The sequence below is a fragment of the Hydractinia symbiolongicarpus genome, chromosome 1, assembly GCF_029227915.1.
Source record: "Hydractinia symbiolongicarpus strain clone_291-10 chromosome 1, HSymV2.1, whole genome shotgun sequence".
Taxonomy (NCBI): Eukaryota; Metazoa; Cnidaria; class Hydrozoa; order Anthoathecata; family Hydractiniidae; genus Hydractinia; species Hydractinia symbiolongicarpus.
Window position 1 is genome coordinate 17,206,118 of NC_079875.1, and position 60,948 is coordinate 17,267,065.

Genomic DNA, 60,948 nt, shown 5'->3' on the forward strand with positions numbered 1-60,948 from the left:
TTTTCGGTGATTGTATTTCAACGGCTGGCTCTTTCTTCCCTGCCACTGCAACTACACATTATGATTCTCAAAAACCTCAAAATCTTAAAAAATTATAAGAAAATCCAGCGTGTTAAGATACAATTTTTGGAGACCTTGATATTTACATCTAGAGCAAATAAATCACCATAATGTCGAAACACAACACAATCAAGTTTCTTTATTCCCAGTCAAAAATACATCCAAACAAAATTTTATCCTAAAAATAACAAAAAAAAGTCTTCTGTCTTCAATAAAAATAAAAGATGTCGCGAATAAAATGCACAACTATAACTTCAAAGAAAAAAAAATGCTATATACAGCTGCCAATAAAATAACGTAGTTAATTATAAAGACAACAGAGAAAACAGAGGAATAAAAATTTCATTCTTTATTGAGACATTCTGCTAAGAAAATTGAGGCTTGAGTCAAAAAGCAGTTTTTTTTTTTATAACGATACGATTAGCATTGCTTTGAGTTGTTCGCTTGCCAGAAAGTTGCTTCGTAGTGCGTATGGGCCAAAATAGACTGACTACACTTCCTTTAAAGTGCATCAGAGTTTTGATTCGAACCTGCCACATTATGAGTACAAGCTGAATGCTGAAAAATGTATCAGAAAAAGTTATGCACTAAACATTTAAAACATTAGTTCTTGAATAGCATTTGGAAGGTTAGATTTTTACATTTTTTAAACTGACTTGAACAATAAATGTATAAGTTTGTTTTTTCAGTTTAGATTTAATGTGCCAAAAAGAACGGAACCGAAGACAAAGTCGATTATTATTATGTCCTTTGTCCTAAAGTGACTATTCAAATCGATGCTTATTAAAATCTACGCGACATTAACGCTCTGAAAACATTTACCTGTTTTTTTATAGAGACATCCTTTTTTTTCTTTTTCGAGATGACGTGTACTTGAGAAACAATGCGACATTGATGTCGATGGTGAGGATGTTTTGTGTTCCACACAGGCAATTATCGCAATTAAAAAGATAATAGCTTGTCACAAACATAATTAACTTTTGTGAAAGTAGTGTTTTGAAATTTAGATGTGAATTTCTTTGTTTACAATTTCTCTTGTGCTGATCCTTCTTGGACACAAGATCTTCCGCGGGATATCTTTCTATGCTTGCTTAGAGAATTCAATAGATTAGTTCATAATCGAAATTGTAGGGAAATCTAGGAAGTCTGGTAAAGTTTGGAGTGATACTTTGATGCCAAAATTTATGAAATTTTTGGTCAATAACAATGCCGAACGAGAAGGTTTTTATTTCTATTTTTCTAGGTGTCCTAGCAAAAGTAGTTTTGTCACAATGTAAAAACGCATCTAATTAATGCTAGCAACATGGTGGATTTTTTCCCACACTTTCGCATAGAAAAAACACAGGATTCTTATAGTACACATCATAAATATGCTTAGGTGATTTTGAGAAGGACCTTTGATTGTAGGCATTTTTTTACAAGAAACCTAAAGGATCCGACCAGATGACGAGTTGGATGTTGAATAAAATACAACTCGCTGATACTCTCCACCTTCAAAGATGCTGCCAATGGTCTTTTTGGCTACATAATCCAAAATAAGAAATGTTATTTTCCGTCAGGAGGAGTGCTTTCTCAATTTTTTCTGTCACCCTAGGAAATATATTCTACACGTCGTTACTTGTTGCTCCTACTCTACTGAAATGACAGTCCGAATATTTCGGACATATTTTAATTCCGGACGATATTTAAATGCGATGCATTTCTCATCAGAAAGTTTTTAATAGCCGGTTTTTCTATTTTTTTAAAAAACCGGCGTTCTCAACAGGGATGTTATGAAAACATGAAGCTGACGTCACTTGGATAAGAAACATGTTATTCAGTTGCTGGATAAAACAAAACAATAAAAGAGTTAGAGACATAAAAATTAAAAAAAAAATAAAAATAAAAACTTGGTCCAAAATTCTAACGGGATATTTATTGATTTCTTTTACTCGTCACACTTTATAACTAGTCTCGAGTTCTTATAATCTTCGCGCGACAACTTTAAAAGACTCCAGGTATTCTGTTTATTTTTAGAATAAGTACTTCTGTTGTTGGGAACAAGCTATTTAAGACAATGAATGACAGACAAACCTTCATGTCACGTGCATTATAAGATGAAATATTTTCTAGTTTACTTTCAAATTTAATAAGCTAGAAAGGAGAGTGAAAAAACACAGTTTGCACATGGATAACAATACTGGTAGTGTTCAACTCACCATTATAGTTACTAAAGAAACTAATTCATAGTCAATGATGGCTCAGGAATGACAAAGCACCATTGGAACTGTGTGTAGAACAAGTATTTTTGTCAATCGTGTTTTCCCCATCAAAGAAATGAGGAACAAACAACTCGTTTTCACACCGGAATATCAGGACAACTACGTATACTGATATCTAGTTGTACTTCTGCATCAAATGGTTTATAGTAATCGAATTCCAACAAGATTAGTAACATTGAACTACGGAGAAGGAAAAGTTCTAAGATGGCTGGAAGTTCTGCGTCTGATAAAAGAGATGCTACCTTTTCGTTGATGTACTTTAATGGGATAAATTTTCGCGGGGATTTAATTTCGCAGTTGAGCTCATCTGCGAAGTTGTACAATTTCGCGGACACTTATTTTCGCGGATGAGGGTTATTTTAATTATTCGCGGGGACTTAATTTTGTGGACGAGGTCTTAATAGCAATTTATGAAAAAGGGTTTGTCAAAAGAGTTCGGGGCCGAATGGCTCTGTCTCATCGACCCTCGTTACACCGGTCATTTCTACACCGACCAAGACAAAGTGTAATTTTGCATTTTAGTTCAAAGCTCTTTCAATACAACTATAACGTCCAATAAAATAAAAACATCATTTTCATCTCCAGAGATTGGTTCATATTCTACTTCTTCATTTATCCACTACTATCTCACTTCGTGGGGTGTAAGCAACTTTTAATTGTTCATCCGTAAGGCTGGGAAGAGAACTTAAATGCGGTTGATCATCTGCATTAGAACCTGGGAGCAGAGGATCGATATCCTGGAAATGTAAAGTGATTGGAGACCTTTTATACCAGATTCAGGCGCTTCAGTATTACCTGCTAATTTCCAGGCGTTTTTCCACCTTCTTTCTTCATAAATCCACCATCCAATGAGCTTCAGGCGGATAAGTTGCAATGGGACGGTGATGTCTTGCAACGATTTAACTTCATCTGGTTGCAGACCAATCTGAGCAGTATATCAATTCGTAAACTTTCTATGCGCGTGCATCTTTGTTTAACCGTTTACGGTCAAATCCGGAGGTTGGAATAAGTGTGTCATATTAGCAGGAACGCAGACGAATTCAATATTTTCTTTCACATACAGATCCAAGACTTCTTTCGTCACTTGTCCAGTAAAGACATCCATATTGATTAAGGCTTTTTTTAAGAAAAATACAAAAACAAAATTATTAACGACAGAACTGATAGACATTTATAAATATCTTTAGATACACACTCGTATATAGACTTTTGTATAGTTAACATACTTCTTTACTATATTTGATATCTACTTTAATATTATTTCTGTCTTTCTTGTTGCTTAAAAACGGGACTTGGTGATAAGGCAACTCATGCCTTCTTTTTGCTCCAGCCATTTTTGTAAATATTAAAAGAAATTAAAACCTGTAACATTTATATAACGGCGAAGGGGTGCTGCATACAATAGATTGAATAATCGATTTTGGTATGCTGTGTTGTTAACTGTCTTGAGTTTGCAAGCGGGCAATACGGGTTTTCAGGCATTTAGCTTAGCGCTCTTAACGAAGGACCGATATGGAGCGGTATTGCCCGTCGTCAAGAAAAATGGTAGCTTAAAATGTAAACAGGCGCGAAAAACAAGTCTTAAGAAGTATTGCAAATGATTATATATCTAACTCCCACAATATATTTATCGATAAAAACATTTTCATAGGATAGAAACAATAAATGTCAAATGGTTTAAGAGATAAAATAACCAGATTTAGCCACATTCTGTCTGGATGCTTTTTCAGTATGTCTAGTTAACTAACAAGCTACATAGTCCATAAAGAACGATGATCTGACATTCAGTTTTATCCAAAATATTAAATACAGGACCACGAAATTATAACATATACGTCTTCCCTCAATCTCAGACTCGTTCTTTAGCTTTTTGGTTACTCAATCAATATAAAACTTGTATAAATCCATGTTATTCTTGGCCAGTAATACCTAGTTAAAAAATTTACTTCAATATTCGCTGTAGTGGCACATTTAACTTTACACATTATTCTGTTTCGAACATCGTAATGTTTTGTTTACATGGATTCATTCTATAGGGACTTTCACATTCTGCATAGAGTGTTTGTATTTAAACAGGACTATTTCAAATTTTGACCTTGAGTGTGAACGAAAGTAGTACTAGTGAATTATATTATTATAAGAACACTAAACTGAAATTCTTATTTCTCTTTTTTTGTAACTTTGACGGTTAACAAATACAATAATAACCTATTACCCCGGACTGTACCGAAAATATCGTCCTCAGTCATTGTACCGACCTCGCAAGCTCGGTCTGCACTTAGACCTCGGGCGATATTTTGTGGTACAGTCCGGGGTAATCGGTTATTATTGTATTATTACAAACTGTACAGTGTGGAAATTTTATAATAACCTGTTTTATAACTTAGTAAAATATGTTGGATTTTTGTTAATGTTTAATACATTTTTTCCATGGTTTAATTCTGGCATGTGAAAGTAAGTATATAGTTTTACAAGATTTCGCTTTTTTACGTAACGGTATATAGAAGACTTCGATTTTGTTAGAAATTTTTTATTTTTTTTTATTTTTTATTTATTATTATTATTATATTTTGCACATGCTCATAATCTTAGACGTTCTGTTTCAGTGGATATAAATATAGAAGAATGCAGATTGTGAGTTTTAAAACTTCAAATTACTCTGTTGATGTTTTCGTTTGGTGTCCCGTACACGAATTCAACGAAACATTCAGTGGATTCTCCCACGGGTAAAATAAGTAATATTATTAATTTACTACATATATTTTCATAATGTGAAGCAAGTATCAGTGAAACTAAAGGAACTTCGAGATTTGGATGATTTACTAGCTATATTTGCTATAAGATTTGCATGATTTACTATATCAAAACAAACGAAGCAACGAAATATTTAAAACTAGTCGTTACCCGTGGAAAAATCCACGGGTTCGCCCGTCCTTGTTATACTGCATTGCGCGCGTCTCGCTACTAGCGCAGATAAGCTACCATTTTGCGTGACGGACAGACGTATACGGATATTTTAATATAGATATTAGCTCGAGGTTTCGTTATCATATTCTTATTGATTTTTTTAAGCATTGGTTACCATTGATTAGTTTTGGTGAGTTCTTCCGTGTTTTCGTTACGGGATACATTAATTAGGCTATATTTTCTTTTTTTGCACTATTATGTATGAAATCGGGTTCCTGTGATTCTGTAGACGTGCATCCTTACTGAAGAAATAGTTTCGATTTCTTTTATTTTAGCCCTTGTAAGTTAAGAACGCTTTCCTAGAATGGAAGTATAGAAAATGAAACTTCAATTTTTTCAAGCTTCTCGCTTTCAGATTCTTCTTATCTTTCCTGACTGCTACCGGCCATTTCAAAATAAATGTGCATTCTTCTTTTACAAAACAAATGTTTATAACTACAAGAGATGCAGTTCCAAGAGAACCTCCAATTCTTTGGAAAAACAATAAGATCTCCATCTTTTTATTTTATGTTTTTGACTACTTTTTGTAATGCATCTAAACTGAATAAGTAGACATTTCTTTCTTCTTTGATTTAATAAAAGCAAACATAAAGTCAAATTAGTTCCTGGTTTAAACATTTTGTAAACACATTGATTAAAACAATAGGTGCTAATTTTGATAGACAAAAAAAACCCAGTTGGATATCAAAATTTTCCTGGTAATGCATGTGAAGTTAAATTAGTTAAGTTTCACTAGTCATTTTTGCTCTGAAATATCATTGGTGAATTATAAATTGCTAAAACATAACTGTTTTAAGTCTTCAAGTCCATAACAATCGCTTTTGTGGAGTTTAAAAACACACGAAGAAAAATTGGCCAACTTCAAGAATACTTGCTTTCCATCGCCAGTTAAAAGGTACAAAGAAGACACCACGTAAATATCACAATATGGTCCACGAGTTAAACTCATTAAATACTTTACTGTTAAAACACTTTACTGTTAAAATTTTTGCGGCACCTGGAGTGGAATAGAACAAATATGTTGTTTGTTGATCTGAGTATTTCTGATCTTTTTGTTAAGCTGGTTTCTGTTGCATTATATGCTTTTATTGTGATAGTAAATTCTGACAGTACATATTTAGCTACAGTTGCCGCTGGTTTTTCATCATTTCTCTTCAGTTATCATGGTTAATGACAATAGTGATATCAATTGAAAGATGTTTGGTTGTTACAAACCCAAACGCACGTTATAAAGGAGGAAGAATGCTTTTAACATTTTTAGTTTCCTTGGTTTTTTTGTGCTCGTTATAATTGCATTCTGAAATGGCACAAACTCTTACTTAACTCAGCCAGAAGAATTTTCCACTGAAATAAAAGGAAGAGCTTTTCGAGAAAATCTTAAGGTATCCTGGAAGATACATGAATTCACGGGAGTTGCTGGGAAGCTGTTATTTTTCATAGCTGCTGCCATTTTGCAATTATATTGTATTTCATTCGAAAAAAGTATAATTCAATACGAGGTAGTCGACAGTCTAGCTTAAACTACAGCGATCATTTGTCAAAAACAATTGCAATTAATTTCTTATGTTTACTTATCTGTTATCTTCCTACATTGATATTGTAAAGCCTGTGCTTAACTGGAATTGGCAAGGTCGACAGTCAGAGTGTATACCAAATACAAATCTGCTCTCTTTTGATGTACTCAAATAGATTTTTAAACGCGATTATTTTACTGCGTAGAAGTACAAAGATCAGACAAGTTCGTAGATAAGGTCAAACAGATTGTAATAAATATTAGTTTGAAGTATCAATACTAAACAATGGATGATTTAATTTGTACTAACTTCATCGCAACAAACTATGTTAAAAGATATTGCATTTATTAACTAATTTTACACTAGCACCAGTTTCTGTTTGGCTCGCATACAGAAACTGGTGAAATAAACTGTGTTTGTTAATATAAGACATATAACTGAAATATGCATCAAAATAACTTTTCTTTTATCACTCTAATAATTTTTGCATTATATTTATACCAACTTGACGTCTAGAGCTGTAATCTTCTTAATCTCTGTGTTAAACGAAACACGATGTCTTGTAAATCCTATCGTGTTTGCATATTTATGTTAAAACGCGTTTTTTTGCTTTCTGACCATTTTATTCTATCTTTTGTTATACATTAAGGACATCTTACTATAAAATAAACCGTTGCAACACATTCTCTGGCATAAGGAGGCTTTAGAATGGATTACACAATTCTAGTTATTCTCAATTACTTTTAATTAGGGCAAGACCATTTTTGTCGAATCCTTGTAACATTTCAGCAAGATGTTGGTAAACTTAAAAATGTTATTAGAACTTTTGACAGTATAAAACATATTGACACAAATTTACTTGCCATAAGTACATATATAATTATTTTAATAAACACACAACAAGTTGTGAGAATTTTTCATATTCCCTACTCCAATTTCACGGGGTGGGAAGCAATGGGGGAGGGTGGTATTTGGGGTGGATTCCACCACTAACTTAATTCTTTATTACGACTCCTAAACACACTGCCCACAATAGGGCTGAAAATGGGTTTCTTTTATTATTTTTCAATTTGGTAACTTTTATAAATTTTTAAAACCCAATCATGTCAATTGCAATGGCAACCGTGTTCCTAAATGTTAACTAATCCCATATTTTAATTAATCCAATCGAGTTGTAAATAGTCAGCGACAAAACATGTGCTGCTTGAAAATTGATGAAGTCATAGCAAAATTAATTCAATCCACAATTTAGTCAAAAAAGATAAATAGAGTAAATGTTGAGAAACATAAATTTAGTGCCTAACTTACGTCATGAAAAACACTCTCCAATTGTATGGAAATGTTGTTAAATGTGAATCAATTATCTTTGTAGGATATTGAAATATGTATTGAATTGAAATCAGTTTTACTTACAGAATAGTTGTTTCACGCAAAAAGTTAAGCAAAAAAGTTTGCAAATAATCCTAAAGCTGAAATTCTAAGCTTTTTTTTACAAGTTAGAGCATACGTGACTGATCATATGAAGAAGCACAGGTGCAAAAAGGTCGGCCAACGGCAAAAATAATGTGTGGATATAAATGATTATTTCAAAATAACAAGTTCCCCTTCCAGAAAGTAATTTGTAAACGAGAAATAAACTTGTGTGTGCTTTCGTTGTAATGTATCCAATTATGATAACATATATGTTATCATAACTGGATACATTGTAACGAAAGAACATGCTCTACACTTTTGTAAACAAAAAAAAGGAAGGTATATAATTATAATCATATTCCAACATATTGGAAATTCGGTATATTTACATTTACAACTGAGCACTTTTAAAATTTGAAAAGTAATTGCTTTAACAACAAACTTTTCATTCGGAAATTAACCAACCAAAGAATAAATGCAATTGTTTATCAAAACCAATCATAATCGCAGATTTCAATTTACGAATAATTTATTCGCTGTCAAAGATTAAAACTAACTTTCTATACAGACACCTGCCAGAACCACGCTGTTTGTTTCAATAGAATCTCAAAGAGTTGCTTCTCCTTACAGAATGTATTTAAAATATTAATAATCAGAATAAGTAACTGTTAATTTTCAAAATAACAATTACATAATAACTAATAATTAATTTAGATGAAAAAGTAAATATCTGAAAAAAATACCTGAAAAATATCTGAAAATTATTTTGAATTTTTGTAAGGTAAAATTATTGCTATCAATCGTCGTTTAAGGCATGAATTGTAATTGTCATGTGACCGACTTTATTCGTACTAAGTGTTTTTAACTACTCAACTAAGGGAGGTTATCCAAACTCTTAAAATGTACTAATTGCAGTCACAAAAACATGACCATTTCCCCTATATTTCGGGGCCTTTGTGGACCCTGATGTGGATTCTTCAGTAAACCAGCGCTATTTGAAACAACAACTAGCGCACAGTACCTAACGTACTCATTTGAAAAGGTAGCAGTGCATCAGTTGAATCTTTTTTACCACAAAAATAACCAGAAGAGTGTAATTGTTTCAATAAATTTTTAGTGAGAGGTTATAATTACAGAGTTTTGTTATGTTTTTTGCTATAAATGCAGTATAATCAAGCCAAATCTACGCTTTTCTGTGTTATCTTCATCTACTAGCTAAAAGTAGTATACACAAGCAAGTGTTTGTAAATGGGACAACCTTCCAAAAGATTTTCTGACTTTTTTTGTTTCTATTTTTAATGTAGCAGGATTAGCTCTACCTTCGAGTGTCAATGTTACAGCAGTCTCGACAGAATTTTTAATGTTTAGGTGTGGTTAGATTACACTCGCAGCTATTTTTGATCACGATTAGTTTTAGAACTTCCAGTAAAAGCTTTTCTTTAAAGGCATTACGCCCCTAAGAACGTAACACATCTTACTGTAATAAGCGTTCACCCTGTTTTCGCTCTTTGTTAATTATTTTACTTTTAATAAAAATTGTGGTATACAAATTAATGAATGCTGGTTGACTATTTTTTTATTCATTTAAACCGATAAACTGCAAAATAAAAAATTGGTGGTGGCGTGTTAGCTAGCTGCATGAAGGTGACGTCAGGCAGGACCGGACATATTCTGTAATTTTCATAAGATTAAATTTTGATTTATTTTTTGTTGATATCGTCATTGAAAATTCAAAATATCTCTTAGCAGATTATTAATGCTTATACATGACTGCGGTGGCAACAAGTATAGTGGACTTTGCGAGATATATATTTACTAACGAAAAACGTCCGAGCAACGTATACAAGCATTAAATCCTGAATTGAATTGTAACTAAATATTAAAAGGCTAAATTCATTATTTTCAATATACATTTATCAATACGTTTTTTTTTTCACTCTCATTTCATTGGAACCTTTGAAAATGAAAACATGATGTTGCCTAAAAATATTTTGATCGTTTTAATGGTAAGACATTTTTTTTCTTTTTGTTTCTTTCTAGTTTTTGTTCTTCTTTGTCAAAAATGAAATCACTTTAGACATTGGGAACTCGCCATTAAAAAGTTACACATGTTGTGATAATTAAGAAGACAGATTTATATCGTGAAGTTGTATTTTACTTTAAAAATTTTATTTTAACTTTGTACTGTTAAAAAGGGAAATTTTATTGCAAGTTATTTCACCTTTATAATACTTTATTAATCCTATCTGTATGCTGCTCATTAAAACACTTGTCGACGTTCCAAACGTTTGTTTTTGTCCCTTCATTGTGCAGAATACAATGTAGAAGTAACAAAACAACATGCAGTCTATTAAGTTATCCAGAAAATCTTATTTTACAACTAGCGCCTGACAGGTGTTAACTGACGCGTAGTAAACGTAAGTAATAAGAAAGGTCGTTATAAGTACGGTCTGAAAAAATCATAATAAGCCTGATTCACTTTTTTTTAACAGGTAGAGGTGATCAAGAAAGTTGATGCATATCGTAAGTATATCTTATTTATGATCAAACTAACATTGGGGTGGCAAGGGAGATTACACCCTTTTATAACATCGTACTGTTAAAACCCATATTTAATATGTGTATTTTGTTTTAAAAGGATCGATATCTTTTAGAGGAAAAAAATGTTGCATCGACATCAATCACGTTCAGTAATGAATTAACTAGTCAAAAGCCCGTTGATAATCCACGGGAGTTTACCCGTCGCTATTCGCAGCTACCATTTTTGGCTCACGGACAGAAAGTTATAATATAGACTAGTCGTTAACCCGTAGAAAAATCCACGGGGTCGCCCGTCTGTAATTTACACGCTACTTTGAAACTAAAATGCACTAACGTACTTGGCGTAATATGAAACCCAACAATGTCTCACATTTTTTTTAACACAGAAAGTCACATTTCAAACGGTACAATGTTCGCTGTCTGTGAGCGGCAGTTTGTAGCAGCGAATTGGGACAGGTGAATCTATAGTATAATACCCGTATACGTCTGCCTGTCATGCAAAATGGTAACCACAGTTGCAAGACACACGAAATGCGCTAAGTAAAGGACGGACGAATCGGTGGATCTATTCATGGGCCACTGACTAGTCCCTGTGATTTTTACCAGCGGCTCAAGGCTAGGCACTACAAATAAGATAGAAAAAAATATTTATTTAATCCACTGTCGCGTCGAAATACGTTGACCAACACAGTTCTACATAAATTGTTTATGAACTGAAAACGCTACTCAGGCTACTGTCATGGATGAAATATTCGTGGGATGTTAGGTGGCTTAAACATTAAAATAGGTTTATAGAATTTCTATATTGCTACACAAAGAATTTAACTTCAGGAGGGGTGGCTGTCACCTCTCCTTCCCCTCCTATCTCCATACTTTGTTATATTCTGTTCTGAAGACATTGCTGACTTTAAATTGAAAAATAAAAATGAAAATAATGTCAAAGAAAAAGGAAAAGGCACATCTAAGCACCAGTGCCGTGAAACTTTTAAAAGGAATATAACTTGACGCAGCTGCAGTGTTGCAATAGAGGAAAAAAATGGTGGCTATCAATATCTGCTTATGTCAGCACTGTTTCTGTAAAGTCATCTAAAGACTGAAATTTTTCGAAAATACCAGTGTTTAAATCCCAAAAATAAAAAACCCATTTGTTCCCGAACAAACCTTTAACAGTCTGTTTAAAGATTCTGAAAGACAAATAAAGGTTATTTAACATATTTTCCCGCTTCTACTTATCTTACATGACAAAATTCGAAAAGTCGTCAAAAATTTTTCGGCTTTTTAAGTATAATCCCGAAAAATTTGAAATTGGGCTTTTTACTTCTGAAAACGTTATAAAATGATTCCTCTTGATCAAGTTATGTTATGGTGAAAGTTTGAAGTTCTAATCACAATTCTAACGCGGATTACATTTTCGAGTGACAGCTAAATCTAGCTCTGGCAAGCGTGGGAACTAAAAACTTGTCAGACAGGTTTTTAACAGAATATTATGAAAACTCAGTAACTATTATAGTTAAAAGCCACATAGCAAAAAAGCGTTTATTGAAAATAAAGTGCAAGGGAAGAGACGTATGCGGCAGAATGTCGGCTGAAGATTAATATGCATTATTTCACAGTTATAATGGAGCTTTTGTATCTCGAGTACCAACAGAGTATTTCTATTATTAAAATGCACCAAAGAGTTACCTTAACACAATGTTTGTAAAATATTTTGGTTGGTAATTTACCTTAAGCTTTTTTGGAATTTTAGCACAATGCGTCAAAGAGGATGGAATTCCAGTTGCTGCAAGAATTTATAGCAGAGCTGCTAGTACTATGAATAACTGTTTAAATGATTGCTATAGATACCAAATGGAACATAATAATAACTTTTACAATGGGATATCTTATCAGCCAAACGTGTGCAGATGCTTGGCTAACATGACGGATATCATACCCATAAGTCCAAATGGAACAAAAACATGCTTTTTCGGACCTCGTGTTGAAGGTAAGAGAATGTTGCTAGAAGGCACAAAATAATTAGGAGAAAAAAACGAAAAGCAGGTAAAAAAATTAAAGTTGGAAAAACTTTAAAACTTTAAATTTTGTGTCTTTTAAAAAATAGTGGTAACAAACATTTAGTTCCTTTTCTCCAGTTTTCATATGAAAATAAAACGAGAACACCATTGTAGTCAACGCGGTGAGAGGAGTCGTAAATTTACGACTACAATCTTTGTGATATAAGAGGCTTCTTAAACAACACAATAGAGCTCTTTAATATTACCACAATGATCCCCGACCTTTTATATTGCTTTTAAATTCTATTCCGTTTAGTGCTATTTTATGCATCGCTAGCATGTCTTGTAATGAACAGCATTTGATATACAGTTGCCAAAACTGCGGGCCGCAAACGAACATTTTACACAACACGCCGCTAGGCGTTGTAAAGTTAGACTAATAACATGCTTCCATTCTTTAGAGTTATCACTGACTTTACTGGAATTGCCGAAACAATATGAGATTGAAGCGGGAACAACGTTTGAGCACGTCTTTAGCATGTCATACACTAATATGTTTAATCCTTCGTTTCAAACACTCAATATAGCATCCATGCCTAACAAAAAGAGGCGGCGTAAGTATGTTAGAAAATATGTTAGAAATGAATCTAAAGTAACAACATTTTTTAAATCGATTATGTTGATATTAAAGTCAATGTTTAAATTAGTCTGGCAAAGAGTAAGCCCATATAAAACCAATTAGTAAATGTTCCATATCGCTGCTTGGTGCTTGTACTGCGCAAAGTTATAATTCCATTTGTGTAAAAAACTTGTTTTTACTCTCATCCGTTTACTTTATTGGTTTAGTGTTTTTTCTGTGTTGTTTTTTTTCTGTAGAATAAGAAAAATAACTCCTCGTCTTTTCCTGGCGTATTTAAGAATCCAAAATGGCGATTTCAAAGCGATACGTAATTTTTGAAACATATGAAGGATTTTTTTTTTGTAAGAAAGTTTCCTGTGAGTATATTCTAAGTTGCTTATTTCTTTCTGTATAAAAAGATTTATATTTTTAACATCCTTTTAAAAAAGATAAAAATAAAAAACAATAAATTAATATTAGGCCGTGGGCTATGTTCAATAAAAAGCTGTCTAGAATAATTTTCGTTGCCCATATTTGGTGACCAATATTTTTTTGGTTAAATCAGCGTTTTGGGTTGTACTGATTTATACTATCGATGTTACCAATTTCGATACCCCGCAGTTTTCGTGTAATTAAGGGTTTCAAAATGTGCTTTCGTGTGATATAGTGCATTATCGATTTTACGCGTTTCTAACTAATAATAACATTACAACAAAGCCAAAACTTTTCTTTTTAAAAAGTACGTACAACTAACTTACTTAATGCAAAAATATTTAAAAAAAATGCATTTAACAAGCGATTATTCCTTTATCGTGTGATATCGTTATGTATCGATACTCGATAACATGAAAAAGCAACATTTTGGCTGTAAATGGACAAAATTTTGTCGCCATTAGTTATTATATTCTTGCCTAAGCCTTTTATGATTGTTAGAAAGTATAATATTAAGAATGTTAAGTCTCAGAAGATCATAGCGAAGATCTTAATGCTACCCGATAAAATAAAATGAAATTAAAACGCTGCTTTCATATATTAAAAAACGTTAAAATCTATGTCCTCATCGCTCTCTGAGTTGTTATCAGATGATTCGGTGCTAGTACCATCAGCTTCAAGAGGGTTTGCGTTTTCACAGTTTTCACATAAACATAAACTGGAGCACTCAAGACCGTTTTTTCTGCAACCACAAGCATTGTTGGTGCATGATTTTTTGCATTGGCACGTTGTTGTTTGAAGTAATGCTTGTGTTGCAGGTTTTTGATCGAGCCATTTGATTACAAGCGAGCTGTTATTCAACGTCCAGCCATGTTCGGTTATGCTAATATCTGGAATGAACTGAACAGTGCGTTGTTTCCAGATAAAAGCTTGGTATATAGCTCTTAAAAGATGGTAGCGCAAGGCATCGTCTGTTGGTGGCAAAAGATCTTCGCTGTATTTTCCATGAGTGAAAAGGTACAATCTTGTACTATTGATTGTTGAAGATACTGTCTGAGAACCGTATAAACTGCAAACAAAGACAGCAGCTTTATTATAGCTCTCTTCCGTAGCATCTGCTACATCTCCGAGGGTTGAAAAAAATCTATGTAAAGTGGCTTGGTTTTCATTACGTCAAAGCATTTCTTTTTTCCTTTTCCATGAAAGGAGCTAACTGAATCGCAACCTGTGAAGGCGTGATGTTCATATGCTATTTTCGTTAGATTTACATTAGAAAAAAAGTAGAAGTTTCTTTTTTACCCAATTTAAAAGACATCAAATCATTTAAAGGAACATTAAGACTTTTTCTTTGTGATCTTTTTATCGATAACACACAAGTTTGATTGTCTGTGACATTATTTTGAATCATGATCATGTTGGTGATGTGTGTTTGCTTCCTAGTTTTCTCAGAAAAGTCAGCATTGTCTACAACAACGGTGGGAAATTTCTTGCGATCGACGTTTTCTGGTAAATCAGACGAACGCAAGCTTGCTTTTTCCGCCAATGCAGTATCATGACGTAGCAAAGAGGAGTAGGAAGTGCAATGGTCAAAACCATTTAAAATATTAATCAACTTGGAGCTACCAGTTAGTTGTATTACAGCCATCGACAAGGCCATTGATTTAGGTGTAACTGTTCTCCCATTTGTCGCGTTAGAAATCAGATCTTGTGCTAGCGACAAAATGATTCGATCGTCTTTCACGTCCTTGATGTTAATGCGTGTCTCAAAATTAGGTTCGTCACTCATATTCAGTAGCCAGGCCATGAAATTGTACAGTAATGGAGGAACAAATTCTCGAACATCTCTTTTTACGATGAACGATTCTGACGCCTTGATGATATTGCGCAAGTAAAATGCTGCATGGTAGAGATAGTTGCTCGGAATCCCTCGCGTCGCGTTATCACCCCACTCACTTTCGTCGCTGGAAGAACTCTCTGATGTTGTACCTTCACTTACTGTTAGATCTGCAGATTCTAACATGTCCCCCGCCTCATATTCTTTTAGATAGACAATGTAGCTCTTTCTGCGAAATTTTGGGCGATAGAAGACGAGTTCAGGGAAGTCTTTTTGTAACTTTAACCGCAGTCTAGAAGCTTTATAATTGAAAGTATTGCTACCCTGTCTAGCAGCAATATATCTAAATTTTCTAACCAGAGTTGTCATATTGACAATTTTTTTTTCTTCTATTAATTTCATTTTGACATAAGTTTCACAAAACATCTCATAGCAAGACTCGCACTGCGTCAAATTCTTTTGTTGATTTTTAACATAAAGCTTATAGCAGGGTTTATGATATTGTACTTCGAGCGCAACACAATCTTTTTCTCTCAGCACTGTCAAAATTCGCTCGTCTTTATTAAATTCAGCCGCAGCCTTCAACTGATTGCATGTCAGTGTCTCAGCTCGTGAATAGTTATACGAGTTCGCTTGCACTAATTTAAAAATAAATTGTTTCGAATATTATTCGATCATTCGATCGTTCGAATAATGTGCTATAAATAAATATTCTTACTTTTTCAGTTTTATAAATGATATTCTTATCACAAATAATACACTCCGAGGCTAGAACATGCTTCGATCTTTCAGAAATTTTCGTAGGCTGAGAAATTCTGCAACTTTTTCTTGCAGGAGGTACAATATCATCTTTTGTTTTTTTGAATGCATAATTCTATGGAGAAATCGAATTACAGAAAGAATACATATAAAATATAGCTATACACAATTAAAATAACTCTGCAGCTGAAATCTTTAACATCACATACCTTAGAAATTTCAAGTTTTTTGTTTTTATCTTTCGTTCGTTTTAATTTATCTATGTTGGTAAACAACTGATAACATTTTCTGTGATAAAACAGATGCGGAAATTCCTTGTTTTCTAGTTTCTTTTCTTCACTCTTAGGAAATACATCGTAAGAAGTTTGGGCAATTGCACACTCTACGCTATTTAATTTAATCCACTCTTTCCTAAATTCTATAATTCTACGCAATCCTACACTACTACAACGTACGAGGGTTTCGTTTACTACACAATCCGAATGAATAAAACAAAAGCTTTCGTTTTCCATTTCTCTTTTGCGCTCATTCAAGTTTGTTTACTTTGTAAATCGCGTAGTCACCTTTTTTTTTCAAAATTATATTTTACCAACTGAAAATAGCAGTGGGCGTAATAGATTTTCGGTCTTTCCGTATTGTAGCAGGTGGTTCTTAGATCAAAACAAACTGCTAAATAGGGCAGAGAAAGACGTGTCATTATAATTGTATTTTTTGAAAAAACTGCGGGTTTACAGAGTTGGTAACATCATTTTTTCTCGTATAGAACATTGTCTCTATGAACTTTTAGAAGAAATTATCGGTCACCAAATTTGGACAACGAAACTGAACGATATTGTTGCATAGCCCACGGCTTATATCCCATGAAAAAGTTTTATTTTTTTATGTTTGAGTTTTAACGATGTGATATTTTTAACACATTTTTGAATGCACTGTTCTAACTACAAATTTATGTAATTCATTCTTCGTGAGTCAAAGATGGTAGCTGCCAGTAGTTACCATCTTCGGTTGAACTTTTCCTTCAGCGTGGTTCACACGAGTCCTAAAGTTATTCTAATCGTATTGCGTATGATGAATTTTCATAAATTTGTTCCCGTGTGAACTTTAGTAGGTATCGGATAAACTTATGAAAAGCCGTCTTAGAATAGTGCTTGATTATTTTTTAGAAACAAAAACTTTTGAATTTAAATTTTATCTATATTATAATGCCCGTATACGTCTGTCCGTCCGTCCGTCCGTCTGTCTGTCACGCAAAATGGTAGCTTAGCTGCGCAATAGCGAGAAGCACGCAATGCGGTATAAAAAGGACGGGCAAACCCGTGGATTTTCCACGGGCTGACGACTAGTTTTAGAATAATGTGCGGATTTGTAAATTTTATAAAGGATTTTTAAAAAGATGAGTGAGTTGATTTTTAAAATTGCAAACGAAAATAAAGTGAACTTCAGCAGGTATCGGATAAACTTATGAAAAGCCGTCTTAGAATAGTGCTAGATTATTTTTTAGAAACAAAAACTTTTGATTTTAGATTTTATTTTAGAATAATGTGCGGATTTGTAAATTTTATAAGGGTTTTTTAAAAGATGAGTGAGTTGATTTTTAAAATTGCAAACGAAAATAAAGAGAAAAGATCTACAAGTAAAAATATTTTCCCAATACAAGAGAAAATGTTAGCCGAGCAAGTAAGATTTTACCCGGCAATGCACGACAAATATGACCATGGCAGTAGTTTACGACTTTTGGGCCAAGGGGCGAGAGAGAGTTTCCAAAGCAAATTTAACGAATTTTACCAAACGTTTTTCAAAAAAAAAGCAATGGTTAAGGTGAAGAGAGATAAGCAAACAAAAAACAAGCAAAGGAGTTCTACACATAATGCAACAGAACACTCGTGTAGACACCATCTTTAAAAGCGAGATAAACAAACCAACAAGGTGGGAAATTACCAAACAAGACTTCTGGGAATTTTGTAGCGCGTCCGCGAATTTCGAAATTGAATGTCTAGGAATAAAAAATTGAATTTCGAATTTTGAATCTCGGAATAAAAACATTTGTAATTTAATTATTTTTTTTAAATTATAAAATAATAAAATAAATAGAATCGCATCTGAAAAGCAAATTCCAGGATTGGCTGCATTAGCCCTGGCATTCCGATCCAAGTCACAAGGAACGAGATGTTATACAAAACGCTTGGAAAAACGTAGCTGAGAACTTAGAATTCGCTGAAAATGGTAATTTGTATACTGTATCTGTATCTGAAGGGGAAACCTTTCCAAATATAAACTCTCTTATTTATATCTCTTTTAGGCTAAGCAATTTTTTGAAAGTCTTAAAAAGAAAAACATCAAAAAGAAAAAGACTTAAAGTATCAAAAAAATCTGGGACATCATTGCAGGAAGTTAAAAAAGCCGAAAATGCTCTGGAATCATATAAATGTCCATGCTGGTTGGACGATTTCATGGCGCTCAGGGAAGGCAAATCAATTTTGAGACGTAACAGTGAAACTTTTCATTCATTGACAGTGAAAGAGAGATAGATAGTGACAACGAATTCACTCCAGAAGGCAGTGAAAATACGGAAGAAGTTGAGGATGATGATGGGTCAATTTCTCAAGAAAGAAAAATTATTAACAGCAGCATTTCTGATACAAAACTACCGTCAAAAAAGAAAGCTAAGTGCAGCAAACAAACAAGATGATGCCTTTAAAGCTGCGGAGTTGACTTCAATGAAAAATGTTAACAAGGCATTAGAACATCAACAAGTAAACAAAGATGATATGGTAGATCTGTTTTTAAAATCTCTTAGTGCAGACATCAGAGAGTTTCCTAAGTTTGATCAGTTAAAAGCTACCAATGATATCCGCCAAGAAGTTTTCAGATACAGCATTGGCCATTACGATAGGCCAAGCGTGCAACCTTTGATGAGCTCACCAATTAAGCTCACTAATTAATTCTCCCCCATTAACACCAATTAACCAAGTGGCCAACACTAATTTGGCCCATATATGAGCGAGCTGTATAATATCCCATATCACACGAGCACTGAAAGCAATAATAAGAATATGGAAACAATACTATGGAAGATTAAAAACGTTAACATTACTGACTATATTAACTACTTTTGTTGAATAAAAATATAAGAAATTTTAGAAATAACGTAAAACATCAGTTTAGTGTTTTTGTACGGTAAACCGGTGAACGTAATCCATTTGACATGGCAAACTGCCCAAGTATGAGTTTACATAATTTTTTAAATTATCGCGCATACGATTAGCATCACCCATGTAACCGCACCCGCTGATCTTTTTTTAACTTTTAAAAACAGCAACTATTATCCCCGTTTTCAACGATTGATCTCCATTGACCAGGTTTAATTCTACCATTGGCGTCTTCCGAGTCAATGAATCCTTGTGGAGAGTAAAAAGCATTGTCCGTTTGTCGTAGGTAGTTGTGTAAAGCTAAGCATGCTATGACATACTTCTCGGCTTTTTTAACGGTTGACCTAATTGGTCTGTGAAAAGTTCTCAACCTGGAACACAAGATACCAAATGCATTTTCTATCGACCTCCTTGCACGGGAATGCCGATAGCTGTAAACCTTCAAACCATCAGTAGATAATGGGCCCGGAAAAGGTCTCATAAGCCATTTTTCGTGTGGTTTACTTTTGGGCAGATTGAAAAGCTCATCATCTTCAAACATTTGACCCATCTGGGAGTGTAGCAATACGTCACTATCGTTGTTACTGCCATATTGCCCTACTTAATACGTAGTAAAGCAATAGTTAGCATCCCAAACTGCGAGCAGGGCAAGGCAAAAGAATCCTTTGTGGCGTATTCCATATATTGTAGAAACTTGTTGCAATTTTCAGCCAGTCATTATCATTTGTTGGCGGAGTTAAATAGTCTGAAAGTGCTTCGTAAATCTCGTCGCATGTTTCTGTTACGATTTGTGGCAATTTTGATTTACCAATACGAAATGAGTGCGCAATCGACTGCTGAGCATCGCAGCTTGCCAGAGATCGTAGAGTTATAACCAATTTTCTTGCACTTAAATAGATTTTCTCATGTTTGCATCTTCTTTTTTTATATGAAGACCAACTGTACTTAAAAGATCTTTAATTCTTTCTGGGGACATTTTAATATACCTTTAATAAGAATAAGACAATAAGAATGCAAGTCAATTTTAAATTACTGTTATAAGTATTCCCTGTCACCTAATTTCATTGCTTGGAACAGTTGATGATAATCTCCCAGGCGTTCTCTTTTCTCAAAGATCCTTTCACCCATTTTCTTTTCGTTTTCACAATTTGTTTTCGACTTCTTTTCGCCTTTTACGTTAACGAAAAACAAGCAACGAAAAACAACAAACTACTCCTAAACCAATATTCTCCATCTTGTTTCTAGTCTTTCAAAAATTTATGAATTCTGTTTTTCGTGTGAACGCCAGCAGGTACTTATGAAAAATGTACTCAAATACTTATGGCAAAGTTATTCGACCAGAATTTCATAACTTTAAGACCCGTGTGAACCAAGCGTTAGGGTATTAATCATGGATTTCCACGGGCTAACAATAGATACTAATTATTAGTTGAGTTAATTGTAAAACGTTTGACATTTCTTGCTTCCCGTTCCTTGCTCGCATTTTTGATATGCTCCAACAATAGCCGTCTATAACATATTGTTTGTGGGTGGAATAACCAGCAGGTGGAAATCTGCAACTTTTTTCAGCTTTCGTGCCGCTGATGGGCTTAAATTGACCCAACCTTAATTGTGTTTTGGGTATGTTTTAAAAATAGCATTACTTTTAAAGAATTTATGCTTTCGTTTTTTAATTTAGCATCAGCCATAACTGGAGTCATTACAAATTCTAAAGACGGCTATAATCTTCCGTCCCGCAGTGGTGGCTGGAATAAACGCAAAGATGATTTTGGGGTACAATACCAACTCTGGGGGCATAGAGAAATTCTTTATCTGGTAGACGAAGCAAATATCATTGGAAATCACTTGCAATATGCAACAAATTTTGAGGTAAGTTTCCTAGTATTAGCATGGGCAGCTCCTGATATCTTTGTCTAGTTCGGCAAAGATACCTTTTGTTAGAGATATTTATATATAGGTACGTTATTAACACGTTCTGATAACACACGCACATTTTCCATGGTTATACGAAAACAAGGAGCTAAATAATTATTAAATTATTTAGCTCCTTGTTTTCGTATAACCATGGAAAAAAACAACAGCAAAATCCATAAGTGAATATTAATTCACTTATGGATTTTGCTGTTGTTCTGGTGTGTGTTAAATAAAAGCATTTTAATGCAAAAAATGTTACTTGTATTTTTTTGTCCAAGACTATTTTGCACAAGATTTTGCCTCTGTCCCCAGTTACGATAACTAGAAAACAATAAAATGGGAAATAAGTATTCGATAGATTTGCATTGTTACTGTTCACAGCATCGTTTTTTGGTCCCAACCATGTAAATCTTCATCATCTCATCCCCTAAAGAAGATTTCCGATTTTTTTTAATTAAGGATATTTTTCGGAAGAAAATTTCAGATTGAAAAACTGCAAAAGAAAAAGAAGCAAAAAAAAACAATAAAGCTTAAAAGGCGTGTGGATAAACAAAAGATTTCTACTACTCTAATTCTGTTGAGTAGTACTTAACATCGACTAACCAACAGCATAATAAATACGATTTCCTATTTCTATTTTTCAGATGGGAGACTCTTCAGAAGACACTGACATACTATTTGTGGCTTTTATTGTGAAACACCGAACTGATTATGGAATATCCATTCGTCATGCTTTTATGACTCAAATGCAAGGAAACGACCAATCCCGTGCGACACTGCACCCTCTTCCTTGGTTTAATTTTAACAGAGGTCAAAAACCATTTGGGTACGTAATCAGTTATCATAATGTTTTATTTCAGCGCACCAAGGCGATGTTTCCTTTGGTTTGTATAAGGCAAACTGGGCGCACGAACATACGCAAACGCATACGTTTCAGTCAAAAGCGTCAAATTAGCCAGATCGTTATTAAAAGAGTGTGAAATAGAATTAATTTTCTTGATAATAACATCTCTTTATTTTTTCTGTGGTGGTGTTACTCTTATACCACCGGTAAAATTAATTGTAGATGGCTCTTATACCAAAGATATTTAACTGCCTATTTTTATCCCTCTAAATCTGAAGACTGACCATCGCGCCAGCCTAAGTAAGGCTCTAGGAAAAATTGATACATAGTTAATATTACTTGTATAAAATATTAGAACTAAATAATGCTACTTATGCTACCTAATTGTAGGGGGGTGGGTGGGGGGAGGGTTGAGGGTGACATTCAATGGTGATATATTTTATAAGAAATGCCACTACGTATCGATTGGAGTAAGTTGGCTGAAGGCACGGTCGAAATTCAATACATTGACGTCTCTAGAACGGAGATTACAATTACAAGGAAAAGGATGTTGCATTAGAGTGTATCTTTTGAAAGACCTTAAACCTTTACTTACGAACTGAATTTGCTGTTTTTAGATATACAGAATCTGTCTCAGACATACAAATTAGCAACGAAGGGAATGCAACGGGAACAAATTATACCTTGGAATTACTTTTTCCCTCGATTGTTAATTTGAAGGATTTGCCTGAGATATCTTTTGTGAAGGATTGTGGATCGGGTTCCATATATGTGCAAGAAAATGCATTGCGACTCACGGTATGATAATTATTTCGACTTAAATTTAAATGGTGTTTGGAAATAATAGTTTGACGTCTTATTATTCAGATGCAATTAAATTTGATTTATTGTCAAAATTAAAAATTGATTCTTGACGTGTTGTGTAGTTGACTAATGTTGAACATCATCAAGTTCACTGCATGCACTTAGTCTGTTATTTTTCTTTAATAAATTGTTACAGATTTTTTTGTGAAGTGGTTTGTTGTCGATTTAGTTCTATACTCATGGACTATTTTCGCCTACCGAATATGGCTGGCAAAAAAAGCTGCGGGACTTCTGCTTTGGCAGATGCGTTGGGCGGGCAAGGAAAAAAAGCGTGGAAGCGTGGAAAATAACTAGTCGCTGTTTCTGCAATGTCTTGTGGAACAATTAACGTAATGGCCCGAGAAGGTTTAGGAAATCAAAAAAATGGACCATTCTGACGTCAGAAAGAATTATCACACTTTGAAGTTTGTGATCTGACCAAATAACCTTTAAAGTCCTAGGTGTTAAGTTTAAAGTCCGTGGATCTAATATAAAATAGCCATAAATTATTGCTCATGGATATTATTTTCAAAATTAGGCAGTTATTCTAAACATATTGGAACACGATTGTGGAAGATAACTTGTGTTCGCCCGTCAGCATAATGAATTGTTCAGACCTAAAAAAAGCTGTGGACAACCATTCTGAATACACAAACTGAGTACGGCTACTATAAAATAGACTAGTCGGTAACCCGTTGATAAATTCACGGGTTCCCCAGTCCTTTGTATATTGTATTTCGTGTTTCCGTAACAAAAAGACAAACAGACTCACAAACAGACAGATGAAGGCTATTTTTATAGAGACTAGTCATTACCCTAGTTGTTAAGTTTGAGACTCTTATTGATCAAGTTAATAGAAACCTTGATCTCTTTTTAATTTCAGAGACAAAATTAAATGAATCTTTTCCTACTAATCAGTTTTTGATTTAAGGCTATAATGCATACCGTTTCGACAGAAATGGCAATGGGGGAGGAATGATTTTCTATGTACGAAATGATATTCCCTCAAAACTTTTAAAACCCAAATGTGAAAGTAGTGAGCTTGAAATTTTTTATATTGAATTAAATTTAAGAAGCAAAAAATGGTTAGTTGTGTGTTTATATAACCCAAAAACTAATCTTATTGCTCAAAACCTAAACCACATAAGTAAAAACATTGATTCGTTTTCCTGCAAATATGAGAACTATGTAATACTGGGTGATTTTAACGCTGAAATTAGCAACCTACATGTAAATGAATTTTTAACAACATATAAACTTAACTCTTTAATAAAAGAGCCTACATGCTTCAAAAACATAGATAACCCTACAAACATAGATCTCATCTTGACAAACCACCCAAGATCTTTTTGTCACTCCAGGGCTATTGAAACAGGCTTGTCTGATTTTCATAAATTGACAATGACTGTTTTAAAGGCCAACTTTGCTAAACGAAAACCAAAAATTATAAATTATAGAGCATATCGGAATTTCAATAATGTAAATTTCCGCCATGATATAATGGGTGCTCTAAATGATGACAAAAATCTCGATGATTTTAAAATTTTTTAAAAATTCAAAAACAATGTTTTAAGCATCTTAGATAATCATGCTCCACGAAAAAAAAGGTATGTACGTCATAATAAGGCAGCTTTTATGAGTAAAGAAATAAACAAGGCAATTATGAAGAGATCAAAACTTTTAAATAAGCATAGGAAGGATAAAACTCCAGAGAGTAAATTAGCATACAATAAACAAAGGAATTTTTGTGTTTCACTAATAAGAAAAAGTAAATACAAATTCTTCAACAACCTTAATGTTAAAAATATAACTGACAATAGGTTATTCTGGAAAACAGTAAAACCATGTTTCTCTAACAAAACAGTTACAAGTGAAAATATTACCTTAGTTGAAAATGGGACTACAATATCTCATGATAAAGATATTACTGAAATATTCAACAATAATTTTGGCAGTGTTGTTGAAAATTTAGGCATAAAGTCATCAAATATACAACCTTCAAGTAATGAAAACAGACCCAAAGATCAAATAAATTCGATAATATATAAATATAAATCTCATCCTAGTGTAGAAAAGATAAGAAAAAGCGCAAAAAGCAGCACAAAATTTTCTTTTAAACAAACTGCATTTGAAGATGTTGAAAAATACATTCGAAAACTTGATCCAAAAAAGGCGCAGCAGAAAGATGATATTCCTACTAACATCATCAAAGAAAACAGTGATATTTTTAGCCAATTCATTACTGAAAATTTTACTCAATCGTTAAAAAGTTCTGAATTTCCAACATCTTTGAAAAACGCAGATAATACTCCTACACACAAGAAAGGACTGCGCACTGAAAAGGCGAACTATAGACCTGTAAGCGTCCTATCGAACATCTCAAAAATCTATGAAAGATGCATGTATGACCAAATATACACCTTCTTCGAGCCATTATTTTCGAAACTTCAATTTGGTTTTTGCAAGGGGCACAGTTCACAACAATGCCTCATAAGTATGATTGAAAAATGGAAAAACAGTCTTGACAAAGGTGGCACATTTGGAGCGCTTTTAACTGACTTGTCTAAGGCATTTGACTGCATACCACACGAGCTATTACTAGCAAAACTTCATGCATATGGCTTTGATATGAACTCTTTGCTGTTTATAAATTCGTACCTAATTGACAGGAAACAGCGAGTACGTATAAATAACAATTATAGTATATGGACAAAAATAAAATACGGCGTACCGCAAGGATCAATTTTGGGTCCTTTGCTTTTCAATATATTTTCATGCGACCTTATCCTTTTTGTCCCATATATGGACATTGTCAACTATGCTGATGATACAACCCCATTTTCAATAGGAAAGAATATCAACGAAGTTATTGAAAAGATTGAATATGCAGCAATTATAATATTTACTTGGTTTGAAAATAACGGTATGAAAGCCAACCCAGAAAAATCACATTTTTTTACTAACAAAACTGATGTACGATTAAAAGTTTGTGATGAACTTCTACAAAATTCTCAAACTGAGAAACTGCTTGGTATAACCATAGACCACAAACTTTCTTTCGAGGAACATGTTAATCAGCTCTGTAACAAGGCAGGCCAGAAAGTTAGTGCGCTTGCAAGGTTATCTTCCTTAATGACATTAGATCAGCGAAAGCTGATTATTAATGCTTTTGTCACTAGTCATTTTTCGTACTGTCCATTAGTATGGATGTTTCACAGTCGTAAATTAAACAATGGGATAAACCATATACATGAAAGAGCACTAAGAATTATCTATCAAGACTATCAATCCTCATTTGAAGAGCTTTTATCAAAAAATGGGAGCGTTACAATTCACCAAACGAACTTACGCATCCTTGTTACTGAGCTGTATAAAGCTAAAACAAAAACAGGTCCAGAAATATTGAATGAACTTTTTATTTTTCCTGAACCAGTGTATAATTTGTGGAAGGACAAACTCAAGAGTAACAAAATATTTTCAGTGAGATATGGGATCGAAACACTGTCTAATGTTGGGTTAAAGCTTTGGAACTCTTTGCCTAACGAGTATCGGAACGCCAGTACTTTAATTGAGTTTAGAAACAAAATAAGAAACTGGATTCCAAACCATTGTCCTTGCAGAATATGCAAAACTTTTATACCTGAATTAGGTTTTCTTTAGTTTCCCCGTTTCCTTTGTCAGTTGTGGAGCGGGAACTCAGTTAAACATGTCTTGCGGTGCGACGGTTTAAGTGGGGTGGTGTCATATGAGGATATTCTAGCCTTATTATCTGGTTGCATATTATTTTCTCTCGGCCCCCTGCCTGGGAAGTTTGACTGAGTTCCTGGAACCACCACTACATAGCCTTGACATATTATTGACATATTATTTATATTATTTAAAATATTTAAAAAAAAAAATGGTATATACGGTATTCTTTATAAATTTTTCATATTTAGTTATTTATTGTTTTTAATGTTTTTAAAGTTGACTTTAATTAGCCTCAGAGCTACATTTTCTTGTAAACTTGTCAACTATAAATAAATTAATAATAATAATAATAATAATTACCCGGTGGAAAAATCCACGGGGTTGCCCGTCCTTTATATATCGCACTTCGTGTGTTTCCGTAACAGAAGGGCAAACAAATGCACGAACGGACAAACGGAATACGGCTATTATTAAAGAGACTAACCGAGAAACCCGGCGTCGAAAGGCCGGGGTAAGCTACAATTCACGATGTGCGCAGCGTGGAAAACTTTGTGGAGCGCTTAATAATAGCCGTAAATTGTGCCACACTATCAGGTGGAGCGCTTTAGTACAAATATACAGTATTTCGTAAATCAAATAAAGCGCATACACGACTGTTGTTGCGGCTGTAACATACTCTTCAATAAAAAAATTCCTCCAAAAATTGCTGAAACAAAAACAGAGTTTACAAACCGTTGTTACTCTATCATAGCAAAACAATCAGTCGATATTATTATCTTTTGCGGAATAAGTGTTCGTGAAATTAAAAAAAAATGAATCGTGACACCGAGTTGAGCTTAGTACAATTGTGTTGTACGGGCGTCTCTATAATAATAGTCGTATTCCGTTTGTGTGTTCGTGCGTCAAAAGCGACTTGTGTTAACCACGCACGAAGTACAAAATACGCAGGGGAAACCCGTCGGGCCTTCGCTGGCAAAGGGACGATTCCAGCTAAAATAAAGGTCCAATCAGGAGCGGAGTTTTATACAATTGACCAATCAGAAACTAAAGCTCTTTATACTCCTTAACAAGAATTTTTACGTTGCCCTAATGTCAGTCCGAAATTTTGCAAGCAGATCTGACCATTAGTTCTAATTGTCTGTTACTGTCACGTTCTCTAGCCATATATCAATCTTAAACAAACCAATTTTAGGATTCTGGCTTCCAACGTAGAAATGTAATTTTATGTTAGCCAACATTATTGCTTTTTGTGTCATTGCACCTCGGTTTGTGACTTGCACAGCCAAATACAGTTGGCTGCAAGATAATTCCAAAGTAATCGTTTTCATACAATATGCAATCATATGCAATTGAGTAGTTAGCTACTACTTTACTGTGATATAAACTGTAGCAAATGTCAAAAGTTTATTAATGACACATGGAGAGTACATGCGCTATGTGCCATGCTAAATGCAGTTAGCTATGTAGCTACATCTTTCATTATTTTTGTGCAAATAAAATGCCTGAGCGATAGTTTTAACTAGACGGGTAACAAAAGTCTGCTCCCTGTGTTTTTTTTTTGAAGCGAAGTTGCGTGGAATTGTTTTTGCAAGAGGTGTTATAAAAAAATAATTTTTTTAACACGACCGAGTAATGCTATGTAAATGGTATTACCGTATGCTCATGTGTTTGACACGATTCACCTGGTAAGCGCTCTGCCTGCTGTTGACGACGAGCTATTCCTGTGGTTTTTTTTTAAACCAAAGATAAAGTTTTCGGAAAATGGTATTATGCCTATAGGCCAGTGCCACACTGTTTAACTTTACTAAGTGCTCAGTCCGGTGTCACAATTAATTTCTAAACTTTCACAGAAACTTAATCTGCAAAAATAAATTATTATTAACAGATTGTTTTTGCTATGACGGGTAATAACGGTTTGTAAGCTCTGTTTTTATTTCAGTTATTGTTTGGGAAAGTTATTTTCTGAAAAATATGTTACAGTTGTAGCACTATCATGGTGTATGCGCTTCACTTAATTTACAACTATTGTTACAACATACTGTATACCTGTACTAAAGCACTCCACCTGATGGTATGGCACAGCTTACGGCTCTTATTAAACGCTTCACAGAGTGTTCAACACCGGGTGATACCTTGACTTGTGGCTTACCCCGGCATTTCGCGTCGGTGTCCCGCCTAGTATAAGAAGAATACCCTGTTAAAAAAACTTTCTAGCAAACTCTGTTTAAATAAAAACACAAGAAACAGTCCATTGCTAAGACAGGGCTGAGCGGTTAGCCCAGGTAAAGAGTGTTGCACATCCGGACAGGTGTGGTTACTGAAAAGGTTTAACAATTAATTGTCACAATGGGCTGATCCCTTAGTACATGTAAACCGTTTGGAAATACGCATAAGGCATAATAAGCTTTTACAAAAATCAGTCTGTTACTAGCATTTGGCTAACAGCTTATTACAGTTAAACAGAGTTGAACAGTCGTAATATCCTTTTGCAAAACAACATCATCGCATCTTCGGTTTAACTGAAAACACAGGGGAGAGCCTGTGGTTACCCCTCCAGCTATAACAATTGTTCAGTCATTTTATTTGCAGAAAAAGTTTTCAGGAAAATAATAAAAGATATATCTATCTAGCTAACTGCAAATAGAATAAGAATCATTGCTTAAGAATATTGTTGTAGCCAAACAACATTTTTATACTCTCACTTTTTGGCCACAGATGGGAGCTAGCTAAATGGCTACAGCTTTAACATTAAAATAAATGTTGGGTAGGATAAAAGTTCTTATGTCATATAGAACAGTAATAAGTAAGGCTCTATATGGCTAACTAGGTAGCAAAATCTTCGTCCCTAGCCAAAAATTCTAAAACTGGTGCGTTTAAGATCTTTACGTGGCTAAAAAACGTGACAATATTAAAAACAACCAGAAAAAAATATAAAAAAAATAAAAAGCTTTTAGAAGATAAAAAGCCTAAAAACCTGACCACACTTGACTACTTTCAAAATCAAAATGGCCTTCGTGCAGCCGCGGAAATCTTTGATGGTTTTTTAAGGAATAAGGCGTCGTGATTGGTACAGTACGTGTGAGCGGTCAAAACAAAGTCGGTGAAAATATATCGCATTTGGTATCGGTGCGTAATTTACAAAATTTCGTGTTCCCGTAACAGGACGCGGTTTTCAAACACAAAAACAGACGACGGCTATTATTAAATAGAGTCATTATCAGCTCGTCAAACAATCCACAAGAATTCGCCATCGTTATTTTTTCGTGTATCATTATTTCGCAAACCTGCTATGAAATTACTCTGCCGTACTCATGGTCCCTGGAAATATACACTTATAAGCACGGAAGCAGTATAAACTACACATTTTTCCTATATAGCATTGTTTATTGAAAGTACTGTTTTGTCACTTTCTCGTAAAATTCATATATTTAGCAATAATTTGTACATATTTACCCCCTCATTGAGGTTAAAAAGTTTAATGATGTCAAATTAAGCAGAATTAAAATTTAAAAAGAGGTTCAGTTAAATTTTGATGATGTCAGCAACTCATCAAAAAAAAATAGAACTTGTTTTCATGTTGCTTCTATTGTGTAGAGATTAAAGCGCTGATCGAGAAAAAGTATAAAATTATATGTTTGGGACGAACGCCTAAGAAGATATAAGGGTTTTAAATTTCTGCTAACGTCAGCAAAGACAAGTCAAAGCACAAACATTTTTTTTAAACTTTTGTTATTCTGTTGCCCTTATCGTATAGACCTTGGAATGTTGATCAAAATAATGTATAGGATGATATGTTTTCTAGGAACCCCAAAGGTGATATAAGGGTTTAAAAATTATGCTGATGTCAGCAAGGTCCATGAAAACACAAAAAAATATTAAGAAATTTATACGTTGGTTGCCTTCCTTTTATAAAAAAATGCATAGGATGATGTTCTTTTGACAAACGGTTGCACAGATATTGGGGTTTAAAGTTTTTTTGGTGACGTTATCAACCTGTCCATTGCGCAACGAAATTGGGGACCCTGGTTTGAAAAAACTACCCAAATTGGTCATAAGTGGTCCCTAGTTACCCACGCGGTTAAGAATCATTGACGTCACCACCTCGTTTCTAAGTTATTTGGCCTCAAAGTTTTAAGTGAATTGCAATGGCTTTATTAATTTATTATAGGATATTGATGTTAAAGTAGTGTTAGTGACGTCGCGCCGTAACGTCATAAAATTTAACATTTGAGACATACTTTTTCGGCGACTTCAAAGGAAATTTCGGCGACTTTAAAGGAAAATGACGATATCCACTAAAACCGTCACATACACTCCGTATTAGTCGATAAGGCCCGTGGAAAAATCCACTTAGGCAAAAGGTCATTAAAAAACTAAGTTGCTTTAGAAGCTTTGCTGACGTAAGCAATGCATATACAAAAAATTCTTAAAATCTTACACAAAATGTCAAATGTCAAATCTTACACAAAATAAAAAAAGAACAGCTTGCAAGGTGCAAAATCTAGTTGATAAAAAGTTACAACAATGACACTCACAACATCGACACTCACCACGCCAATACTCACAAAACCGACAGTAAGAACACAAACAGTCACAACACGGATAATAACAATGTCAGAAATAATGCATCTCAAATATGTACATCTTATAAGTGATTATGTTGAAAACCCTCAGTATTTTATTCTGAAATGTCAAAAAATTGGCCTGCAAGAGTTAGCACAAATCAACAAAAATAAGTTCTTTACACATTTTAAATATTGTCTTTCCCTTAAAAGCTTATACAAAAATATGAAAAAGCCATAATTAAGAAAACATTTAATGTAAATCTACAAAAATCAGTCAGTTGCATACTATTCTCTCCCACAAAATTTACACGAAATGTAAAAGTCAACCAGTTAGAAACACAAAAATTTTTCTCTTTTACTATGATGATCCGTACTGCCCTTTACCAACAATTTTGAACCTAAATGTAAAAAAATCAATAAGCAAAGAATAAACTTGAATTAAAAAAGATCATTATTTTTATTATATACATTGGATATGGTTCGTGAACAAAAGTTTACACAAAATGTAGAAAAGATTGGTTTTGGAACACATCTAAATCAACAAAAGTAATTTCATTTAGCATGTCGTATATTGCCATTACCCATCAATCTGCCACAAAAAGGTTATAAAACACATCAAAATTTAGAAAAATCAGTCATTTCAGTGCATACAGTCATCGACCCTTAAATTACAAAATCAGAAACAAAAACAATAATAAATAACTTAACACACACTTTAAATTTCTACTTTTAAATTCTATAAAATTCGTTCCACTTGTCATATTGCATGTGGTCCTCCTTGTAAAGTGCATAGGTATTGTGAAAAAAATTATAGATGAATTCCAGCATGACGTCATTTGTTTACGTTCCTTGGCTCTGGCTTTTCCTTGGCAGGAAAAAAGAGGCTAGGATTTGGTGAAGAAATGTTTTCACTGTGGATTTCTTCTAACGGGGACATTGTTGGGGTTATAAACTATTATCGAGTGTAGGTTGATGCCTTCTGACTTAATTGAATTCATTAAAAGTCATAAGAATACCTTTGTTTGAAGGAATGAACTGATAATTACTTTGCTTCACCTAGCACCCAATCTTTTTCCCTGCCACCCAAATGCCAAAGTCGATAGGCAATAACTTAATGAATGATTTTTCATGGCGGCTCAAATGCTTTGTAGATAGACATGCACTTATGAAAAAATTCCTACTTTCTAACTCATAGCAATAATATAAAGAAAAATTGGCAAGGTATTCGCTATTTAATTAACACAAAAAACAACTCAAACCAAGGCATTTCTCAACTTAATGTCATTGCTTTGATTATCAACGATCCAAAATTGAAAGCAAATCATGTGAACGACATTTTTTTGTGAATGTAGGTCCTTATTTAGATAAAAATATTCCTAAAATAAAGAACATCTTGCCTGTCAAATTCTTTAAAAATAGACAAGACAATGAATTTTTGTTATCCAACGTTACTTCACAGGAGGTACTTGATATTATTCAAGGTTTGGAAAGTAAAAGTTTAGGTCCTGCTAGTATACCTATTAACATGTTAAAATCTGTGGCTGATCTGATTATAATTCATCTTTGCAGTTTAATTAATAACTCATTTTTAACTGGTACTTTTTCTAATGCTTTGAAGGTTGCAAAAGTCATCCCTCTACATAGGGGCGGCTCCACGCAAGATCTGAATAACTTTAGACCAATATCTTTGGTATCTGTTTTTAATAAGATCATACAAAAATTAATGCATAACAGACTTTACAATTTTCTTAAATTAAATCAAATTTTGTTTAAGAACCAATTTGGATTTAAAAAGAATAATTCTACTATATTTGCTCTAATGGAAATGACGGAACACATTAGGAACTCAATTGATAATAGAAAATTTTGATGTGGTATATCTATAAAACTAAAAAAAAGCATTTGATACTGTTAATCACAAAATATTATTATCTAAACTTGAACATAATGGGTGCTTTTTTAGATTTGTTCTTCTTCTTCTTCTTCTTCTTCTTCTTCTTCTTCTTCTTCTTCTTCTTCTTCTTCTTCTTCTTCTTCTTCTTCTTCTTCTTCTTCTTCTTCTTCTTCTTCTTCTTCTTCTTCTTCTTCTTCTTCTTCTTCTTCTTCTTCTTCTTCTTCTTCTTCTTCTTCTTCTTCTTCTTCTTCTTCTTCTTCTTCTTCTTCTTCTTCTTCTTCTTCTTCTTCTTCTTCTTCTTCTTCTTCTTCTTCTTCTTCTTCTTCTTCTTCTTCTTCTTCTTCTTCTTCTCTTCAAAGCTCTTACTATTTGTGATTTCAAATCGACTTCAACTCTAGCCTTTATTTTCTACTTCTAACTTTACTTTACTTCTAGCTCCACTTCTCACTTCCAACTTAACTTTTCTACTTCTTCACTTGAACTTTTTTCTTTTTAAATATTCTTTTTAAATATACTCTTTTAATTTTTTTCAAGACAAAGGGACCGTTCTTTTTGTTGTTGTTTTTTTTTAGTGTCGAGGGACACCATTTTTGTAAAAAAAGCCGTTAAAATTATTTCAGCAAATCAAGTTGCTTTATTTTGATCACTTGATGTAAACAAAATAAACGTGCTAGCAAAATAGAAAATACAAAAATAACTTTTTTGGAGACTTTAAAGGAAATTTCGGCTACATCAAAGGAAAATAAGCATATCGACTTTGCCTGTTACAAACAGACACAGTCTCTGTATTATTATAAGAGATAAAATACAAATATCAAAAAAAAAAAAAAATACGGTGAGATAAAAAAAAATCCATACTTACAAAAGCAGCACCTTTAAATGAAGTTATTTGACAAAGTTTATTGTTGTCATAAAAAATGTAAATGTAAATGGGAAAGATGAAACAAAATTTACAAAATAAATTACAAATTAAGGTTTAAAACAAACAAAAAATCACTTGTTCTCTTCCTGTTATCCTTCCTATTAAAACTCGTTTTGTTAATTTCTTTGAAAAGTCGCAAAAGCAATTATCAGGGAGACGTGTCCGGGTATTATAATATAGACTAATCGTTAACCCGTGAAAATATCCACGAAGTCGCCCGTCCTTTAATATGACATTTCGTGTTTCCATAAGAGGACGCGTCTTTTGCGGACAGCCAGACAGATGACGGCTATTATTAAAGGGACTATCTGGGAGATTCGGCGACGAAACGCTGGCTAAGCTATAGGGTCTGACCTGGCGCTGAACAGTCTGTGCCACACGATCAGGTGGAGCGGATTAGTACAGTATGTCGTAAATCAAGTGAAGTGCATACACCGCTATAAGCTTTTTTTTTATAAGAATAACTTCTATAAGAATATCAGGATGAAAATTGTAGAAATATCCTAAGAATAATTCCAGGGTGAGTTTGCTTAGAATTAAATTGCTAGTGAACCAAGTAATTAGGGAAATCAAAATGAGACAAATCTTTAACCTGTTATATTTGGTTTGATTAATATCTCTGGGGAGAAAAACATAAACAAGTTGTAAATGCGTTACAGTATACTAAAAAATATGTGTGAACATCTCATTCAAAAGAAATATATTCAGCCGTCGTGAAATAGTTGATCTTGTGCATACATGGAACGGAAACTTTACTCTGAAAAAAAAGACTATATTAAGAATACTTCCCCCTCATATTTTGCCAAATCATAAGAATACTTCACCCTCAACGAAAAAAAACTATTCTTACATAAAAAAGCGTGTATAGTGAAAACAATCGGTCAATATTATTTTATTAAATTTTAACAAATAACTGTGACGCTGGACAAAGCGCTTAATATAGTTAAACGGTGTTGCACGTAAGTAAGGTGTGACATCATTTTTAAAAAAACTTCAACGTGACTTCAGTTAAAAAAAGCCTAGAAATCTGTCTGTCTTTATCCTGTACAGTTAAAATCTTTTAAAATAATGCGAAGAGTGCGTCTGTGTACCTGCAACTGGCAAAGTGGATGTGTTCATTTTACTTTGATGTAGCCACAAAAGGTATGTCTGAAATGTTAACTTTTCTGTCGTTACGTCGCGACGTCAATAACACAATTTTACCGTCAATATCCCATTAAATTAATGAAGCCATTACAGTGCACCTAAGAATTTAGGACCTAGGACCAATTTGGGTAAGTTTTCCAAACCTGTGTGGACGGGTTGATCAAAAAACCTTAAAACCTTAATATCTCTGCAACCCTTTGTCAAAAGTACATAATCCTATACGTTTTTTTGATCAGCGTTTCAAGATCTATACGATGAAGACAACAGTTATAAAAATTTGCCAAAAAATTTTTTTGACGGGCCATTGCTGACGCCAGCAAAATCTTTAAACCTTTATATCTCATTACTGTACATCCGACGCACATGATCATATACATATTCTTGATTAGCAGTTTAAGCTCTACACAATAGAGCCAATGTGTAAGGATCTAATTTTATTTTGTAGTGAATGGGTTGCTGATGTTATCAAAATCCAAATGACACTTCTTTTTATCGTTTTTTTTTTTTTTTTACTTATCAATTTTATGTAGCCAAAATGTATTTTGCTACTTTCATTTTTTAGCCAGAAGTAGCTAAAGAGCTAACTACACACAACTTCAACATAAAAATAAATAATATTGGCTAGAATAAATAGCGTTATACTAAACTGAATAGTAATTACTAAGGCTAGCTAGCTAAGTGGTAGGTAGAACGCTGCTTGAAAGTCTGCGTTCAAAGACAAAAGTTTTAAAAATGGTGCGTTCAAGAAGTGTACATGGCTAAAAAACGTGACAATATATTTATCTTAACATACAGAAAACAAATATTTCCAAAGAAAAAAACTTTTTGAACACAAAAAGATCAAACAGATAAAAAGACCTAACACTACTGACACCACGACCACTTTCAAAACCAAAATGGCCTTCATCATCATTTTTTTTTCGTTGGCATATTCAGGCTGCGAAAGTCTTGGATTGTTTTTTTAAAGAATCACGCGTTTTCATTAGTATATACGTGCGAGCGGTCAAAACATTAAACTGACAGTAAAATTGTCCTATTTGTTTTTTTGACCCCTGGGTGGAATCAGCGATTGACATCACGCAGGTGCAGGTATACAGTTTATCGTAAATCAAGTGAAGCGCATACACCATTGTAGTGTTGCGACTGTAACATATTCTTCAAAAAATAACTTTCCCGCAATAATAGCTGAAATAAAAACAGAGTTCTACAAACCATTTTTACTCCGTCATATCAAAAACAATCGGTCAATATTATTTTATTTCGCAAAATAAGTTTCAGCGTAAATTCAAAATTATTTGTGCACACAGCTTTGAACACACCGGTGGAACAATTAATAGTAGTTGTAAACAGTTGCACACTATCAGGTGAAGCGCTTTAGTACTGGTATACCTTTTTAAAAAAACTTGTCTATTTAAAAAAAACACAATAAACAGTCCATTGCCACAGGGCTGAGCGGTTAGTCCAAGTAAAGTGTTGCACATCTTTACAGGGGTGATTACCGAGAAAGTTTATAAATAATTGTTACAGTGGTCACGTTGCACATGCGCATAGGTGTAACAGCCTTTTTTCAAAAAAAAACAGTCTCTTCTTAACACTGGGTTAAGTGCTTAGTACAGGTACACATAGTTTAACAGGCGTATAGGCGTATTACCCTTTTCAAAATTCTTCGTGGCAACTTCGCTTTAAAATAAAATAAAAACACAGGGAACAGCCTGTCGTTACCCTTCCAGCCAAAACAATCGCTCAGCCATTTCATTTGAAGAAAAAGTTTGCAGGAAAATAATAAAATATGTAGCTACCTAGCTAACTGCATTTAGCTTAAAAATTAATGCTCGATATTATTGTTGTAGCCAAACTGCATTTTTATATTTTAACTGTTTAGCCAAAGATACAGCTAAGGAAGTAGCTAAATAGCAGGAACCTCAACACCAAAATAAATGTTGGCTAGGATAAACGCCTCTTATACTATACGGAATAGTATTAAGTAAGGCTCTAGCTAGCTAGCTAACTGGCCTTCAAAATCTTTGTTCCTAGCCAAAAACCCTAAAAATTGTGCGTTTAAGATTTGTACATGGCTAAAAAATGTGACAATATATTTATCTTATCATGTAAAAACATATAGAAAACAAATGTTACAAAAATGAAAGTATCAGAAAGAAAAAATAAAGCAAACAGTTAAGAAACTTTTCTTTCGCCAGCAATGAGTTTACTCAATCTGCTTGACAAATGCCAGCCTGATAACGTAAAAATCGTTGCTAAGGAGCTTAAGTTTCTGATTGGTCATTTATATAAAAACTCCGCTCCTGATTGGACTAGCAGGAACCCGCCCCTGTGCAAGCAGGGGCCGGACGGGTGTTGTCCCTGAGCTAGCGGGTTAGTATTTCGTGCGTGATTAACACAAGTCGCTTTTGACGCGCGAATAGACAGACCGCGGTTATTATTATAGAGACTGTAGCAGTTTATAATACTTGGATATACATTACAAATTAGTGAACTGAATTAATGAACTGAATTATCTTGTTGTGCGTGGACAAAATTAACAAGTGACAAGTTTGTATCCTTATGTTTAGTTTCAATATCTTGCTGTTGCTATGAACCATTGCAAACTTAACTTGCGGTGGAAAACCGACGCCAAAGAGTTAAAAACCACCCGCAACAATATGGATTACTACATTTATGGTCTTGTAACTTATTGCCCTTATCGCGAATGCAATTCAGTAGATAAACGAGCTGAAATGGAGGAATTCAAATGGGCATTTCGAGTATATGGGAGGAACAAATTAGGTATGAATGAATTATTGTTTCAATAAAGAAATAAGCGCCATATAAAAAACCCGTGAATCTATGGCCCATTCAGTGAGACATTTTGAAAGAGAGCGATAAGATTTTTTTTTAAAAGGGAATTGTTACTTCCGATTAAACAGTAACAAATTTGGAAACTATTTTCTTGGTCAGTTGTCGGAAATGGTGGTATTATTTGTAAACTGTTGATAAATGCTCGACACCTTTTTATGTTTTTTAGTCGAGCATATTAACAAAAACCTTATCGGTCCAAAAAAAGTTAGTAACCTTACCAAAATTTAGCCTCTTTTTGTCGACTAAAGTTTTAAATTTAGTGGCTTTTTGCCTAGAACCGTCTGAAACAAAAATGACCACATCTTTCAATTCTTTTTTTTTTATTTCACTGAAATAATTTAATAAGGACATTGAAAACTATATAAATCAGTCAATTTTAATGATTAATTTTTTCGTTTTCTTTTTTTTTTGAACATTTTCTTTGCCTTGGTCCTAAGCTGCCTGCTAAGCTCACTTCAATTTTTCGTAGATAGATGAGCAATACAAGGGTGTTTTCCGTGCTCTCTTTGTTGCTGTTATGCCCCCTCCCATCCCTCCTCTAAAACTTATTAACAAGAAACAGAGGCTGACTTCTTTATTGCTAGTATTGTATGCAAGAGAGCAAACGGGTTCATTAATTTTCTTATGATACCAGCATTCTTCATTTTGACGACGACAGAGATTTAAAACTGCCAAGATTTCTTAAAAATCCGTTTACTTCAATTCCAGATCCAACTCAGTTCCAAATATATATTTTTTTTCAGTTTCGTTAATTGAATAAAAGTTGTTTTACGTCTCTTCTGTTTTTTACATATTTCGAATACTAAAATTAAGAAAATCGCCAATAAAGCTAAGCAAATCGGAAAATCAACTTGCTTGCATTAAAAAACGCCTTCTTTCCTTACTTGCCAGAAGTTAAACCGTGTAAAACTTGCACTTCGTTATTGACAAAAAAAACATTATTAAGGCTCTGCACCTCTTTCAGTATAACTTTAGTCTCAGTTACGCTAAATGTTGTCAGAAAAAAGTCATTTAAAATGTATGTGTAAGGACACCATAATACCATGCACGTTGCGCCAGAATAGTGATGTATTACCAAAATTCTTTCAAGTAAGACATAAAAAGAAAGGTTACAGAAACTACAATGCCATTTTCCAGCTGCGAAACGTTTCTATATTTCTAACAAGGACCTCTTTTAAAAAATCATCCGAAGTAAACCGGACACAATTTATTTACCGACCATCCATTTTGCAACCGGATTAAAAAACGCCCAGCATTGCTTTCTGATGTAACTAGTACCTTTTATCATATTTTCATTAATTTTATGTCATGCATTTATATACATATATGTACGTATTTATGTTTCAAAAGTTTTATATCATTTTTAGATGAGTACAAACAGTTTCGCATCAAGAATGTGAACAATGGACGATGTTGGGATGTACGAGATGACGATTACCAAGTCGAAGCACACACTAAGTGCCAAACTGAATTCAAGTACACCAGTGACAATTACATAGTTGATGCAAACTCTGGCAGAAAACTTGCGCTCTACGCAGTTATTCAGGGCAAAAAGTACGTATACAAAGCACACGTATCAGCGGGAAGTCAATTATATTATACACACGACAACCACATCGTTCACTATTATTCCGAACATGATATCCTCTGCGTAATGGCAAACGGAACCGAGATACTAAGAAGCAATTGGTATAGCCGATTAACCACAAAATGTCCGTCATATTATGGTGTGCAGCCAACTGCAATGAAAATACTGGAAGGTATTACTAATTACAGATTATTTTTAGCGGGGGAAAGGAGGTGGGGCAAAATTCCTTAATGTTAATCTCAATCCTCACTCGTTCTGAAGAATGCCATGTAATAAGCTGATCCACGAAAAGGTTTAAGCTTCAAGAATTTACTATAAAAAGCACTTTTTTCCGATAAAAGAACTACGGTTTGCAAAGTGCACAAAAATTGGTGAAATTGATGACTTAAGGAGACAACAAAGTCAACGCTAGAACCTATGTTTTTTAAGAAAGAATTGAACACCTCTAAAAAGATTTAAAAGTATTGGTATTTCGACTGGCTTTATAACATGTTCCTTTATGCCTTCACCAAAATTTAAAATAAAAAAGATACTGATTAAGCCACATAAGTCAGGAGATTGATGTAAAATAAAGCAAATGCTTATATTGATTAAATTATTGCTACAGAATGTATACAGAGAGCTTTACTGTCATATTTTGATGTTCAATACCATAATACGTTGAATTCAGATATTGCTCATTATTCCTCAGTGCCCACAATAATCACCATCGCCATTAGCTTGACTATCATGTAAGTCTTTAAAACGAAAAACCGTTTTGTAGCCCCAGGTTTCAACGCTTCCGAGTTGCAAACCCCTGCTTAATAGGTGTCAGTCTAAATATCTAACGTCTGTCTCCCGGGAATCAACCCACGGGTTTGCCCGTCCTTCATTTACCGCATTGCGTGCCTCGCTATTGTGGTTAGCATTTTGCGTGACAGACAGACCTATACGGGTATTATAATATAGATTATTAAGGGGATTTAAAGCTTAGTGTTTCGGTTCAACTTATTCTATTTTTATGTTTTAATTTGTTTTAATTTCTTAACTTAACCTTTACTTTCTTGTTTATGGCATCAGGTTGGGATGATTATAACCTTGACATGAGATCTGTACTCAAAGCAACAACTCCACTTGGCGAAACTATTTTTATATGCAACCCTGGAGGCGACAAGTGAGTGAGATACCTTTATGTCATGCATACATTTTTATAGGCTGGAAAAGTTGCAAAATTAAAATGATGAAGGTTGATGGTGAAGTTGTCATGAACGTTATTCTTCAAATGCATTATAAGTCGGTTCGCAAGATCATTTTTGATAACGGTACCTTTAGAAACTGAAAATAATATCCAGTGCTGGCAAAAAAAAATATTAGTTACAAATGATGTCATTATTTGCATACCATAATGATACATAGCATACATAGCAGGGTTCCAGTGGATTGAAATCTTTAAGGTGCAGTCTTAAAGTCAGATGGCTTTAAATAAAACCTTTTCAGCTTTTGTAAGACATTTTCGTAAAGTTGTGCCCAAATTAATTTAATAATTAATTCTTTTTTTGATATTTTAGAGGAAACAAGTACAATTGCTTTTATTCAAACAATAGTGGCAACTCGTGGACAGGTGAATTGTTAGACATTGCTGTAAGGCAAATAAGAAATGAAAAATTATAAGTTTTCGTTGCCAATTTCTTCTCATAGAAATATCACATCTCACAATAACCATCACTTTCCATACAAAAATATGTTAAGAGAAAAGAAAGACTTGATTCCCGTAATATAGTCACGACAATATACTGCCTTTCCAAAATATCAAAAACGCCATGTATACAGTGACTACTTTAAATGTTATGGAACAAAAACTCACCTACGTGTTTTTCTTGCCAAATAAGCAACTTTAAATTTGGAGTTTACACAAAGAGCAAATCATCCTCGTATATCCAGTATATCATTCAATAAAAAGATAAACATTTTATTTCATAATAACTAGTTGATATAAATAAACGATTATTTGATTATACGGTTCATTTTAACACAATTTACATAGAAACGAAATAATTCCTGAATTTATCAAAGAAATGGTAGCGTAATAACGTAAACCAAAAAGCCCAATAAAACAGGCACATAAGGCACACCAACTTTAAAACTTTAAAAACTTAAAAAACCGAAGAAAGTTGTACCACTTTCCTGTTTACACGGTAGATATTTTATCTTACATTTAAACGGACCGTTTAAACTTACTTACGTGTATTTTTTAGCCTTTACATTGTAAAACAACAAGTCTTTAAAAAATGACTTTGATCTCGCGCTTACTATTTCACTGCACAACATAAAAACCCTTCAACATCAAGTAAATAAACTTTTGTAAGTTCAAGATGTTGTAGAATCTAGGTACGTACTTTGTTTAGCGATGGATGCTCTCATTACAAATATCCGTTTCTACTCGGCTAGTTCCGAATCTATTTATGGGACAATGAATCGGGGAAACAGTTTCTTTCAACTGCTACTGGCAGGCGGAGGGCTCACACATGTAAAACCTCTCAGTGAAGTTGACTACAATGCTGTGTTATCACAAGAAACCAACATTCACACGCAGGCATTTAACAATGTTGATCTGACGGAAGTTAAAGTTCAAAGTGTGTTTGGATCAGATGTTCAAGGTAGTTTTTCTAACATTGTGTTTCAAATAAAATGATGCTAAGTCTTGTCAATATTACATTGTGAACCATTTTAATTTTATAGTTTCGTCACATGGAGTGTACGTTATGGTAAATGCTGTCCTCAAGAAAGTTTTTGCATGGGGATATTAGGAGTGGGTATTTGAACGTAGTTAAAGACGAATCAGTAATGTTGTGGACGATATTTCTTTTATCCGGATTGGTAAACAACGCGATACGCAAAATAGACCTTTGTCGTAATCGATGTATATGGCGCGGCGAATTTATTTCCTTTCCAAGAAGGTTTAAAACATCGACACAATCTTTATTACATTATTTTTTACATAGAACTTAATTTCACTGACTCACTCACTCCAATTGCTGCACGCGAGGATAAACAAATCCGATTGATTTTACTTATCTTTCAATAGAGCTGTGAAAATTGATAGCATCAGTTTTTCGTGTAAAGTTGAGTTTAAAGTGTTTCCCATTCGTATAATATTCATGAAAATTATTATTTCGAAATTATTATTTTTTTTTTCTCAAAACTTATTTAACATAACGAGTTTAGCCAATTCAACCTTTAATTAAAAACAAAACAAAACAAAATATTCTAAAATTTAGAATTAGTAAGCTTATTATAACCAAAGAAGAATAAGTTCCAACAGACCAGTTAACATGGTTTGTAAAAATTAATATTTAAAAAGCATTTAAAAGCTAAGGTAAATTGACCTGATGCATAGAAATAGAATGCGAATATAAATTACTTAAAAATTTTAACACAGCAGATCTAGAAAGACCTTGCTAGACAAAATTTAATCCACAGGTTGTGTTCTTATCTTAACGGGCCTCTAGAATGTAACAACTTGTCAAAAAAAAATTCGGCCTGCGCAATCAAATAAGGACCTTTTATGTTTAATATTTATATTCCATGCTCACAATCACACATTTTTGTAATACGAAAAGTCTGTATTAGACTTTAATTTTATTGTTAGACGAATTTGTTAACGATTATTTTCATACGAATTTCTCACCATGTATGTAAGCATACATAATAAAAATTGTATTTCAACGATGGCATTTTATGTTTATTGTGAATTGCTATGTTGATAACTCAGTAAAGTATATTGACGTTAAATTTAATCAAAAACATTTAAATGACTAAATTTTAATGAGGCAATAACCTGGTCAGAACCGAAAATCTTTTTTCAGAAATTTAATAAAACGTTTGCATTGTTGTTAGCATATTATTATAGGCGACTAGTCGTGAGACCGTGAAAAATTAAACGGGGTATCGGACGTATATAAATCTCCTGCAATTCTATTTCGTGCAATATTTGGACGGGAAATACTTGGACGAGAATTAATACTATGATTATATGTGCCATTATAATACCCTTCTCGATTTAACAGCCTCCTGGTTTCTAAACATTGCAGAATGTTGCGAACGTCAACTAGATCCATCTATTTTCAAGAAGAAGCAATGGAATTTATTTTGCAGATATTTAACTTCTGAGTAGTACTTTTCCATTCTTAACCTCGCTCCCAGGGCTTTATGTCTCTTGCTGGCGCTGCGTTTATTGATAAGCCTGCCGAAAAAGGCCTTGACAGTTATAACTACGGCCCATTGAACACACAATAGACATTGAGTAGACAACTAGTGACAGTGCTAAAACAAGACGTTAAAAAGCAAGTAGAAAGTGTAGTACTTTTTAGTGTTTTAGTGTTTTTTCCACAAAAGAAGTTTCCAATGAAATGTCTAATACGTTATTTCTAAACGTGCTTTAATTCGCCATAACGCATACTTTAATTCTTTTTCATACTAGATCGTGCTTGTCCTTTACATGTAACATTTGAAAAGTTGTCATATTTGTAATATTAGATGTCATTATCCATTGGCTTAGCCCCAGTATCCATTTAGGCATGTTTGAGCTTTCTTCAGCCCATTTTGTTAAAATATAAAGTCCAACAAGTGATATGAAAATAAAGATAATGACTTAAAACTGGTTATAGGATATATCTTTTTAAATCGATCTGATAGATTTAGAATGCAATGTGGTTTTGTAATAAACATACTTTTCGAGTTAAGAAATTTAAGAATTTTAAAGGAAACCGATCAGTTATTTTTAAATGGATTCTATAAAGGCGTACGTTCATACTAGGAAAATGACCAGATAGATCAGACATATATTATTATCACCCAACCCTTACCAATTAATTTGTGATAAATAGGCTGGTGCTTTGATTACAAAAAAATAGAGATCATCAATCTAGTTATATTTGGCACAAGCAGGTCCTAAATCTGTTTAGCTATACCCATCATTATGTGACTATTGTGTCAGTTTTAAAATACAGTACCTCAGTGTGCTCAAACCATCTTTGGTGTTTATATAGCATGGTAGCAGAAAAGCCAATCCCAAGTAAGTATTCGATTTGATAATTTTTAGTAGCTAGCCAATAATCAGAATAATATTCTTTAAATTTTTAATTTGGAACAAATCAAACAAGTGATTATAAATGAAAAAAGATTGATTTTTCAAATCCAGTCCACCATAACCCTTCAATAAAACCTCGAAACACACAAATTGCCTTCACCTAAAGCAAACTTCGTAAACATAGCTAATTATTTAAATACATACTCCCAAATTTCAAAGACTTTGAGAAACAAGGGTTCCCAAAGTTTCATTCAAACACAAATAACAAAAGTTAAGCTCATCTACATGTGTAGGTAGGTACTTAGAAATTTCGAGAAGCGAGACAAGGAGTACATTATTTAAAATCTGTAAATATCATAAATTTTCGACCAACCCCACCAGGGCCATTTTCATCTCGCCGTCAGATATAGAAAAAGGCAACAGATCCTGGGGTCAGAGATGCTCCATTCTATATGCAAAAACAAAAATGCAATAAACCATTTATATTACTAGCAGTAAATCAACATAGAATGGAGAAAATTTCCCATGAAGATCTCAGTTTGAATTTTTTAACATTGCTAATTACGTCACATAAAAATGCTGACGTCACCAAGAAAATTACTATTTCTTATACCACAATTGTGCCAATTTTTATGTCATATATACTCTGTCAAAAGTTATGCACAGGAGCAAGGTTACGTTTTACCCCAAATAATTTTCAAGACCCAAAAACTCATTACATAATTTTAAGATTTTATAATTTATTTAACTAAGTTGACTATTCTATTCCCTCCTGACAACAAATTTTAAAAAGTCGATTGATATTTGAAAACCGGATGTTTAAAAAAATTCGTCTATTGACGGGTCATTGCCGACTTTATCATACTGTTCAATGATCAATTTTCTTCTGCGCAAGTAGTTTTCTACTGGCTGCGAACCAAAGATGTTAGCTGCATTAAACCACGAAGCTACAGCAAACAATGGGAAAAGCCTTGATATTTTTAACTACACGGTTTTTTATAGTAATATAAGAATTTCTATAAAAATATTAGGCTGGGGCTTCAGGTTAAAAACAATAGTTCTTTAAGAGAATAGAGAAACAAGATTAATTTATAGTCTGTTTAGAATTTTTGTATTCCTTTAAAATAATGTGTATTTAAAGTACCTTTTTCAAACTGAATTTTTAAAATAAAGAATAAATAGCGCATTATAAAGTCACCAATAATAGCAACAGTGCAAAAGAAATTTAACACCTTGGAATCACTCTCAATTAACTTCAGACGGATTGTACGTTCTTTAGAATGCACGACAACACTCTGAGTAGGCTCCAACTGAGTCGTGGACGAGAGGGAGCTTAATTCTCTTCCGAATTGGTTTTAATAGATGTTTCCCATTAAATCAACTTATTTGCCATTTTATAATTAATAATTAATAATTAGCAAGGTCACATAAGCACCATTGCTTAAAGAATTTTGGAAACAAGTTAAAATTCTAAAACACCATTTTAAATTTTTTATTGTGTGTGAAATTAATTTGACGCAATTTAGCTTTCAAAGGACTAATAGCTGGTGTATGTTGTTTTGCCACCATTTTTTAGGGCACTGTAGTAATTTTGTGAAATATATAATTGTCTCAATTAATAATTGTTTTCGATGCTCTTCTTTTGACATAGCATATTCATAGCTGACCCTGAATACATCAAATATCAATGGTGCCTTAGCGGTGTCTGCTCAGTTCAAATTTTTTTTGTGTTTCCTCGAGATAAGGGGAGATTATCTTCTTTAGATATGTGAAAATGATAGCCTTGTTCGACCAATTATTGAAACCGTGGGTAATGTGGAGTGATTTAGGTAATTTCAACTTTGGATGGCACCTTTCAGTAACACTCGTATATATAAATTGAAGCGAAAAAAACTCTTCCGCAACACTAATGCAAATGGTACTGGTGATTTGACGTTTATCGTCGATATTTGCAACAGGTTCCGAGTGAGTTCTTCTGTTAGGAAAGGTTGTTTTGTTTTGTGCTGTAAAAATAAGCAGCATATGATCATAATTTAAAACCACATCTTCGACAATGCCCTGGTCAAATATAACATCAAGAATTTTTAATGCCAGTTCTTTGTTGCGAGCGTGGTTTATTCTCCTCTTTCTTGCTGTGTAACCTTTAATCAGTCTGAAGATTTTATGATTCTCCGAGCCTACCTTGTTAAAAGTGTCACTGTTCGACGATTTTATGCAATTTTTCGTTGCAACGTGCATTTAACAGTCTATTACCATTTGCAATTACGGTTCCACACGTAATAGCACCACCAAGCATGTGAAGATTATGAAGAGTTGCTTTTTTTCCTACAACAATTTCATTTGGCACCGTTAGTGTTCGTTCTTGACGAAGGATATTAAAATAATCAGCTCCAGCGGTGCCGTCAAAGTGTTTTTAGCATTGGTTTTCTTAGTCCCTAATTGCTTGTTGTCTGAATGTAATGTTTGTGTACATTTTTTGATGCCCATCTTCTTGTGGTTAATTGAAAACATGAGATACCTCCAATTGCGGTGGCATTTGAGGTAGTGGTTGGGGTAGCTAATATTGATATTTGAAGCGTATATTTTATAAATAAACATTATATACTTAATTTTACTGCAAAACAACGGCTCTTAACTTAAAGTTTTACCTTTACCTTCGGGTAAAAATGCGTAGCGCCACCATATTTATTTTTGCATAGTAATTTGCAGAACCAATTTCTTTGTGACACTTGATTCGTTTCCATGTTATTTAAATAAAATAATTTAACCAGAAGATTTGCTGTAAAAACCTTGCACGTGGCAACTAGAAAATATTATTTTTCAACGCGCATGAGTAGATCAGAGTAAACCACCAAAAACAAATACATAAATTTCAAGAAATCCCTTGAACTCGAATCATTTGTGGGTAGAACGTCAAATATTTTAACGAAGTGAAAAATGTCATATGGAAATATTCCAAAACACGCGTATTCAACAGCTTGTTGTGAGTTTCTTTGTTAGTTTTGCATTTCATTTGTTTTGATTTCGTTCACGTTGTCGCTTTCATTTTATTTTTGGCGCGTTTTTTATTTAACGAGCTTTCATGAAAAGTTATTGACAACGTTGCAGGTAGTTTACATGATTCAGTAAATCACTATTTACATCTAAAAATGATCGCTAAGAGAAACCATTCAGGGCAAGCTTCATTAATGAACGAATTAATCACGTGATTGGAGTACAGACAAAAGAAAATTCAAATAAATCAATCAATCGCGTAATTTTGGGTACACAAAATATATTGGACTCTATTTTCTTTAAGTAGAAAAAGTAAATGTCTTTAGCAACTCTCTGCCGTGCTAGATTTAACAAGGCGCTCTGGTACTTGTTCTTAAATGCGTGTCTCACTCTAATGATGGAGTGTCCTGCATAACTTCAAAATTTAGATTTCGACAGGATTTTAGTGAGTGGATATTAAAAGAACATCAAGAAAAAGACGTGTCACAAAAAATCAAACAGTGAAAATAATTGTTTAGAATAAGTCGCAGGATTTAATCATTTCAAAAATAAAATGAACTCCTCACCAGAAGAAATTGGTAGCCGCTTAGGTAGTTGCTGCGAAAATTTAACTTTAGCATTTTTTATTTAATGTCTCCTACATCAACACTCTTACACCCAACAAACATTACACAACGGTGTAAATTGAGAAAGAAAATGTCATCAAATCCGTTTTTCGTGAAATTTATTTCGCGCAAAATATTAGAATTTGTCAACTTCAGGAAAACTATTTCTTTTTAAAGACAATTCTTCCATAGATTAATTCTCTTGCTTTGTTTCCACTCGTGACAAACGTAAAGTAACTTTTTTGAACATTTCTTCCTAATGTGCAACACCTAATCGATTATGCATAGTTTCCTAAAAGAGAAAACTTATTTAACGGTAAAAAGAACCAACAAATGCATGGCATTTTGAAAAAGATGCAGCACTGATAATGTTGTTTTGTTGAAAATATAAAGAAAATGGAAATTATGTTTCAGTTAAGATAGTTGCAACCCCATGGAAACATCCAAAGATATTTTGGCCTTTTGTACATTCGCGTGTTCAAGTGCCCGCGGCATTTTCAAAGTCTAATAACTTTTTAAGTACTGGATGATTTTATCTGAAATTTTGTGATTTTTCCTAACTTTTATTGGACTTTCGGAAAATAAAATAAAAAATATTTCCATGAATTATCCTGTCAATGTCACTTTGTCGTTTTTGACAGGTAAAAATAAATGCTTTCTTAACTAACCAGTTGTATGAATATGGTATTATATATGTGATAGTGACAAAAAGTCATCATACAATATTGACATGCATACTGTGTAATGTGCAGACCAAAATATTGGTAATTTACAGATCAGAATGTGCGTAATTTCCTATTTCTCAATTTCTATTTTCATATGATAACGTATGTCAATCCAAAGTGTCTTTATTAAGTAGCTACTGACGTAAGTGCTAATAGATACACCAAGTTTTATTCCATGACAGCTACTAACACTAAGGTTCTCAAATTTAGCTTTTTCAAAATAAATTCTTGAAGATTTGAACTCTGATCGATTTTCATTTTCTCCTTAGAGCAATCCTTTGTCTTTATACCACCTGTTAATGTTCCTAATAATATCTTATATTCTTATATTACTTTTTTAATGACTAGTACTGTAAATAGATCATAAAACGATCAAAAAAAAGATCAAAAAACGAGAATTTCCAAGAAAGACATATTTTCTTCAACCATTGTCTCATTATGACGTCATTTATTTTGTTTTATTGAATAGCTCAAACGAGTTTTTTTCTGATATCAAAATAAATTGTCCAAAAGAAAGACTTCGTTATTCAGTATTCGTTCAGCAGAATCAAAACATTCTTTCAACTTAGAGACGAGTAAATGGACCTCACAGTCATGACAATGAATTCTTATTTAGTAATCAGGTCTTTTTATGCATCCTCATAACTAACGAATAATTTCCATCCATCAGAGCCCTGCCTAGTATTTATGACTTATCCTAGTTGGTTCAAAATTGCCATAGTTTCCTCCCAAGACTAAACAAGAGCAAGCCTCGCACGTTCGATATATATCAGAAGTGAGAAGCCAAGAAGTTAAAATACAATATATAAAAAAACAATCGAAAGATTTTATCAGTTAAAGCGTAGAGGTCATATTGTTATAATAGGGCGCGCCTAAGCCCATTTTGTAAGCATAAAAGATGCAGTAAATTGAGTACCAAGAAGATTATCGAATTGAAGGTTGTTATAACATTCTTAACCCTATAAGGTTTTCAAGTTTGTCTACAAATGTAAACTTACTAGTTTGTGAGAGTAACCATTGTATCATGTCAGACTGAAATTCCATTTTAAAAACGATAGGTTTATTACTTAGAACAATAGAGACGTAAGAAAAATGTCCAGCGTCAGCGTGTAGGGCAAAAAAACAGTGATGAAAGTTAATGTTGAAGAGAATCTAAACTCACTTTTTTTTTAGTCATCATTTAATATTTTTAAATTAGAAAAATGTGTTTGTTGCAACTCTTAAATATAGCTAAAAATTAATAACTTCAACTGAGATTACACAAAAAAATAACCTAGTTAACGTATTAGGATCATTCGTTATTTTAATTGTTGATGCAGCACACAGAATACGTTTTATAAGTGTTTGCAAATGTTTGCACTTTGCAACATTATTTTTGTAATTAAACCCAGTCTTTTTGTTTTCACGCCCGTTAAAACAAAATTGATTTTTATGAGCAATAAAATTGCTGTTATCCAGATGAAAAGAGACATAGTAGAGATTATTTCTTCATTTTTAGAAATATGCCACCAATTGTTGACAACATATCAACAAATTAAAAAAATCATCTATTACGACATACATATTGAATTTCAGTTTGGACGTAATCCTTATATAAACATGTCCAGGTATTATATTTGCTAATAGTGATGTGCCTAAAAACTGTTATAACATGATAGACCAAACGCAAATTTCAAAGGTGGTATTTATCACATTATTTATACACTTAGTCATGCAGAGTTTTTAGCAAATTAGTAATGTCAAATCAAAGACAGGAAATGAGACAAAATGAGAACCAATCTAAGGTTTTAGTTGATGAAATAATGGTAAAAAAAAACCAATTTGTCTGCCTTGTTAGCAAAAAATGTTCCTCTAATGTCATGAAAAACAACAGTCATAAACACTTCAAAGGTTTAGTGCACCATCATGTACTGATGTACCACATATCTTCAAGTGAATCTGCGCTGAAAGTTTAAAATAGTCAACCACAACAAACAAATTATTGATGATGGAAAGTTAGTAGAAACAGCATTGTGGTGATTTACGGATTTCTTCAGTCAACAGAAAAATAATGAAATTTTGGCTGTCACAGAAATATTAAGCAACGATTGTGACGATAACGAATAATTAAATCAATTTAATGATAATGAAGTTATTGCGTTAGGCCGATTGGAAGAACGTCCTACACTTTTTGCGAGCTATTTTTCGCACTTTAACTTTAACAGCGAATCAAAACGTAGAAATCTACTTGAATTACGTGAGAATTTTTAATTAGATTTACATTTCAAGATGTCTAGCAACAACGCGAATGGCTTCACTTTTGCATTGAATTTCTACTTAAAATCGAATAAAAGCATAATGTGAAATAAATAAAAATATGTATTCAGATAAGCCATTGATAAGCCACATATACATTGTTTCCTCCAGACGTAAAGTAAAAATATCTATTAATCAATTGTTCTGAGTAGAAAAAAAAATAATTATGGCGGAGGTGCAAAGTAATAACCTTTTTCCTTAGAGACATTCAGGCATATGATGACGAGGTTGTCACATGTCTCTCTTGCGTTGTTATTCATGCTGCATAAAATAAATATAAAACTTTGCTGCGACGAATATCTGCTATTTACATCTAGTGACCAGAAAATCACCAAATAAAGATACGACTGGGCGGAAAAGCTACTGTATGGAAACCGGACTTAAGACTTAATTGCTGCAGCTTCTGGTGCAAGTGCGAATATCTTCACATTCTTTTCTCTATAAGAACTTTATGAGAAGCAGGTCCTAAAAATAAACCTGGAACGCCAATCATACTTGGTAGAGGATGATCTGAAGACTTTACAAATTTATATTTAGCTATCATTTGACTGATCACTAAAAAAAGCTCCATCTTTGCTAAAGATTCAGCTAAGCATATACGACGTCCAGCAGAGAAAGGTAAATACGCCTTGTGATGCCCTGGTGGTAATAACTTTCCTTCCTCATTAAGAAATCGCTCAGGATGAAATTCCCATGGTTTTTCCCATTGTCTTTCATCTCTGTGTAATGCGTATCCGTTAAAAATAACCTAACCAGTAAATAAATGATGGTTATGTAAGTACAAAATAAAACCTGAACTACGCCTTTATTTGAAAGAAGGTCGTACAATAATGTTTCACTAATAAAGTACAAACGATAAATTATATATGCAGTAAGAAATGCCTTCCTTTTTTATTGTATTATTTCCATACCTTCAATCTCCTCCTATCAGATCAGGCAAAACCTAATTAAAAAAATGACAAAGTTATACCTGTGTATCCTTTGGGATAGAATATCCAGCCAACGTCGTGTCGCATGTGGTCTTATGTGGAACAAACATGGGCGCTATCGAACTCATTCTTAACGTCTCGTGCACAAATGCATCCACATAAGGCAAGGATAACCTGTCGGACAGCACAGGTAATCTTTCCTTGCCAATGACGTTCATAATTTCTTGATAACACTTTTCTTGAGATTCTGGCGAATTGACTAAATATACTACAGACCAACGTAGAACAGTTGTTGTTGTTTCAGAGCCAGCTCCTACCATATCGTCCAACATGGCAATTAGTAATTCATCAGTTAGGTATGATTTGATAATCTGGTCCTCTTTTTCTGCTTCATTTAGTGCTGTCAGTAATGAATAAGCTAAATCACTTTTATTTTCCACTTTAGGGTCAAATGTTTCTTTATGATGCTGCAAATGTCTTTTTATAACAGGATTGCGTAAACTTAGACCATACAAGATTGTCTTTATTCTTTTATTTGGCAGGTAGCGAAGAATTGGAAACACATCGATGAAACTATCATATTCGAAACCACGCACGAACAGTGTATTAGATTTTATCAAGTTTTGAAATTCTGGATCATTTATTTCGTAGCGGTGACCAAAGATCATTGCACATACGACGTTCATCACGGCTAAACCTGAAAAATGAAATTATATAAAGCTAAATTCACACTGAAAGCATAGTTCTCTGTGGCACGGAACATCGACGCAACCCCTTTGCATTTTTTGTTCACATTGAATTTAAAATTATTTGATCAGAATTGGTGATCTTCGGATAACAATGAAAAATTTTTATTTAAGCATGTGACAACGCAAAACGCTGCAGCAAGGTTGAATTCGCTCCAGCGTCGTGCGGCAAACCAAAAGTGAGTATACGTCATTTTGCGGCTGCCATGTGTAATCAATACCTACGTTGAACTTACTTTTTGGTGTTAATTTAGCTTAACTGCTTTTTTTTCTTCAAAGGTTTTGGTGGCAATGTTTATGAGGTACCAATAGTGTATCATGGTTTTGAAAAGCGTATTTTTTTTGTACAAAGGTTTTTAATAAGAGCGCACTGGTGGAATTTTTGCCAACTTATCGGAATTGTCGGAATTAAATCCCTTTCCCACATACCACTGTATGTGGGAAAAGGGATTTAAGTTCTATATAAATGGGAAATATTACTTTACCTAGCTCATGATGTAAATCAACAGGGACACCAAGTTGCTCATCAAATCTTTTGTGAAGTTCTCTACTCTCTCTTGTTAGCAATTCTTCAATTGTTTTTATTCCACTACCATACATTTTCATAGATTGGTGGCCCATTTTACGAAAGAATTGCCAACGACGGCTGTAATCCGCAAACGCTATACCTGTTTGAAGATTATTATAATTTGTTTAAAATTATTTCCCCCGGATGACCTCTTTAATTCCTATTGGTACTGCTATTAACAGGAGTCCTTCGAAGGGGGTCCTAGTGCATTTAAAGCTCCCATTTGATCTACGAAAATAATGCAAACACAACAACCACTCAACTAGACAACCGCTCAACTAGACAACCGCCTAAGATATCAATCCTATTTTCATGGTGAGCGCTAAGCAGAAAGGATAGATTCACACTTTAATAGTCTCTGGCATGACTTGACTGGGGTTTAAACCCAAGACCTCCCGCACTGGAAGCGAACGCTCTGCCACAAGGCTACAAGTAAGTAAAAACTTAATATTTATTTAAGTTTTGATAGAATAATTAATATTTAAGTTTTGATAAAACTATAAATTATTGCTGAAGCAATTACTGAGCCTTCAATATTTCATAGCCAATATTATTAAAATCGAGTAATAAATTTCCCCTGTTTTTTTCCTTCCCGTTCGCGATTATATGAAGTTTCAAATATACTGACCTTTTCCTCCTGTATTGGTCAAATTCAAAGTATACGTCGGTTTTCGACCAGCAAAGTCAACGCTTTTTGTAACTAACCCTTCCAACACTTCCTTTGTTCCACTTACAACGATCGAAACTTCGGAGCCAATCAAGATCCTCATAACATCGCCATGTTTTTTTGAAAGTATGCGCAAATGCTCGTGCGCCATGATACCTAACTGATGCAAATTTCCAATAATTGGAAGAGGAAATGGTCCAGGTGGCATGCCAATTAAGCTACGATACACATGGAGGACGTATGTTTTTAGAATGATATACACAACTCCAAATGCAACAAGTAAGATCACTTCGGACAGCATTTTGATAAGAGATGAAAGCTAAAACACAGCAAAACAGGGTCTATAATTTAAGTTGTAAACTGTAGCTACTTATAAAAACTACAATAACACAGATATTATTTCTTCATTTGCTCTCTTGTTGTACTTAAATGACTAGTCATCAATTATTTAAGTCTTTCACAACCTAAGCACGTTATTTGAAATGTTTAATCCAGCTTCTCACCTACCAGATTTGTCTTAAATCCAAATTCCGTCCAACACCTTTTTTCTTTCAGCCTAAGATTTGTATACAATCAGTAAGTTCTTCATCTAATAGAAGACATTCTCTCATCACTTGATCAATTCAAACAAATGTTAAAACATAGACAATGATCATAATTATTTTCAATATTTTAGATAGATGCACTCCTTATCTTTGTTCCTTACCTTTTATAAAAGGGTTTAGTGACTTAGTACTACAACTGTTAACTAACTAACTACTGTCTTCTTCTTGCTTCGTGATAACCACTCTAGCTAACCCTTTTGGGTATACGCAATCAATAATTAGGAAATTCTAGGTTATACGACATTAGCTATAGATCTGTATTTTGTGTTTACTGCAAAAGTACTCCTAAACGCCGAAAAAAAAATATTACGAAAAAATGGTGTTTAAATATTTTTAGAATTATAATCAATAGAAATATATATTCTATTGGAAATTATGCATATTCTCGGGATATTCTGGGTTAAGGCTAAAATACACGGTAAGTTTAAACGGACCGTTTAGTTGTAAGAAAAGAACTTATAAGTTTCGTTGCAGGTAATATACCTGTCTACCTGTCTGTTTAGATAAATTGTATAAGTTTTTTAAAAAACTCTCTTTTTACAATGAATACCAAAGGAAAACACGTAAATATTCCGTGGCGGGTATTGTTTAGCAGCAGCAGGGTAAATGTTTGAAGAAAAAAACCGGTTATGATTAGAAATTGAAAAAATATGCTCAAATCTTTAGTTTAAACAATAGCTCATTAATCATTCTGTTAATTTCAATCGAAAAAACTTAGCAAAAGTTGAACATGTCCAACTTTTAAAAAAACTTATAAAACCGAAAAAAGTTGTACATCTTTCCTGTTTACACGGTAAGTTTTTCTATCTTACATTTAAACGGTCCGTTTAAACTTACCGTGTATTTTAGATTTTAGGGTTAGAGTCATTGTTATTACACAAAATTCCTAAATTTATCACATTGCCTGAACATATAAACCTAGTGTAATCAAAAATTAGTTTTAAATAAATATTTTGTCACAATATAGCAACTCTTAGAAAAACAAAGCAAGCAAAACGAACAAACAAGGTCTACATTTATTTTTCTAAAACCACAGTTACAATTTCTTGCCAGTACTGATGCTCTCGCAGAAACAAGTTAAAACCGCTGAGATATTACATGGAGAAAAATAGTTAAATAACATTCTGTATATATCGCTTTTTAATATTTTTCCTGCATTATTTAAATACAACTGATAAATCCCTTGCACAACAGCTGTAAATTTTACCGACAAAAAAGAGCCCCGTCATAAATAAAATATGATTTCCTTCAAGATATTGACACGTGCCACGCAACATTAAAAATCTTAATTGGCCTATACTTTTAGAAAAATATCGAAAGAAGTTAATAAATTTCTATAGGCTTAAGCCTGTAAGGAAAGCTTGTATGGCTATAAGAATTTTGTTAACGAACTAGAAAATAATTAGAAAGGAGAAAACTTGAGATTGAAAAAGTCAAAATACTTATCAATTCATTTTTTTGTTTTTCTAAGTACACAGGCCATACGATCAACTATAAAAGTTTTTTTCAGTTGTTTGAAGTTTAATGATGTACTTAGAAAGTTAACTGATAAATATTTTAACATTTTCAAACGCGTTTCTATTTTTTACAAACAAAACATAAAAGTTGTCACATTTGCATGGGTGACTACAGCATGATAAATGTTAGTCACTTTTAGACCACTTTGGCCGTTGTTTAAAATTCCTGTATCTAAACTTGTACAACGCCCTTATAAACACCTAGTGAAGGGTAAAGGTAAGAGGTAACTTTGTGTGAAATTAGATCTAAGATGGAGTGCCACACCTGCTCCCAAAATTGACGGTTTAATTATGCAGACACTTGGACTTCCTTGCTCCAGCGAATGTAATTTTCAACAGACCTTATTTTTCTGGTTTCCCATGTCATTAACATTTCACATAGGTCAGTCACCGCACTTCAAAAAAAGAAGCTTGTAACATAATTTCATTAGTTATAATATCTCTATGGTTCTTATGTGGAACAGTTAGTAGCAATAGTTGTGCCGTGTACTTCTGTAGAGAGTATTGGGTAGTTTATTTCCAGGGAACTGACTCAGCGTACTCGCGTGGCTTTAGCAAATAAACTAGCTTTCCAGTAGTTTTCAAATTTCACACCACTACTTGATGGAATACAGTGCATAAAGGAACTGCTTCTATACTAGAAATTAAAAAAGAAAGGTTGCGAAGCATTTCGCAAGTTGCAAGCAAGTTAAACTACCCAATACTTTGTCCCTAGCGCTTCTTGTTTCTTTGGCGCTAACATCTTCCGAAATGTATTAAAATTGAATATCATAGCGTAGAAGAACCCTGGGGACGAGGTAGGAAAATGAACGCGCTGCAGAACAAATTGTTGCGCGAAAACAGTTTTGTTTTTTTTGCGAATAGACTGCGCGAGTATTTGATTAATTTTTACACAAATAATTTAAAAAATAATGAACTTTTCTATGTGGGTTGTTCCCAAACACACGTGGGAGGTGGACAAGAAACTGTGATGTAATCTTTATTGGTCTATTATTCCCCTGAGAATATTCTAAAATAAGAGGGTGTCAATAAGCCGCAAACGCCCACAGATATAAGGGCGAGTTCCGGCACCTTTTCAAATTAAATTGGCGATTGCCTTCCAAAACCCCCCCGCACTTCCCAAACTTGCCTGGAGCATTCCCAAAATTCAACACCTTGCAACATACCTTGCGGACGATAGTTAGAAAAAAGATGCTTTAAGAGAAAGGACTTAATAAAGTTTATATATTTTGTTTTAAGTAAATTTTATCAAAAACGATCAAAAAACAGCTCTTTTAAGAACTTTGCTACCACATAGTAAGTTAATTTTATGGTCTATGCGGGTTTTTTAGGGCGAATACTTGAATTTTTTCAAAACGCCAAACTTGACCAAAAACGCCCGCACTTTTTACGCCGTATGCAGCTTATCAGCATCCTTGTTCTAGAATTACAAGCAATTTCGAAAATGCCCACGCCTTTTAGAGGACGTGTGCGGCTTGGGCATCCTTGGAGTTCTGTTTAAATGACAGTTTTAATGTCGTTTTAAAGCTTGTTCTCAGGGAGGGTGTACGGACAACTAATTCCTATTGATAATTACATTGCTGTTGGTTTGATAGCAAAAGTGGTTATTTTTTTGATTACTGTAACAGGTTACTTATATAATAAATAAAAAGCTGTGATGAAAAACGGTTGGTCAGCTCACTCTAGCACCCAGACCTATTTGTTTTGTCAGGTTTTTCTATATCTGGCTATCAGTTAGGTAGTAATACAACTTCTCCATATGTATTCTAGAAATTAATTTCAATTCTCTTACACAAAACAGAGCTCTAGCTAGCTACCTTTTGTGTGCCTTACCTTGTTTGGATAAAACCAATTAAAATTGATAATATTGTATTCTTACATCTTCTTAGAAACAATAAAATAAAACACAGGTCGGTGCGTTATAATTGTACAAATTACTTCAATATTTCTTTAGAAAAAGGTAGCTTACACAGGAGCTTTCCAATCCAACTAAAAACTCCAGGAAAACCACAGCAACAAAAAAGCTTAAAATACACAAGTAAAGTCGATTAGAAACAGGACTAGCAATAAATTTTTTCAGAAGAAGAAAACCGTTTTAATACTATTATGTTTCATTAAAATACAACTATAATAGTATTCGAAGCAAAATTGCAAAATAATTAATTAATTATTTATACAATAATTAGCTATAATACAAAGAAATAAGGCATATTTTAGGTCTGTAAAATATGCGTGTCTAAAATGCCGACTACCGTTTCTTGTTCACAGCATATTTCTCTCCGTGTGTTCAAGTTCAACGGACATATAATCTAGGGCAAAAGACGGTGGGTCAAAATCCGGAGGTGGGTGGGGGGTACGAGCCGTACTTATTGCATTTTTTAATGGACTTATACTTTAACCCCTCGGTCCAAACTTATTTGTTTTATTAGAAAAAAATACCCTAGCTTTGTGTGCAAAAATATCAGTCCTATTTCTTTACGCTGATTTTATATAATTTTTTTCTATCGAAATTTTGAGGATCTCAATAATTCTCTTGGTATACCTCGCGTGTAGCAAACGTGCTCCACAATTTCGCTTCGCTCGCGAAGGTCAATTGCTTCGTAATAACCAACAGGTTGGTTAAAAAAAATACGCATAACTGCGTTATATCAATTCACATTGAGCACAACTTAGTTTAGGATTTTCCAAACATTATGATTCAAGCCTGATCGAAGTCGACCATTTATCCCTCCCTATAACTTCTCATAGGTAGTTCTTGGTGAGATTAAATGGTCTTTTTTCTTCGAATGTTACACATATAAACACATACACATTCGTAATATCGGACTGTTGCAAATTTGTTTACATCATTCATATAGTGAAAAAAGAAAAACAGCTGAGCTCAAAAATTAATTAGCATTTTTTAGAACCTTTTGTTTCGTGGTTAGTGCTGCATTAAAAGGCCAGTATGATTTTTTTCAAGAAGGTTCAAATAAGCAGTATGGCAATAAACAGTTCTACACTTTGTTTTCTAAATAACTGAAAAAAAAAAGATTTCCTGTAATGGCGTCATTGCATGGCTCTATGATTTCTATTTTTTTAGAATGTTTGATGACAATAATTACTCTAACTATATAAATTCATTGGAGAGCTAACTTAATAAAATTTCCTAAATCTTTTAGATGAGTTATCACAACTTACACATCATCATGTGTTTGTATTAGACTAACATTTACAACTAATAAACCAGAAAACCTAATTGAACCTTAAAAAATATTTCACAATTAATTCTTCTTACCATACTAACATAAAAATTCAATGCATCAAACAAAGAACGTAAAAAAAAAACTAAAAAAATGGAAAACTTACAGCTAGATAACGTTGAAAATCTGCATTGGTTTTTTCTTTAAGCATTCAGTTGTATTACTTCAGGCATGTGTATCCTTTTTTACCATAGCTACCATTCAGAAAGGAAGATTCAAATATAAGACGCATTGACTTCCTTACAATTAGAGTAATTAACTTTGGATCTGCAATTAAACATTTTATTTGATGAGCAGCGCTGACAATTATCTGTTCTTATAAAAAAAAGTGGACAAATAATCTATTATGCGGCGACTTATGATTTAATTACGGTATAAACAATTGATAACATTAACAGGAACTTTCTTTCCTGCCAACACATAAGGCGGTTCAGATTTGCTATGTAACGCGCTTGGTAACTCTTTCTTTTAAATGAGCTGTTAAAGTCAAGCATGCGGTTTTGTTCCTACGATACAAATGATCTAGCAGAACATTTTTAATAGCGTGCGACACATCGGGAAACTCTCATTGCAGATAAAGTTGATATGTTTCAAGGAAAGTCAACAGGCTCTATTTTCTTTTCTTCTTACGTAATGTCAAGATTTTTAAAGGGATAGTTATATGTTTTCTCATTAGCAAAAATAAGTAGGGCAGGTTTACGTGCCTTAATTTCTGTTAATAAGCTTGCAATGTGTTAAGTTAAATTTGTTTTTACCATTCCAGAGCTCATATGTAAATGTGTTTTTGACTATATGTTGATGACGTCGTATTTACCTGTGCATTACCTGTCGCCCGGTAATTAACCCACCATCTTTCCCTCCTCGCCTGTTACCTGGCTTGTATGTGATGAAACTTATTTGACAATAGGAAATCTTAAAGCTATCCTTCTCAAACCTATAATGGTAAAATACGACAATTTATGTTTACAGCAAAAAAAAAACTAAGGAGTTTTGACCTAAGACTTGAGATTGCGTCATGAAATTTTGGCTATCAAAGTCACCTTGTGAAGTTGTTATAAATAAAACAGATATTGATGAAATTTTTGCCTTAATTACAACTCGATATAAAAGAGGGTAAAAATCTGATTTTAAACAGACTCTGAAAGTCATTAGTGAACCAGAATTCAGTCTATATCAGTCTAT

The 60,948-nt window shown here is 33.5% G+C and overlaps 2 protein-coding genes across 3 annotated transcripts; one reads left to right on the plus strand and one right to left on the minus strand.

Moving 5' to 3' along the window:
- Positions 1–10,011: 10,011 nt before the first annotated feature.
- Positions 10,012–44,524, plus strand: LOC130644062 (uncharacterized). Its single transcript, XM_057449641.1, has 13 exons — positions 10,012–10,221; positions 10,708–10,738; positions 12,504–12,740; positions 13,212–13,364; positions 21,222–21,412; positions 22,102–22,283; positions 22,919–23,099; positions 37,932–38,145; positions 39,585–39,977; positions 40,865–40,958; positions 41,353–41,405; positions 42,190–42,441; positions 42,524–44,524. The coding sequence occupies exons 1-13, from the start codon at positions 10,186–10,188 to the stop codon at positions 42,589–42,591; spliced, it is 2,085 nt and encodes a 694-aa protein (XP_057305624.1). The 5' UTR covers positions 10,012–10,185; the 3' UTR covers positions 42,592–44,524.
- Positions 44,525–51,537: 7,013 nt separating this feature from the next.
- Positions 51,538–59,961, minus strand: LOC130634454 (steroid 17-alpha-hydroxylase/17,20 lyase-like). Of its 2 annotated transcripts, none has more exons than XM_057444626.1 (5): positions 59,873–59,961; positions 54,364–54,721; positions 53,653–53,835; positions 52,463–53,118; positions 51,538–52,240 (listed from the first exon to the last, which is right to left on the minus strand). In XM_057444626.1, exons 1-5 carry the CDS (start codon positions 59,915–59,917, stop codon positions 51,917–51,919), a joined length of 1,566 nt encoding a protein of 521 aa, XP_057300609.1. In that variant the 5' UTR covers positions 59,918–59,961; the 3' UTR covers positions 51,538–51,916. The 2 variants fall into 2 exon arrangements, with proteins under 2 accessions (XP_057300609.1, XP_057300618.1); XM_057444635.1 differs by lacking the exon at positions 59,873–59,961 and adding an exon at positions 54,910–54,983.
- Positions 59,962–60,948: the final 987 nt, after the last annotated feature.

Excerpts from the sequence above, each read along its gene's own strand:
- LOC130644062 (XM_057449641.1), top strand. The coding sequence starts at position 10,186 with ATGATGTTGCCTAAAAATATTTTGATCGTTTTAATG. Across the intron at positions 39,978-40,864 it reads TGCAATGAAAATACTGGAAG|GTTGGGATGATTATAACCTT; the intron begins GTATTACTAATT and ends TTATGGCATCAG. Across the intron at positions 41,406-42,189 it reads TAGTGGCAACTCGTGGACAG|CGATGGATGCTCTCATTACA; the intron begins GTGAATTGTTAG and ends TACTTTGTTTAG.
- LOC130634454 (XM_057444626.1), bottom strand. The coding sequence starts at position 59,917 with ATGCTTAAAGAAAAAACCAATGCAGATTTTCAACGTTATCTAGCT. Across the intron at positions 53,119-53,652 it reads TGATTTACATCATGAGCTAG|GTTTAGCCGTGATGAACGTC; the intron begins GTAAAGTAATAT and ends TTCATTTTTCAG. Across the intron at positions 52,241-52,462 it reads CTATCCCAAAGGATACACAG|GTTATTTTTAACGGATACGC; the intron begins GTATAACTTTGT and ends TTTACTGGTTAG.